Raw genomic sequence first — 64,401 nt, forward strand, 5'->3', positions numbered from 1 at the left:
ACGCGCTATCTCAGAGTGGTCGGGGGTCTCTGGTTGGGGGCAGCCCCTCCTCAATCTCCCTGTGACACCCTGGCACCTCACTATTCACCACTGTCGTGTAATTAGGATACGTGTTGTACAAAGCGCGCCGTGCGAGGTGTCCTTGTAACAGTCTTGATCTGCTGGACCGGCCGATCTCGTTGGATTGTAAGCGTCGGGTGTGACGTTAGGAAGTTTGCTGGTGTGTGTGTGTTACTGAAACACGTCGCAAGCCTGAGAACACCCACAAGCAGCCTTTCGGGTGCGACTGTGAAAAGGCCAGTCAAGGCTAACGGCTCATTGAGAAACCTCTGGGAAACGCTGGTGAAAGGGCAGCTGGGAGGCTTTGCAGCTTGTCACAGCAGCTCAGTGCGAGAGGGAGCCCAGGGCCGGCGGGTTGGGGGGCTCAGTGGTGCCCCAGTTCCAGGGGGTGCCCAGGGGGGACTCGTCCCACTCACCTCGTCTCCTCTTGTGGCAGATCAAAATCAGGGCGGCGACTCCGCCAGCAACCCCCACCGCCGCGCCGAAGCCCAAGCTGAGCATGCTCAGCGTTAGGGGGGCCGGTGGGGGGGGGGCCTGGCGGGCGGTTGGGGAGAGAAGAAAAGAGGGAATGAGACCAAGTGGCCGGAGAAGGCGGGGAAGCTGGCGCTGACTGCTCCCTGCGCCTCTCTGCACCCCTCCTTTCTTCTCTCCATTCGTTCCTTTCTCCCTCCCTTCATCCCTCGCCCTTCCTTGGTCTCACTTTTCATCCCCTCGTTCACTTTTTCACTCGTTCTTTCATTTGTTCATCGCGCTATCTCAGAGTTCTGGCCCGTCTTTCACGCGCTCCCCGGCTGCGCTTCTGCCTTCGCATCTTTCCCCCTCCCTCCGCCCTTTGCGGTCCACGATGCGCCCCCACGGCCTGTGCTCTGCCCCGACTCCGCCATCAGCCTCGCACTCAAAACCAGCCACTAAGAACGACCCACAAATAACACTAACAGCCCCTTTTCCCCCTTTTCAATCCAGAACCACCCCCCCGCGATCTAGCCACCAGACCCCACTCCCCACCCAGAGCCTGGAGAGAACCCAGGAGTCCTGGCTCCCAGCCCCCCTGCTGTAACCACCAGACCCCACTCCCTTCCCAGAGCTGGGGAGAGAACCCAGGAGTCCTGGCCTGCCCTGGACTCACCCGGTTTCAGCACCTGGAGCCATGTCCCATTCCCTGCCCCCGCTCCCACGGTGGGGATCTTCACCAGGCAGCGGTAGGTCCCGGCGTCGTAGGGTCTCAGGTCCCGCAGCTCCACGTCGGCTCTCCTCTCCCGCAGGAAGCTCCGGTCCCGGGCCTGGCTCACCCGGCCCCTGAACTCCTGGGTCTCGTTGCTCAGCTCCAGCCAGGCGCCCGCCACCTCCTTCACCCAGGTGTAGCTGCCCAGCCTGGGCTCCTGGGTGCTGTTGTAGGTGCAGGGCAGGGTGACGGAGCCACCCTCGGTGCCCTGCACGGAGCTGGGCTGGGAGACCCACAGGCCCTGTGCCCAGGAACCTGAGGGATCAAAGGCCAAGGGTCAGCAGGACAGAAGACCACATTCCTGTCCCAGAGCTGGGGAGAGAACCCAGGAGTCCTGGCTCCCAGCCCCCCTGCTCTAACCCCCAGACCCACTCCTCTCGCAGAGCCAGGGAGAGAACCCAGGAGTCCTGGCTCCCAACCCACCCCTGCTCTAACCACCAGACCCCACTGCCCTCCCAGAGCCGGGGAGAGAACCCAGGAGTCCTGGCTCCCAACCCACCCCCGCTCTAACCACTAGACCACACTCCCCTCCCAGGGCTGGGGAGAGAGCGCCGAGGGTTTGGCCAGGCCTCCCTTGCCCACGGCCAGTGGACAACACTCAGCCATCGTGCCTGGTCTCCTCTCAGCACCCGACTGCACCCAACGACCGCCGGATTGTCTCTGGCCAACGCGTCTTCCAGGAAGGCCTCCAGGTTGGAGTTGGACAATCCACCGCTTCCCTTGGTGGGTCTTTCCAATGGTCCATCCCCCTCACTCTTAAACACTGGAGCCTTATTTCTAATGGGACTGTGTCTGGCCTTCATTTCCACCTTTGGGCCTTGGGCTGCCCTTCTCCGGTAGGAGAAAGAGCCTTTCGGGGCCGCGTATCATCGCCCTGAGAAGGTCCCTTCTCCATCTTCTGCCGGGTGCGCTGAATGGATGGAGCTTCTTACGTCTCCCACTCTCAGGTCTGTTTCTCCCACCCTCCAACCACTTGTGTGGCTGCCCTCTCTAAGGTCTCCACATCCGAGTCTTGTAGGACAATCCCCAACCTTGAGCTGCAGGGTCCGAGAGCTGCCCAATCCACCACGGCCGTAGGTAAGTTGCTCCGACGGTTAATTACCCCTCATCTGTTCGAAAGTTGAGCCGCGTTCCCCGTCTGAGTTTGTCTGGTGGAGCTCATTCAGCTGCAGTCTGCTGGACGGAGGAGTCCTCGAGTATCAGAAATCTTCTCCCTCCGTCGTCGCCTTTCCTTGGATAAATCCACGTTTAACTCCCGGCTTTGGCCCTTCCGTCATTTACACGTATTCTCCAGATGAAGCGCCCAAGACATTCCAGTGATGTTGTTGCCAATTCTGGCTATTTTATCCCAATATCTGGTGTTTTTCTTCAACTCCTGGCTCTTGGTGGATATGTAACATGTTTACCAAAAAGACCCCAAAACCGGTTTCTAGCCCTTTGGATTGTGGAGAAAACCCAGCAAACGCGATTGCGAAAGGGAAAGGCCTGTTTTTTCCCCAACGGAAAATCTTCGACATGAACAGAAAGGCTTTGGCGTGGGCCTCTTTCAGGTTTGCAGCATTCGCAACACGTGTTGGGTTCCTGGCTGAAACCCCTCAAATCTGGGATGAGGATTTAATGTAACGGAAAAGCCTTTTCCCACCGAAAAACTTTTGGACGGAAGTTTTTTATCCACCCTCGCGGCTTGATAATCAAGAGGCAAAGAAAGACAACTCCCAGCGGGATTACTTTTCACAACCGTGATTTTTTTCAAAGCCCGTCTCATGACTCACGGCAGAGCCAGACGTGTGCTTGGACATTGGAATTGGCCACTTAAGAAAACAAGGTGATCAACCAGCTCTGTGGGAGGTATATTCGCTTGCTCACAGCGCCTGCATCCTCTTCAATGTAAGAGCACAACTTGTCCCACGGAATCCAGTGAGCAGCAGCGCCAACCCCAGCCAGGATTTAACCTCCCCCCAAAATCATGAGATTTGCCTAAAATTCCCAAGATTTAGAAAAAAAGACAAAATCTTTGGCTACCTTTTGCGGGGTCGGAATTCATGGTTTTGAATGTTTCTCCACAATGCAAAATGTTAGGAACTTACTGGGGTTTTTTTAAAAGAAAAACTGACCTTTCCCCGTAGAACTGCAGAAGCCGAAAACACCGAATATCGTCAAAATAAAGCCGTGTCCTGGCAATTTGAGACTAAAGATGGTGATTTCTCTGCGGCCGTGAAATTCTCTGCCGGGGAGAATTGTTTGTTTCTGGCAAGTTGTTTCCATTTCTCATTCAATGACTGTCCTCGTTCAAACGCCAAGAAAACGTGGATTAGATAAAGATTAAATAATCCAGATTAGATTAAGATTAAGTCAAATAATCCCCATTCAGACCGTCACGCAGCCAGGATTCTGCAAACGCGGGCCCAAGGGGTTAACGTTGGACTTGGTACGTCTTTCTCGTGCACATTTTAGGGGAATCATTTGGGGTTTTTTGTCAACTTCTGTTGCTTTTTATTCCCCCCCCCCCCAAATCTGGTTTCCAAAATGAAACACGTTGCTCAGAAAAAGGTATTCTCCAGGGACATTTTTCAGCGGACACTGTCGTGGGTTTTCAAAACTGGGAGGGGGGAATCTTGAGTTTTCATCAAACCCTGTTACAGAATTATTTGGGGTTTTCTGGGCTTTGGAAAGGGCGAACGATTGGTTGGAAAGGAGATAATACATAAGCGGCTTTCGGTGATTTTCACTGCTTGGTTGGGTGGGTTGGTTCATCTTTTCCCTGGATGTCTTGAGGAAACATTCTGGGGGTTTTCCACCCAAACGTCAACACCCGAATGCTCCGAGGAGCTTGGCAGGTCTCCCGGTCACCAAGAGAAGTCGGTCCCGGAGGAGCTCTTACCTCACCCGGCGTGTCAGACTTTGAAAAAGTCAAATTTGATTTGGGGGGAGCAAAAAACCCCCCAAAATTGAGATGAAAACCAGAAAAATGGAAGGGTTTTTGTATCTTTCCGCCTGGATCCACGTTTCAGTGCAGCCGTGGCTGGCGGCCGCCTCGGGACCCGCTTGGGGTGTCAAGGGGGGGTAGAGCGCCCGGGGGGGGATCACATCAGACCAGGGAGGGCGAATTCCCTCCGGATGGGGCTGTGGCGAGAACATAGCCGGGATGATGCCGCCGGGCCTGGGGTCCAGGTTCAAACGGGCTACGGGGGCGGTTGGCTGGGGCACGGCTGGACCCCCCGGCTGGAGGGGGGGTCGGGGGAGGGATGGACAGAATGTGGAAGGGGGGGCATGAAGCGATAACCCAGGAGGGGATCAGGGGACTTCCCCGCACCCAGGGGGCGCCGAGGTGGGACCCCATTCCGGGGGGAGGCCGATCTGCGGGAAGGGACGATTGTGCCCCTGGGTCCATCCCCGGCTGCAGGACCCCTGGGGTGGGGGGCAGGAGGGGCAGGGTCCACCTTACCGGAGCAGCTGAGCAGGCAAAGGCAAAGCTGGGGCAGAGCCATGGGTCCGGGTGGCTGCAGGGGTCACGGAGTGAGACCCCGACCCCGCGGGGCGACAGGATCCAGGCAGCCCCCACCGGACGTGAGTCACAGAAACCAGAGCGAGCGGGGCCCAGACAGCGACGCCTACGCTGGGCCGGAAACCTCCCTCCCCGGCCCCCCGCCAGGCTCCTCTGCCCCTGGCCCTGCCAGTGCCCCTCACTCCCGACCCACAGCCCCTTTCCTGCCCAGCCCAGCCCTGCCGGTGCCCCTCACTCCCGACCCACAGCCCCCTGCCAGCCCAGCCCTGCCCCCCAGCCCTGCCGGTGCCCCTCACTCCCGACCCACAGCCCCTTTCCTGCCCAGCCCAGCCCTGCCCCCCAGCCCTGCCGGTGCCCCTCACTCCCGACCCACAGCCCCCTGCCAGCCCAGCCCTGCCCCCACCCAGCCCTGCCGGTGCCCCTCACTCCCGACCCACAGCCCCCTGCCAGCCCAGCCCTGCCGCTGCCCCCCAGCCCTGCCGGTGCCCCTCACTCCCGACCCGCAGCCCCCTGCCAGCCCAGCCCTGCCCCCCAGCCCTGCCGGTGCCCCTCACTCCCGACCCCCAGCCCACCGGGCTCTGCACCTGAGCTGTCTCTGTGGTTCACACACTCGCCGAGGTATCGAGCGTCTGGCACCAGACAGGGCCGGGGTCAGCAGCCCGGCGCAGAGATGCTGGGGGGTGGGGGCACGCGGGGCCTCTCGCTGTGTTGCAGGTCGGGGCCGGGGGCCGACAGGGCCCCTGTGGGCTCCAGGCTGACGTACAAACCCACTGGGCTGAGCACGGGCGGCCGCGAGGCATTTCCTCTGCAACCCCAACCCCCAGCTCCCAGCTGCCCAGGTCTGCAGCCTCGGCCGGCACCCAGGGGCTGCGGGTCGGGAGGGAGGGGCACCGGCAGAGCTGGGGGGGCCCAGGGCTGGGCTAGCAGGGGCCTGCGGGTCGGGAGTGAGGGGCACCGGCAGGGCTGGGGGGCAGGGCTGGGCTGGCAGGGGGCTGCGGGTTGGGAGTGAGGGGCACCGGGAGATGGGGGGGTCTCCCCGCATTAGACTCATTTCTGGGCCCCAGGACTTTGTTCCACTTGAACCGAGTTGCTCCAGGAAGCCTCAAAAATCAAAATATTTCAACGGGGCAAAAGTCAGAAATCACACGCTTGGGTCAGGGAGGGGCATCGGGCTCGAACCCCAGGCCCTGTGTCCCATCCCCCCCCGACCCACCAGGACTCCTGGGTTCTTTCTCCTGCTCTGGGAGGGGAGTGGTGTCTAGTGGTTAGAGCTGGGTGTGGGGGGAGGCGAGTCAGGGCGCCTCGTGCCTCAGTTTACCCCTTTTGGCGTGATTTCTGGGTGCCTGGCAGGAGGCAGGGGGCTTTGCCAGGAGGAAGTGGAGGCGTCCTGGCTTCCAGCTCTCACTCCCCCCAGCACTGGGGACAGAACCCAGGAGTCCTGGCTCCCAGCACGCCCTGCACTGACCCACTCAACCCCAGTCCCCTCCCAGAGCTGGGGACAGAACCCAGGAGTCCTGGCTCCCAGCACCCCCCCTCCAGACTTTGTCTCTTGCAGCCGATGGGAGGCCATCCAGGGAATCGTTGGTGGAGATTTTCCACCTGGACGACAGCAGCTCCCACTTCCACTGCGAGGAGATCGCCAAAGGTAGGGGGCGCCGGGGGCGGGAGGCTGGGGGGATCGGGGGGGCACTGGGGTACAGGGCTGGGGGGATTTGGGGGGTTCTGGGGGGGTTCCGGGGGCTCTTCACTTCAGGGAGCTGGGTGGGGGCTGGGGGGGCCAGGCGTAAAGGCTGCAGGAACCGGGTGGGGGCTTCAGGAGGGGGTACAGGCTGCGGGGGGGACTCGGGGGGCTCAGGGGGGCACCAGGCAGGAGGATGGGTGGGGCCCAGCACGGGCAGGGCCTCGTGTGTGACTATCGGTGGGTAACGGGCCCGGTGCCCCTCACTCCCGACCCACAGCCCCCTGGGCTCCCCTCCACCACTCTGCCGGTGCCCCTCACTCCCAACCCGCAGCCCCCTGCTAGCCCAGCCCTGCCCCCCGCCCCCAGCCCTGCCGGTGCCCCTCACTCCCGACCCGCAGCCCCTGCTTATCCGTCCAGTCTCTGTGGCCCAGCGCAGCTGGTCGTGCTGGTCAGCGATGAGAACGGAAACACAGATGCCTTCCCCGTGGCCTATTGGACTCCCGGCCCCACCGCCTCACGGTAACCCCCCAACCCCCACGGGCCTAGCCATGAGCGGGGTTGGGGCCCGGACGCCTGGGTTCTCTCCCCAGCTCCGGGAGGGGAGTGGGGTCTAGGGTGAGAGCCGGGGGTCTCAGAGCCCGGACTCCTGGGTTCTCATCCTTATTGCGACTCTCTTTCTCCCCACAGGTGAGGGGGGGTCCTGTGCTCACCCCATGGCTCAGCAGGGGAAGGGAACGGCCAGTTCCCGCCGAGCGACCCATATGGTCCCCTGTAAACAGCGCCGACGCGGCAAAGGGTCTCTGGGGGCTTTAAGCTTTCAATAAACGCAGACGCCCTGGAGGTAGAAATGTCTCGCTGAACATTTCATCACCACGGAGCCGCGACGGGCTGGGTGGGGACCCCTCGCCCGGCGCTGGGACGCAGCCCCTCTGCGGGGGGCGCCAGGGGGCAGGTTATAGGGGGATCCCTTGCTAAGCACCGAGCCACAGCCCCGCTCTGGGGTGGAACAGAGGCTGGTTACCCGGGGACCCCTTGCCCGGCGCTCAGATGCAGCTGGCTCTGGGGTGGGGGGGCTGGGGAACCACCAAACAGAACAAAATGTCTGGGACAAGACTGGGGTCTCTGGGCTGGCACCGGCTGGCAGGGGAGAGCGCCCCCTGCTGCCCCCATGCCGCCCTGGCCCCCCAGCTCGGTGACACCCCCCAGAGTCAACGGTTCCTTGAGGCGGTAGAAGGGGAAGTGGCCAGTCTTTATAAAGGCCAGGCCCCAGCTGCGGAAGGGGGAAGTGGTCTCGAGGCGTCGGCCCGGACTCCGGGGTCCAGCGTGGGAGGCAGAGACCGGAGCAGCCATGAGCTTCCAGCAGAATCTACAAGGTACCATCCCAGTCTCCTGCTCCAAACTCCCCGGACGCCTGGGTCCCATTCCCCATCCCATCCCGGTCACCCCCACATTCCACCCTGGACGCCTGGGTCCCATTTCCCATGCTGACCTCCCTCCCCCCACCTCCTCGGACTCCTGGATCCCCTTCTCCTGCTCCAAACTCCCCGGACGCCTGGGTCCCATTTCCCTTCCTGACCTCCCTCCCCGCACCTCCTCGGACTCCTGGGTCCCCTTCTCCTGCTCCCCGCCTCCCCGGACGCCTGGGTCCCATTCACTATCCTCCCCATTCTCTACAGGATGGGAGCATCGCAGGGTCCCCTGGAAATGAGCACACTCCCGGACGCCTGGGTCCCATTCCCTCTCTGCACTGGGGCTGGGAGCACTGCGGGGTCCCCCAGATACGTGGGTAGGTGGGGGGAGGGGTGTTTCTCTCCGCTCACATCCCCCGGACTCAGGATCGTTCTGTCAGTTCCTCCAGCCGGGCGGGGAAAGGCAGCAAAAGCAAAACTATCTCAGAGTAACCCCAGAAAGGGGAAACAAGCCAGGCCTGAGAAAGAGGAAACCCAGAGCCTGAAAGGGGGGCTGCGGGTCGGGAGTGAGGGGCACCGGCAGAGCGGGGGGATCCAGGGGGCTGCGGGTCGGGAGTGAGGGGCACCGGCAGAGCGGGGGGATCCAGGGGGCTGCGGGTCGGGAGTGAGGGGCACCATTAACCCTTTGTTCCCCCCACGCCAGGGGGCAAGGCCTTCGGGGAGCTGAAGGCCCAGCAGGAGAAGGTTCTGGACTCTCTCAATAAGGTAGACGCTCCCCCCCGGGGGTCTGTGGGGGGGCCCCAGGGACGGGGGAGGGGAATGGGCCCCCCAGCCCCCCCCCCAGCCCATGTGTGTCAGACCCTGGATCACCCCCCAGCTTGCCGGACCCAGGGGGTGGAGCTACGCCGTGGCAGCTTGTGATGTCATCATGGGGAGGGCAGTGATGTCGGGGGGGCGGGGATGTTCCGAGGCTCCGGGGTCACTCACTGTGGGCTGTGATGTCATGTCCTGAGCCAGGCAGCGGCTGGGATGTTGCCCCCCCAAGTCATGATGTCGCCCCCAGTGCGCGATGATGTCACGCTCGGCACCCTGTAATGTCCTACACGGAGGGCTGTGATGTCATCAGACTGTGAGGACTTCTTGTGACATCACACGCCAGTCACTATGAGGTGTCAGGGTTGTGAGGTCATAAGCCAGGGATGATGTCAGCGGGGTCTGATGTCACACACAGATTCCTGTTATGTCACACCCAGACTGCTATGATGTCAGAGGGGTGTGAGGTCACCCGCGGAAAGTGGTGATGTCATGGGCAGGGCACTGATACCACCCACTGAGGTCCTCTGACCCCCCCAGGCCACTGCCCACCACCACGGGGCTGCCCTCCCAGCCCCGCCCCCAACCCAGCCCCCTCTCTCAGCCCCCAGCCCTGCCCCCAACCCAGCCCCCCCCCCGTCCCCAACCCAGCCCCCTCTCTCTGCCCCCAGGAATTCCTGGACGACCCCAAATACAGCACAGACGAAGACCTGCCGGAGAAGCTGGAGGCCTTCAAGAGTGAGCGACACCCGAGGGACGGATGGGGGCTCATTTGGGGCGGGGCCCAACTCGCCTGAGGGCTGAGGGGGAGACCAGGGGTCCTAGGCCCCTGGGGATGGGGGGCAGCTGGTACCTGGGGGCTGGTGCTGGGGGCCTCTGTCTAATCCTCTTGTCCGTCCGTCCGTCCTGCAGAGAAATACATGGAGTTCGACCTCAATGGGAACGGGGACATCGGTGAGTTCCCGCGTGCGAGCGTGGGTGTGCGAGCGTGGGTGTGCAAGCGTGGGCGTGCGTGGGCGTGCGAGCGTGGGCGGGCCCCCGCTGGCCCCACTGACCTCTGCTCCCCCCAGACATCATGGCTCTGAAGCGGATGCTGGAGAAGCTGGGGGCGGCCAAGACCCACCTGGAGCTGAAGAAAATGATCACGGAGGTGACGGGCGGCCTGGGCGAGACCATCGGGTACCGGGACTTCGTCCACATGATGCTGGGCAAGCGCTCGGCCATCTTCAAACTGTGAGCACCCCTCCCTCCCGACCCCCGGCCCCTCTGCCCCCCGGCCTGGCCGGCGCCCCTCCCTCCCGACCCCCGGCCCCTCCGCCCCCCAGCCCGGCCGGCGCCCCTCCCTCCCGACCCCCGGCCCCTCCGCCCCCCAGCCCGGCCGGAGCCCCTCCCTCCCGACCCCCGGCCCCTCCGCCCCCCGGCCCGGCCGGCGCCCCTCCCTCCCGACCCCCAGCCCCTCCGCCCCCCGGCCTGGCCGGCGCCCCTCCCTCCCGACCCCCGGCCCCTCCGCCCCCCGGCCCGGCCGGCGCCCCTCCCTCCCGACCCCCAGCCCCTCCGCCCCCCGGCCTGGCCGGCGCCCCTCCCTCCCGACCCCCGGCCCCTCCGCCCCCCGGCCCGGCCGGAGCCCCTCCCTCCCGACCCGCAGCACCTGGGTCGCCCCCCATCCCCCAAGTTCACCCCCCGCTGTCAATCACCCCGTCTCCGTCCCCCCCCGCAGGATCCTGATGTACGAAGACAAAGCCAAGGAGAAAGAGGAGAAGCCGGCCGGACCCCCCGCCAAGAGGGCCATCGCTGACCTCCCCTAGCTGCCCCCAGCGCCCCCCCTCCGGGGGCTGTCGTGGGGCCCCGGGCAGGGAGCGGGTTCCCATGGTTCACGTCGCTGCTAGAAACCAAGCCACTAACAATGTCTGCAGGGGGCCTGGGGGGCAGCACCCAGGCTGGGGGGGCAGGGTGGGGGGAGGCTGGTTTCACAGGGGGGTCCTGGGGGGCAGAGCTGAGCCCCCCTCAGTTCACCTCAACATGACCCCTGGGCTGAGGGTCGTGACCTCTCCCCTCCCCCCCGCCCTCTTTGGCCCTAGCTCTCAGATCCTGCAAAGGATTCTGGGATTGTTAGACCATGTCACCCCCCCCCCACCCGCACGACATATGCTAAGCCTGCAAAGGATTCTGGGATTGCCCCTCCCCTACGCCAGACTCACGCCAACCCCACAAAGGATTCTGGGCCAGCCAAGGCAGGGGAGGTTAAAGGTCGAGAGCTCCTTGGCACTCATGGGGTCGGCGTGAGGGGTGAAAGGTCGGAGGTCACAGAGGGTGACCCATACGTGCGGCATTGTCAATAAAGGCCTCTTAATGACCCTGCTGTTGCCTGGTGGTTTCTATGGGGGGGGGATGCGATGTCAGCCCCAGCCAATCAGGAGCCTCCAGGCAGGCGCGATGGGGATAGAAGTTTCTGATTGGCCAGGAAGTGGGTGGGTTGGGCTTTTCTGCCGAGGTGGAATGATCCATTAGCAGCGGAGGGAGGGGAAGTGGGGGTGACTCCCAGTGGAATGGCCCATTCTAGCTGGGGGGAGGTGGGATGGAATGTGCCATTGCAGAAGGGCGGGAGGTGTCTCCTGATGGAAAGGTCCATTATAGAATCGTAGGATGAGAAGGGACCTCACGAGGTCCCTAGTCCCGTCCCCTGCACTCGTGGCAGGACTCAGTATTATCTAGACCAGGGGACGGCAAACCGGCACCACGTCCCTGCGGCCCCAGAGGGGGTGGGGGGGCGGGGGCAGAGGGCTCCGTGCACTGCCCTCGCCTGCAGGCACCGCCCCCCGCAGCTACCATTGGCCGGGGACAGGAACCTGCAGCCAATGGGAGCTTGAGGGGTGGTACCCACAGGCAGCGCTGCCGGACATGCTGGCCACTTCCAGGAGCGGCACGGGGCCAGGGCAGGCAGGGAGCCTGCCTTAGCCCCACAGTGCGTCACTGCCTCCCCGGAGCCGCTCGAGGTAAGCTGAGCCTGCACCCCAAACCCCTCCTGCACCCCAACCCTCTGCCACACACCCTCCTGCACCCCGCACCCATGCCCTGAGTCCCCTCCCGCACCCTTCCTGCACCCCAACACCCTGCCCTGAGCCCCTTCCTGCACCCCAACCCACTGCCCCAGCCCTACATTCATGGCCCTGCATGCACTTTCCCTACCCAGATGCGGCCCTCGGCTCAAAAGTTTGCCCACCCCTGATCTAGACCACCTCTGACAGGGGTTTGTCCAACCTGCTCTTAAAAATCCCCAGTGACGGAGATTCCACCACCCCTTGGGCAATTTATTCCAGGGCTTCACCACCCGGACAGCCAGGGAGCATTTCCCAACGTCCAACCGAAACCGCCCTGGCTGCAGTTTAAGCCCAGTGCTTCTTGGCCTGTCCTCAGGGGTTAACGAGAACAATTTACCTCCCTTCTCCTCCTAACAACCTTTACCTACTTGAAAACCGTTCTCATCTCATCTCCTCTCCAGACTAAACAAACCCAGGTTCTCAATCTTCCCTCCTAGCTCAAGTTTTCTAGACCTTTCATCATTTTGTTGCCCTTCTCTGGACTCTCTCCAATCTGTCCACGTCCTTCCTGAAATGTGGCGCCCAGAACCCGACACAAAACTCCAGCTGAGGCCTGATCAGCGCGGAGCAGAGCGGGAGAATTACTTCTCGTCTCTCGCTTACAACACTCCTGCTACTCCAGCCCAGAAGGATGTTCGCTCTTTTTGCGACAGCGTTACACTGTTGACCCATATTTAGCTCTTGCTCCACTCTGACCCCCAGGTCCCTTTCCGCAGGACTCCTTCCTAGGCCGTCATTTCCCATTGTGCGCGTGCAACTGATTGATCCTTCCTAAGGGGAGGACTTTGCATTTGTCCTTATTGAATTTCGTCCTATTTACTTCAGACCGTTTCTCCAGTTTGTCCAGATCATTTTGAATTTTAATCCTACCCTCCAAAGCACTCACAACCCTTCCCAGCTTGGTATCTTCTGCAAACTTTATCAGTGTCCTCTGTATGCCGTTATCTAAATCATTGATGAAGATACTGAACAGAACCAGGCCCAGAACCGATCCCTGCAGGACCCCACTCGTTCTGCCCTTCCAGCCTGACTGTGAACCCCTGATAACGACTCTCTGGGGACGATTTTCCAACCAGTTTTGCACCCACCTTATGGTAGCTCCATCCAGGTTGTATTTCCCTAGTTTGTTTATGAGAAGGTCATGTGAGACAGGATCAAAAGCTTTATACTAAAGTCCAGTTATACCACATCTACCACTTCCCCCTGTCCGCAAGGCTTGTCACCCTGTCAAAGAAAGCTGTCCGGTTGGTTTGACAACCTTTGTTCTTGACAAACCCAGGCTGACTGTTACTTATCACCTCATTATCTTCTAGGTGTTTGCAAACTGATTGCTTAATGATTTGCTCCATTATCTTTCCGGGTACAGACATTAAACTGACTGGTCTGTAATTCCCCGGGTTGTCCTTATTTTCCTTTTTAGAGATGGGCACTAGATTTGCCCTTTCCCAGTCTTTTGGAATCTCTCCCGTCTTCTGGGACTTTTCAAAGGGAATCGCTAACGGCTCCGATATCTCCTCAGTCAGCTCCTGGAGTATTCTGGGATGTATTTCATCGGGCCCTGGTGACTTGAAGACCTCTAACTTGTCCAAGTAATTTTTCACTTGTTCTTTCCCTATTTTAGACTCCGATCCTTCCTCCTTTTCACTGGCATTCACTACGTTAGACTTCCCATCGCCACCAACTTTCTTGGTGAAAACCGAAACAAAGCAGTCGTTAAGCACCTCTGCCACTTCCACATTTTCTGTTATTGTCTTTCCCCCCTCATTGAGTAACAGGCCTACCCTGTCCTTGGTCTTCCTCTTGCTTCTAATGTATTTGTAGAATGTTTTCTTGTTTCCTTTTATGTCCCTAATTAGTTTGATCTCGTTTTGTGCCTTGGCCTTTCTAATTTTGTCCCTACAGACTTGTGTTATTTGTTTATATTCCTCCTTTGTAATTTGACCTAATTTCACTTTTTGTAGGACCCTTTTTGAGTTTTAGATCACTGAAGATCTGGTGAAGCCAGGGTGGTCTCTGGTCATCCTTCCTGTCTTTCCTACGCAGGGGGATAGTTTCCTCTTGTGCCCTTAATAATGTCCCTTTGAAAAACTGCCAACCGTCTTCAATTGTTTTCCCCTTTAGACTTGCTTCCCAGGGGATCTGACCTACCAACTCCCTGAGTTTGCTGAAGTCTGCCTTCTGGAAATCCATTGTTTGTATTGTGCTGTTCTCCCGCCTACCATTCCCTAGAATCGTGAACTGGACCATTCGTGATCACTTTCACCCCAGCTGCCTGCCAGGTTCCAGGGGTATAGACCATCCCATTAGAGAAAGGATGGGGGTGGCGTGAATTATAGGGGGTATTGGAATGTTCCATTATAGCAGGGATGGGGGTGTTGGAATGGTCCATTATAGGTGGAACATTTCATTTTGGAGAGGATGGGGGTGTCTCCTGGTGGAAGGGTCTATGATAGCAGGGGGTTGGGGTAAAAAGGCTCTTTATCTCTGGGGGGGGCTAGTTCCTGATGGGATAACCCATTCTAGTTGAGGAGGGAGAGTGGCACAGTCCATTTAATGGGGAGGTGGTGTCTCCTGGTGGAAGGGCCCATTAGAGCAACCCGGGGAGGGTGCCTCAGCGAGGAACTGCCTATTATAGCACGTGGAAGTGGAACATCCCATTATTATATGGAGCGGGGAGTCTCCCAGTGGAATGGTCCATTGTATTTGTAAGTAAATGTGGTTGGAACTTCTCACTGTAATGGGGAGATGCCTCCAGGTGGAATGGTCCATTATAGCCAGTGAGATTGGACCATCCCATTATAATAACAAGGGGGCGTGTCATGGTGGATCTACAATACATCCACCCCCCTCAGCCTTCCCCTCCCTGGATTCTCCACCCTGCACCCTGGTTCAATGGAATATGCCCTAATAAACCTCCTCCTTTTCCAGAAGACCCTCCTCTTGGGAATAAATTATGCAAATGTCACTGCCCCTCTCTGAAATGTACCTATTTGCATAAATTATGCAAACAAAGATTTACATAATTTGCCTGAGGGAGCCTCCCCCATAATTACATAAATTATGCAGATAGGAAAAACTGTTAATGGCCCCCTCTGATTTTTCAAAACCCCCATGCTAATTACAGGCCCGCCGCCACCGGCATTGCATTCTAGTCAGTCCCCCTCCTCCTGCTGAAGAAATGGTTCAAATGAACTGATTTTATTATGCTAGAAGCCTCGCCCCTTATGCAGATGAGGACATTAAACTACCTCAGTGGCATTACATCACAAGCCAGGATTTATGCCTATTAGAAGGCTCTCCAGGTATTAGCCCAGAAGTCTCTTATCTTTTGCATACACTATGCTAATGGCCCAAGATCTCCCTATGCCACTAGTTCATTACATCTCTGTTTATGCAAAGGAACAGACCCTCTGAATAATCCAGTTTTAGCATATTTTGCACTTTATGTAAATGAGATAACCTCTAAATAACCCTGGTTAATTACCATTACACTATCAGCCTAGGCTACCTTGTATAAGTTAAGCAAACGAACAGAAGCCCTTAAGCACACGTCGTTTTACGTTATCAATAGCCACTCTCTTATTGCATAAATTATGCAAATATAAAAGAGCTTAATTTGAAACCAGGAACCTCCTTTGCTTCGCAGATATTACGCAAATGAGAGACAAACCCACCACACTTCTGCTGGACCACAAACCTCTCCTCTTTTGCATAAATTATGCAAATCACAAAAATACCCCCTAAAGGCCGCTCACTATTCCATCCTGCAAGATTTCCCACCTCTTCTCATAAATTATGCAAATTATCAGTCCTGCGCAAACGCTCTGGCCCTGGGAAGCCCCGCCCCCTCCTGATTGACCTTTCTCCGCCCCTCCCAGCCTCTAGCCCCGCCCTTACGCAGCGTGGGGGCGTGGCCTCCCCTGCGCCGCCGGGGTCTGGGACCCGGATGGCCGTTTAGTCGGTGCCTAGACGCCGAGGCTCCCACATCGGGCCCTGGAAAAAAATAATAAAACAAGGGGGGGGGGGACCCGCCGTAATCCGCATCCATCCTCCGCCTGGCGACCCCATCCGCTCTCGGGAAGCCCGTATCTGGATAGAGCGGACCGAGCCCGATCCGAAGAGGTGGGTATCGACCCGGTTCCGACCCGCTGGGCTCGGCGCTCAGCCCCTATAAAGGAGGCGGGGGGGGGAGACGGATCGGCTTGAGCCGGTAGAACGTTCAGGCCTCCGCCATCTTGTTCCCAGCCCTCTCCTTCTCCCTAACCCCCCATCTTCATCCACATCCATCCGCCCCTCGGGGGCCCCCATCCTCCCCCCTGGACCCCCTCATTCCCGCCCAAATCGCTCCCCCTGCCACCTCCAGGGGGCATTTGCCCCTTGGGGGGCGTCTGGGGTCACTAACCCCCCCCCCAATTCAGAGCCTCAGAGCGGAGGGTTCAAGTGACTGTTGGGGGGGGAGTAGCCCCCCCCATTCCCCAAAACTTGTCCCCCATGGGCTCAGTGAGGGGTCACCATGAGGGGTACGCAGTGGTGGGGGGGCTGGATCCCTCTTGGACCCCCATTTGGCCCTAGAATTTCAAAGCCACTGAAGCTACCCCAGAATTTTAAAGGGGGCTGAGGGGTTAATGGGGTTTTTGGGGTGAGGGGTTTCTAGGGGGGGGGCTGGGCAGGTGGGGAGAGACAGGGTGAAGGCTGCTGTCACCCTCTCCCCCCCCCCATCGCTGTCAGTTTTGCCCCCAAGATTCAACCCACTGGACAAATCCGGCCTGCTCTTTGTGGGGTCCTGACACACTTTTAGGAGCGGTCTTGGGGTACCAGAGAAATCTGGGGTCCCTGTTGATGCGTGGGCAAGGGGTGAATCTCATTGTTCTTTCCTTATTTCCCCGGCACCCTAAAAAAAAAAAAAAATCAACCCCACCAAACATTTCAACCCTCATTTTGGGTGGGCTTTTAATGCTACTGTTGGGGGGAGTGTGAAATTTGGGGTGCACATCCCTGCCAGAGCAGGGCTGCATCTGATTGAACCCGCTGCTTTGGTTTTTTTCCAGTGGTACCCTAACAAAAAAAATGGAAACCACTGTAAAACCCTCATCTGTATTTCTGGGGTGGAATATGTTCCTCCATTGGGGTATTGTTGAAATGTGGGGGGGTAAATCAGCGCTAATTAAATCCCTTTTCATTCTTTCTGTAGCACCCTAAAATATTTGTTACTGACAAAACCTAGCCCACTTTTGTGGGGGGTACTAAGAAATGATGATGGAAATAATGGGCGGTCATTGAAATGTGGGATGTATGCTGGCGGTAGGACAGGGGTGCCATTTAATGTCTCTCTTTCCCTCCTATTTAAAGCGGCACCCTGAATTCATCTGAAAAACCCCATCCATGCTACTGAGATGGTACTGTAATTTGGGGTGCATGCCTGTTGGTCTCGTGTAAACCTCCTTTTCAGCCACACCTGAGAAAAATCTTAAACCGCTGTAAAAAACAAAAGCACCCCCTCCCCCAATTTTTGGGGTAATAGACAACTTTCCTCCTTGTGGGGTGCTGGTTTAGGGCACAGCCGGGGGGGTGGTGGATCGAAATGACCCCCAATCCTTTCTCGGCCGCACCCTCGTATTTTTAATTGGGGGGGGGGAACCCAGTCCCCCATTTTCAGGCTGCTGGAAATCGGGGTGTTGCTGAAATCTGGGGTAGGGGAAGGTGATTGTGAAGCAGGAGGTAGCTTTTCCTAATATTCCCCACCCTAAAAATAGTCCATTGCAATAGAAGGCATAAATATGGGGTGCTTGTAGTAGAATAGGGGGTGAATTAGCCCGTACGTTGATACCACCCTAAAAAAAGACCATGGGCAATTTAAATGATTTCATGGTGGTGTAGAGATTTGGGGGTGTATTTTGATGGTGTTGTGTAGCATTACCCCTCTTTCCTCTGTCCTGACACACCTGTTAGTCCCTCCTTTAAAATGATATTGGGGTGATTCACATTTGGGGTGTGTGACGGGATGAAGGAAGGTCTGTGTATCCCCCCCCCCCCCCCCGAAATAAGCCCCAATAACAAAACAAAAAAAAATCCACATGGGTGTTTATTTGGGGTGGGGGGGGTGCTGCCATTTTGGGGTGGTCCATTTGAACTCTACCCTATATTTCAGCACTGCCCTACACCTGCCAGCTGAAGGCATCAATCACAGATTCATTATCAGTCTGTGATTAGGGTGGGAATCAGTGGGTCTCTGTTGGTTTGGGGGGCTGAATTCTTCTTTTCTTTCTCACCCCGTAATTATCCTTGTCTCATAAAGACTGTTTAGGGCTATTATAATTGAATTTGAGGAGGTATGTATGTGGTGGAATGGAAATTTTACCCCACCCTTTCTTAATGCCAACTCAGGCTTCAGCAGCTAAATTATTTATATTCAGTCATTATCTGATGGTTTTTTTATTATTATTTTTTAAATTAGGTTGAAAGTGAAATTTGGGGTGTGGAGCGGATGCGGTCTTGTTTTTTTTAATCTAGGAAAGAAGTAAAATAAGAGATCTGTGTGAATTACTAATAAATATCCATTTAGATGTACAAACTCATTACATTTTGGGGTTGTGGAGTTGGTAATTGGTCCCGTATTTAAATAAAAATGAGAGACTAGAATAAAGAATGCATACCGTGCTGTGTATACTGTAGGACTAATAACATAGATTGAATTGAAATTACTGACCGTTATGTGGGCATTTAAAAGATGGGGGAGCGAAGGGGGAAGAATGGGGTTGGTATCCCTCGTTATTTTATTTTTGTTAATATGGGTGTGCATAGTTGGTGCAAATTATTACCGTATTGTGTGTCATCTGTCTCCTGAAGATCTGGGGAGCTGGGACAGAACCGAAGAATAAGCAGGCTTAGTTAGGGTTACAAGAAAATGAGGAATGGGGCGGAAAGGAATCAGCTAAAGTAATGGGTGGGGTCTTCTAATTTGCATGGTCAGGACAATGTCGACATTGGTGGGGTGTCTTTGACATCTAATGATGAATTTAGTAGTCAAGCCGTATCTGTGTGTCATGGCGACTCTCGGATTAAGGCTGGGGGTCTCTTACCTGGAATTTATGGTACAAAAACATTCATTAATTCAGTAACTGTAAAGATTTTAAGACACCTCCCCAGGGGTATGCCAGTGGCACCCTACTAAAGACAATGCTAAATTAATAAACCATTCTAAATGAACAGACATTATAATGAATTAACGTCCAGCTAGAGCCGTATTTGGGTACTGAAATCAGGGACCACTCTGATTATGCTGATGAATGCCAAATCCGAATGGTTTATTAATTCCATCTGCAGTGATATTCAGGATAACCTGCTCTCTGTACACTTATTGTTACCCAATGCACCAGTACGTTTTGCTGCGTTGTGAATGGATCCCCTTTTTTGTGGGGGTGATGCTAAAATTATACCTAGGGGAATCTTTATTTTCGTCTCCCTTCAGTACTCCTGATGGAGCATCCGTAATGTAGCCAAATTTATACGTTTCGTGGTGGGGAACTAAATGTATACCATCGCCACAAAGAGACCGGAGGAAGAATTCAGGTTTATGTGTAATGTCTTTTTATCAGGATGGCGCTAAAAGTAGGGCCAGGAGAGATTGTTAAACCTTCCCTTTAATTACTAGGTAAATAATCCACAAATATTAGCATGCATCGTATCTCTTAGAGAGGCCCCAAAATTACACTTACTCTAAAGCTTCATACACTGTTTGAGGGGCAGCCGATGTTACATGTGACTGTAATGGGCCTTTTAAAAAGAAAATCCGTAATTTGAATGATCAAAATTTGTGCAAAGAACTGGACACCTGAATAGCGAGGGTTTGCCTGATCCCAAATCAAGATTAAAATACAATATCAATTGTCACTTTCCCAGTGAGTTCGACTGGATGCTGCCCTGTCCCTGGATACTTCAGATGTAAGAGGAATTGGTGCTTAAAGAAACCCCAACCTCTCTGCTTCCTTCTCCGACAGCTTCCTTCTGTCTGCCAATCAAATATCTGTAAAATAAAGATTCTTCCCTCCCACCCCCTAAAAAAGTGTTTTGCCCCTTGGTCTCTAAGTAACTTGCAGTCATTTGTGGGAGATAATTGTCATGGTGTTACAATCTTAACACAGGATTTCAAAGATGGGCACTTAATGCGATATGTGTTTATCCAGTGCTGTATCATTCACCCTTTGATTATATATAAATCATGTTAATGTTTTGTATTTTTCTGCATCTAGTGGATACAGCTGTGAATTGGACCAGTTATTAATATTGTCTTGTTTACTCCTCACTTTGTGATGTGATTGTCCTGTTTATTTAACAATATTTGTATTTCATGGTGGTGGTACGTACCAGGTACACTTAATCCTGCCTGGATGGGCTAGATTATCTCTTCCAGGCCTACATTTCTGTCATTCTGTGGTGGTTGTATCCCCTGTTCATTTGTTAACAATATATATTGTGCGTGTATATTGTTAACTTTCTGTTTAACAATATATTTTTGTATTTAACAGTATATTTATTCATTCTGGGTGCATTTTAATCTTTGTTCCTAAAAATATCCTGTATTCTCTTCCTTTCTTAGCAATATTTCTTAACAGTATCTTGTATTTCTTAACAATGTCACACCAATATGGCTAACACAAGGTACTGCCACCCAATAAGAGGCATGCATGGTATCCTTAACAGTGTTTTCATTAAGTGTTTACTCCATGACTGGATTGTTTCTCCTTTAAATCTTAATAATCTTCATGGCTCTGGATGTCTTGCTAACAAGTAGAGAGATGTGAACAATCTACATCAACAATAAGAAATCCTCACAGTAAGAAATCATTTTGAATTAAAATGTCTGCAAATACAGAGTACTGCTCTTGAGACAAAAAAGCTGTTTATAAGGTTTGCGCCCCATCCCGCAATAATGACCCTTAGCTTTTACCTAGCACTTTCCATGTAGAGCTTTCAATGTTTTACTAAGAAGGGTCAATATCCTTCTCCCGAGTTTACAGATGTGGAAACTGAGTCACAGGGGAAGTGACTTGCCCCAAGGTCACCTAAGAGGCTGGGACGGAGCTAGTTCAAGGCAGGTGTCCTGAGTCCCTGTCCAGTGCATTATCTGCTAGGCCACAGGCTTTCTGTAAAGAAAATGCAGGATGGTATTTACGACTACAGAGCACTGTACGTAATCCACCAGAGAAATTAATTAATATTGGTGGTCATTGGAAACACAGAGGCTCGTACCAGTGTCTTTGCGCTGTGTGGGTTATTTATACTTGGCTGTATTGGTTAACAATCTTTGTATTTATTAAGATTCTGGATTTTTTTCCTCTCCTGTTCTTGACCAGTTGTTTTTTGTTGATTCCTTCCATTCCTCCTCATTTAACAGCGTTTGATTATTCTGGGTAGATTGTAAGAGGACTGTGTAGTTTTCATGTGGATTTGTTTGTGACCTTCCTTTGTTAATAGTAATTTTGTTAGCGATAATTGTGGATGGCTTGTAAACTGAATGCTTTGGATACACCTCTCCATTAGCAGGATTTTTTTTTGCTAGCCATATTTGTTACTCTCTGCAGATTGGACAGTTCTTGTATGGATTTATTTACACCCCTCTTTATTCGTAGGCTATTTTATGAGTTGTTCTTGGAGTGGATTGTGTTTACACTTTTATTTTCTCTGTCACGCATTCCTGTTCTCCTGCTTGATTCCCCGCCTTCTGAAAATCCAGCCAGGAATTAATTCAGGGTAGAGCAGTGGCCTGTTGGACAGGGGGTCAAACTAGAGGATGACAGTTATCCCTTCTGGTCTTAATCTGTGAAAATAAACCCAGCCATCAGTATCAAGACCTCCGTGAGGTGTGGCTGTAAAATTACCACCTGTCAGTCTGCGGCAGTGAAGCCATGCGTTTTAAGGGACCATTAGATCATCTGGTCTGAGTTTTCTTGTGTCAGCCTGGCAGGTTGGAAATCCCAAACGACAATAGCCGCCCCATGGCCTGTGATTTCCGAATCTGATCTCTCTGCGCCATGGATTGATCTTTAATTCTGTCCTCACCAAACCTCCCCCTAAATCGGTCTGCGCTTGGGGAGGAGGGGAGACATCTCTGGTTCTTTCCCCGCCGCCCCTCTCTTTCCCCCTCATGGCTGCTAAAAAGCAGCCAATCTCATTTTCCCCTTTCCCAGGCCCTGCCAAGGGAGCGCTTGCAGCCTCGCTGGGCTCTGGAGAATTCCTCCCACCTGCAGCCTTTCCGCCCAGCTGTGTCTTCCAGCTCTGGGCTGGGGGGTATTGGCTCAGCCAGGAAGTATGGGGAAATGGGGCACAGTGATTTCAGAGAGCGAGCGCACAGATTAAGCTTTCAATTAGAAACTGCTGCAGATACCTTGACAAGACACCTGCTTTACAGGGATGTGTTTTACAGCCAGGACTCTGGGTTTTGTCCCCAGCTCTGGGAGAGGAGTGGGGTCTGGTGGGTTAGAGCTGGGGGGCTGAGATTTCATATGGCTGACTCCAGGTAGCTTTATGCTGGATTTCCCCATCGCCAGACACTTGGGGTGAGTTGCACCTTCCGAAATCCCAGACAGCCCCATCCCGTGTCCTCACCCGACCCCAGTACTGAGCTATACCTCAGCTGTCAGGGAGACCCTGGGATCCCAACGTCTCAGCTGAGGTGAGCTCAGGCTCAGAGGGTGAGTCAAGGACGTGTCCTTAAAGGGGCAGGCATAGGTATGGAGGATGGAGTGAAACTAACCCCAGGGGTTAGAAACGCTTCCCTTCCCTGCCCCGGGTCTGACCAGGAAGGAAAACACCAATTGCCTCAGGGCCATGTAACTTGTTTCTTTGGGATTACACAAATGGCCTGATCAGTTTCATCTTCCCTTATTTGTTTGGGACTACAGAAATAGCTCCCTCATTCCTGGTTCCCTGTTATGTGGCTTTGAGGAAGTACCTGCGTCACTTTCACAGTCTCTTGTTGTTTGGGACTATGTTCGGAGCCAGATCTATTTCACCCCCATTGTCTTTATGTTGCAAGGGGAAAGTTTGAAATCCAAAGCAAACCAGCCCCTGTCACTTTGAAGTTTGAAATTCCAGCAAAACCTTTCCCAGGGATGCTGGGTTGGCTGACTTATTCTTATAACAACCCTCATGTTCTTGGACTTCAAATAAAAACTATACAGGACTCAACCATTCTCATAAAAAAACCAGGGCTCACTTTGTCTGATACGGTCTCCATCATTTTTTTTTTTTTAAATGTTACCTCCTAGGAAGTGGGTGAGGTGGTTTGTGTGGGACCTAACATAAGCACAGAGCTTCAAACCAATTCCTCCTGAAACACCAGCTTTCAGCGAAAAGGCAAATACGGCCTTTGGATTTGTAAGTGACAAGGAAACTAGGAAGCGCAACAAAATGGCAGGATTCCCGGATCCTCTCCCAGGCTCTAGCTGGGGTGTGGGGTTAGAGGGGATGGGGCTGGGAGCCAGGACTCCTGGGTTCTCACCTCTGTCCTTCCTGCAGACAGAGGCACGTTTCGCGAGGAGCCAGGAGGAACCAACGTACTCAATGACCTTCCAGCGCGATGTCAGATCGTTTGGGGCAAACAGCAAAGGGGAAGGATGGAAAAAAGTATTCGTCACTCAACCTGTTTGATACGTACAAGGGGAAGTCCTTAGAGATTCAGAAACCCACAGGTACAGGCACGAGGGGGAGCTGTGCTGCAGGGAGGCGGGTGGAGGGGTCAGAACAGGCCCTAACTTCTCTCTCCCTACAGTAGCCCCTCGCCATGGCTTGCAGAGTCTCGGGAAAGTTGCCATTGCCCGGCGTATGCCACCCCCTGCGAACCTGCCAAGCTTAAAAGCGGAGAACAAAGGCAATGACCCCAACGTCTCACTAGTACCAAAAGACGGGACAGGATGGGCAAGCAAGCAGGAACAGTCAGACCCAAAGAGGTGAGGAGCCTTCCGCTCTGTGTGAGGGTGGGCCTGGCTCAGAGGGGCAGGGAAATGGGACATGGGGCCTTTCCTCTCTAGGGGGCACCGGCTCCCATCTGGCCCCAGGTCTGAAGTCTCTTTCTCTCTCGCTCGCTCTCCATCGCCTGGCCTCTTTCATTCCCTCCATCCCAGTACCGATGCCTCGACAGCTCAGCCGCCGGAATCGCCGTCACCGCCGGCTTCACAGACGTCTGCCTCAAACCCACCGAAACGACCCCCAACAGCACCCGAGGTGAAGATGGTGGGGGGGGGGGGGTTTCCCTTGACAGAGATCAAGATCCTGGGGGTGCCTTTAGGGGAACTCCCCAAACAGTGTCCATGGTGGAGAACAAGGAGAGTCCTGACTCCCAGCCCCACCCAGCCCACCGTTCTAACCACCACTCCAATTCCAGAGTGGTAGAGAGAACCCAGGAGTCCTGGCTCCCGGTGCCCCTGTTCTAACCCACCAGATCCCACTCCCCTCCCAAAGCCAGGGGGAGAACTCAGGATTTCTCTCTTGCAACCAGCCTGCGTCCATATCGCTGACACCTAGACCCTGCTGGCATTTCCTAGGGCCACAGGGGGCGCTAGTGCTGGAGGTTGGTGCTGTAACCTCTCTGCCGAAGGAGCATCCCAGCCTTGGCCCAGGACCCGAGAGTGAATCAATGGAGCTGTTCAATGGGCAGCTGGGAACGTGGGGCTGGTGGGTGGATCTTGGGAGGCTAGTGGGGGCCTGCAGTCCCCAGAATCAACCTAACCCTGCCCCCTCCTTTGTTCTGTCAGAATCCCCCTACAGTAGCAAGCGGGGTAAAGTCTTGGGCACAGGCCAGCGTTACCCATGGAGCGCAAGGAGATGGTGAGTTTGTTTACTGATCCCCCAGAGTGGAGCTCGGGGCACTGTGCTGCAAGGAGCTGGGGCTTCTTAGGGGGATGCTCTAATGTCAAACACACCATTAGCCCGTGGAACTCTGCCACTTGATGTCATGGAGTCAAAGAGCCTAGCAGGCTCAGACACTTCAATGGCTGATGAGAGCTCTCAGACTCAGTTAGAGGGGATGAGACTTGAGGGCTCAAACCCCAACCCAACTGTCCAGGGCCTGAGCCCACTGCTGAGCCAGTGATCAGGAAGGACATGCCCACCCCCATTGGGCACCACCCACAGGCTGGTTTCTGGCGTGGACTTCTGAAGCAGCTGGCCATGACCACTCAGAGACAGGCTAGGTGGGTCCCAGTCTCATTCAGCCTGGCAGTTCCCTGGCTTGGTCCTCCAGGGTCATAGAGGTGGTAATTCCTCTGGTCCTTGGTCCTCCGGGGTCATAGAGGTGGTAATTCCTTTGGTCCTTGGTCCTCCAGGGTCATAGAGATGAAACACATTGGCCCTCAAGGGTTGGAGAGTTGGCACGTCACAGCCTCTTGCTTCTGGCTTCATAGAGGCGGAGGATAATAGGCTCACTAGGGTCAAAGAGGTAGCAATTCTCATCCCTTTGGTCCTGAAGGGTCATAGAGCTGGAAGATAATTGGCCCTCCAGGGTCATAGAGGGGACAATTCTTTCTGTTCCATGGTCCTCCAGGGTCATAGAGGTGGGCTAGACAGTCAGCCTCCCTCTCTCTGCAGGTGGAAAGGGATCAAGCCTACTGTCGCGATTCTCTCGCGAGGAATTTCCGACCCTGCAGGCGGCTGGAGACCAGGACAAAGCTGGCAAAGAAAAGGACACTACCGATGCGTCGTATGGGCCCGGACCAAACCTCCGCCCCCAGAGTGAGCCCTGCCCCTACAGGGGGTGCTCCCCCACCCAGGAAGGGGTGCCCCAATGCAGCACTGGGGGCCTCTGCTGCAGGGCGAGGGAGGGGGACACAAGGAGAGGCCTGTGACATTCTGTGTCATCAAACACCCCAATGTCCTGGGCCCCCTAACTGAACCGTGAACCCGGCTGTGTCAGCCAAACCTTGGCCAGCCCATTCCCCCGCCTACCACAGGGTCCCTCCACCCTACCCCCCGCGCGGGTCCCCTTCTCTGTGGGTCACGGCCTTGTTCTGTTCAGCTGGTCCCCTGTTTCTGCACCCCACCCCAGAGGGGCCGCATCTCTGTGCTGGGCCAGGTCCCCGGACAACCAGCCCCCGTGGCTGCGTGTTGCCTTACCCTTTCCCCCTTTCCTTTGCAGATGCGACGAGCTGGCGGGATGGAGGCGGGCGGGGCACTGATGGGGAGGTGCCCGAGCAGCACCCTGGAGCCCCCGACGGGCGGGCCGGGGTGGGCATGCAGCCCTCCGCCCCGCCCCACTTCCCTCCCTACCGGGGCATGATGCCACCATTCGTGAGTGTCCCAGGGACAGGGGTGGGGGTTTGCTCCGTGGGGAGGGGAGGGGGAGAGAAGAGGTGGCAGGGAGGTTTGGCCGGGGGTGGACACCCACACAGGGAAGTGATCCATCTCTGACTGAGGGAGTGTCAGCAGATCGAGGGTTATGGGGAGGGGCTGAAATCTCCCACCCCCCAAGCATTGGGGGGCCACCCTAATGGCCTGTCTCCCCTTAGATGTACCCCCCGTATCTCCCGTTCCCGCCTCCGTATGGGCCGCAGGGACCTTACCGCTACCCTACCCCGGACGCACAGAGGTGAGTGGAGGGGTTGGGGGGGCATCAGGATGCCTGGGTTCTCTCCCCAGCTCTGGGGGCGAGTGGGGTCTAGCAGTTGCATCCAGGAGCCAGAACTCCTGGGTTCTCTCCTTGGCTTGGGGGAGGGGAGTGGGGTCTAGTGGGTTAGAGCAGGGGGGTGGGGCTGGGAGCCCAGACTCCTGGGTTCTGTCCCTAGCCTCTCTGTGCTTCTCCCTCCCCCCCAAGGTTCCCGCGGCTGGCTGGGCCCCGCCCCTCGCAGCCCCCCCAGCGCGTGTCGGAGCCGGTGAGCCGCCCGCCCGTGCTCAGGCAGGACGACCTGAAGGAGTTCGACGAGCTGGACCAGGAGAATGATGAAGGCTGGGCAGGTAGCGCCCCTCACTGGGGATCCAGACCGGGGAGGGGGCGGGTGTCCTCGAAATCCCTCTGTGGGGGGTGGTTGGGGGGCGCTCCCTTCTAGCCCGGCACCCTGGGGTCCGGCTGCGGGGCTCTGATGCCGTCTGTCTGTCTGGCCAGGCGCGCACGAGGAGGTGGATTACACCGAGAAGCTGAAATTCAGCGACGAAGAGGACGGCAAAGAGTCTGACGAGGAAGGGGCCGAGAAACAGTAAGAGGGACCTGGGACGCCAGCCCCCTATCTGCCCTTCCCCTGCCCCCCATTGGGCCCTGCCAGCCTGTCCTGCCATCCTGCCCCCCGCTTGGACCCGCTGGCCCATCTTTCGCCCCATCCTGCCCCCTCCGAGCTCAGACTTGCTGGCCCGTCCAGGCCCCTGGAACCAGCCCAACCTGCCCCACATCCCTGCCCATCCCTTCACCCCCACACCCAGCTCCAAAAAGGACCCACCAGCTCATCCAGCCCCCTGGATCAGACCCGCCAGCCTGTCCTGCCCCACAACTCTGGATCAGTCTACTGGCCCATCCAGTCCGTCAGCACAGACCCGCCGGCCTGCCCCCTTCCACCCTCTGGCTCGGTCCCGCTAGCCCATTGTGCCCTGCATCTATGCCCCCCAAGCCCGGATCAGCCCCACAGGCTTGCCCCTGCCCCACCCACCCCCGATCAGAGCCGTGGTCCATCTCGCTGTGTTTATTGCTGATCTCTGACCTCTGCCCCCCAGCCAGGACAGCAAGGGGCTGGGCCTCGAGGGCAAGAAGGCCAGCAGCCCCAAGGAGGAGCTGCCCCCTGTCAAGGCGGCCTGGGCCGAGGGCTCCCGCCCCCCGGAGGGGGCCAAGGAACCGCCTGCCGCCCCCACACCTCGCCCCCCGCCGCCGCCACCCCCACCCCCCAACCGGGGCAACTGGGGGCAGCCCAACGACTTCCCAGTGAGTGTTTGGGGGGGGCTGGTCAGGGGGCACCCGGCATGTAGGGGGCTGGAGGGTTCGCTGTGGGGGTTCCAGGGGGACCTAAGGGCAGCGGGGCGAGAGCCCGGTGCGGAGTCGGGGGGCCGGACTAGGGTTCCGGGGCAGGGTGGGGGACGGCTGGGGCGAGGGGCAGGGCCCAGCTCCCCCTGACCCCCCCCCCGCCCCCCAGGCGCGCCCCCCGGCGCCGGAGGACGAGGACGAGGCGTGGCGGCAGCGGCGGAAGCAGTCCTCCTCGGAGATCTCGGCGGCGGTGGAGCGGGCGCGGCGGCGCCGGGAGGAGGAGGAGCGCCGCATGCAGGAGGAGCGCCGGGCCGCCTGCGCCGAGAAGCTCAAGCGCCTGGACGAGAAGTTTGGGGCCCCTGACAAGCGCCTCAAAGCCGAGCCCCCCAAGGAAGCGCCGGCCCCCCCGCCGCCGCCGCTGCCGGCCCCGGCCCCGGCCGTCCCCAGCCCCCCGGCTGCCACGGCCCCCCCAGCCCCTGCTCCCCCAGAGGAGAAGAGAGACCAGGAGGAGCCGACCCCGGCCAGCAAACCCCGGAGCAGCGGGAGCAGCACCAGCTTCGACGCCGGGCCAGGTAGGAGGCACCTTGGGGGCCCCGGGTAACCTGCCCCCCGGGGCCACATCTCAGCAGTGGCCGCCGGGCAACCCGCCCCCGCCCCCGGGGGCCGCGCCTTGGGGGCCCCGGGTAACCCGCCCCCGCCCCCAGGGGCCACATCTCAGCAGTGGCCGCCGGGCAACCCGCCCCCGGGGGCCACATCTCAGCAGTGGCCGCCGGGCAACCCGCCCCCGGGGGCCACATCTCAGCAGTGGCCGCCGGGCAACCCGCCCCCGGGGGCCACATCTCAGCAGTGGCCGCCGGGCAGGCGAAGCCAGGTGAGGCCTCTCTGCTCCCGTGTCGTGCCCAGCGACTGACGCCCCCCACGCCCCCCGTTCTTCCCCAGCCGAGCCCCCTGCAGCGCCTGCCCCCAAAGAGGCGCCCGAGGTCCCGGAGGAGCCAGTGATGGTGCCGGCCCCCCCGGCGGCCCCTGCCGCACCCAAGACGGAGCCCAAGGGCGAGACCGTGGCGCCCCCACGCCAGCCGCCCCCGGCCCAGACCCTGGGCTACTCCAAGTACCAGAAGTCTCTGCCGCCCCGGTTCCAGCGGCAGCAGCAGGTAACAGCTGGGGGGCTCCCTAGGGGGCGCTGTGCTGGAGGAGGGGGACTGGGGGGGTGCAGCCCTGCATGGGGGGAGCCATTGGGGGGGCCCTCGCTGGGGGGGTGCGGCCCTGTGTTGGGGGGGGTGCGGCCCCGCGTTGGGGGGGCCCTTGCTGGGGGGCCGTGGGGGGGCCCTCGCTGAGCGGCGCAGGGGGGTTGGGGAGGGCTTCAGCCCAGCGGGGGGGGCCTTGCCGAGCAGCACGGGAGGGTTGGGGGGGGCCTTGCCGAGCGGCGTGGGGGGGGGGCCTCGCCGAGCGGGTCGGGGGGGGCTGCAGCCCGGTGTGGGGGGGCGCTAACCCCGCTGTGCCCCCCAGGAGCAGTTGCTGAAGCAGCAGCAGCAGTGGCAGCAGCAGCATGGGCTGCCCCCGGCACCCCCCTCCCCCCAGCAGCAGGCGGCGGCCTCCCTGGCGGGCCTGGGCCCCTCGCCCGGTATCCACCCTCCGCAGGGGGCGGGGCAGCAGCAGGCCCCGCCCCCCCCACAGCAGGCCCCGCCCAAGGCCATGTACCCAGGCTCCATGGGGCGCCCCCCGCCCATGCCCCAGATGAACTTCGATCCCCGCTGGATGGTGATCCCGCCCTACATGGACCCACGCATGATGCAGGGGCGGCCGCCCATGGACTTCTACCCGCCGGGGGTGCACCCCTCTGGTAAGCCCCGCCCATGCCTGGGTCCTGTGACCCACTGGCCCCGCCCATGCCTGGCTCAGGGGTCTCCCTGGGCTAGACCCAAGTCCCATGATCGCCCACTGGCAACCCCCTCCTGGGGCCTGGGTCACGTCTAAAACAAGTCAAAAACCCCTTGGACAAGTTAGAGGTCTTCAGGTCACCAGGGCCCGATGAAATACGTCCCAGAATACTCCAGGAGCTGACTGGGGAGAAATCGAGCCGTTAGCGATTCCCTTTGAAAAGCTCCGGAAGACGGGGGAGATTCCAGAGGACTGGAAAAGGGCAAATCTAGTGCCCATGTATGAAAAGCGAATAAGGACCACCCGGGGAGGAGACCAGGCTGCTTCACTTCTGTACCCGGAAAGATAATGGAGCAAATCATTAAGCAGTCAAATTGCAAACACCTAGAAGATAATGAGGTGATAAGTGACAGTCAGCCTGGGTTTGTCAAGAACACAGCGCCCCAAACCAGCTTGAGAGCTTTCTTTGACAGGGTGACAAGCCTGGTGGCTGGGCGGGAGACGAGGTATATCTTGATAGTGTCTTGCATGAGCGTCTCATAAGCAAACTAGGGAAATACAACCTGGATGGAGCTACCATAAGGTGGGTGCAAAACTGGTTGGAAAATCGTCCCCAGAGAGTCGTTATCAGGGGTTCACAGTCAGGCTGGAAGGGCAGAACGAGTGGGGTCCCGCAGGGATCGGTTCTGGGCCTGGTTCTGTTCAGTATCTTCAGTATCAGTGATTTAGATAACGGCATACAGAGGACACTGATAAAGTTTGCGGCCGATACCAAGCTGGGAAGGGTTGCGAGTGCTTTGGAGGGTAGGATTAAAATTCAAAATGATCTGGACAAACTGGAGAAACGGTCTGAAGTAAATAGGACGAAATTCAATAAGGACAAATGCAAAGTCCTCCCCTTAGGAAGGATCAATCAGTTGCACGCGCACAATGGGAAATGACGGCCTAGGAAGGAGTCCTGCGGAAAGGGACCTGGGGGTCAGAGTGGAGCAAGAGCTAAATATGGGTCAACAGTGTAACGCTGTCGCAAAAAGAGCGAACATCCTTCTGGGCTGGAGTAGCAGGAGTGTTGTAAGCGAGAGACGAGAAGTAATTCTCCCGCTCTGCTCCGCGCTGATCAGGCCTCAGCTGGAGTTTTGTGTCGGGTTCTGGGCGCCACATTTCAGGAAGGACGTGGACAGATTGGAGAGAGTCCAGAGAAGAGCAACAAAATGATGAAAGGTCTAGAAAACTTGAGCTAGGAGGGAAGATTGAGAACCTGGGTTTGTTTAGTCTGGAGAGGAGATGAGATGAGAACGGTTTTCAAGTAGGTAACGGTTGTTAGGAGGAGGAGGGAGGTAAATTGTTCTCGTTAACCCCTGAGGACAGGCCAAGAAGCACTGGGCTTAAACTGCAGCCAGGGCGGTTTCGGTTGGACGTTGGGAAACGCTCCCTGGCTGTCCGGGTGGTGAAGCCCTGGAATAAATTGCCCGGGGCCGGGGGGATTTGTGAGAGCAGGTTGGACAAACCCCTGTCGGGGGTGGTCTCGATATCCTGAGTCCTGCCACCCGTGCAGGACTAGGGACCTCCCGAGGTGCCTTCCAGGCCTACACCCGCACCTGGTCACATGATCACCCCCATGCTTCCTGGTCTGGGTCATGTGACTGCTGCCATGCCCTGACACTGCCCCATTGGTGTCTAAGTGCATTGTGGGGGGAGGGGCATGGCTGCCTCCATCATGGGTAGGGCTAGTCTAACCCGGGGGGCTGTGGGTCTGTTCCAGGGGTGCCGGCCCTCTGACATGTGCTCTCTGCCCCCCCTCCAGGCCTGTTGCCCCGCGAGCGCTCAGACAGCGGGGGATCCAGCTCGGAGCAGTTTGAGCGTCACCCCCAGATCCTGCGGGAGCGGGGCACCCCGCCCATGGACCCCAAGCTGGCCTGGGGGGGAGACATCTTCGCTGCCACTGATCCCCGGCCCCTGGCCTCGCCCCTCCGGCAGCCAGACGAGGAGGAGAAGGGCCTGCGGTGAGTTGGGGGAAAGGGGCTGGCAGCCAGGGGCATGGATGGCATGGGAGGTCTGTGGGGCAGAGCAGAGGACATTGACGGGGTAGGGCATGGGGCAGGGGAGGTAGGGAGCCAGGTTTGGGGCAGGTAGTGGAGGGCCCGGCTCCTGGGCTGACGCCCCTTTTTCTCCCACCAGGAGTGAGACACCCCCTGTCCGCCTGCGGGAGACCGCCACCCCCCAGCCCTACGTGGGCAGCTACCCAGCCTTTGCCGAGAATGGCGCCCCGGCCCCCCTGCACCGCTTCCCAGGGGACGAGTCCCGCCCAGGAGGGCCCTGGCCAGCCGGCCTCGCCCTGCCCCCCAACACTCCAGGGGAGCTGGCCAGGAACGGGCGCCCCGAGGCCTTGGCCCAGCCCCCCCAGCGCCAGCCGGACGAGAAGCCCCCAAACGCCGAGGAGCCCAAGGAGCCAGGGAGGGGCCCCGGGTTCAAGGAGCCCCTGGCGGCACCCAAGAAACCCCCCAAGGAGGAGCCAGCCCTGCCCCCCAAGGAGGAGCCGGCCCTGCCCCCCAAGGAGGAGGCGCCACGCCGGGCCGAACGCCCCTCACGCCAGCCGCACGATTTCCACCGTCCGCCGCGGCGCGAGGCCAAGACGGAGACACGCTGGGGCCCCCGGCCGGGCAGCAGCCGGCGGGCGGAGGAGCCGCCAGGCGGCGAGAAGCCCCCGCGCAGAGCCGGGCCCATCAAGAAACCCGCGCCCCCCAAGGAGGAGGCTGAGGAGCCGCGCCCTAAAGCCAAAGAGGGCCCTGAGCCAGCGGGCGCCAAGCCGGACCCCCAGCCCGGCCCCAAGGAGCCCCCCAAGCCAGGCAAGGAGGCCAAAGCCAAGGCTCTGGTGAACGGCACCATGGCGGGGCCCCCCAAGGAGCAGCAGGGGGCGCTGTCGCCCACCCGCCGGCGCCGGGAGTGCCCCTATGACCGTGGGGGCGGCAGCTACATGGGGCGGGGGCGCGCCCGGGGCCGGGGGGAGTACTTCGCCCGTGGGCGCGGCTTCCGGGGTGCCTACAGTGGGCGCGGCCGGGGTGGCGGGGGCCGAGGCCGCAGCAGGGAGTTCCGCAGCTACCGGGAGCCTTTCTACCGCCTGGAGGAGGGGCCAGGGCCCGCGGGCGGCGGGGGGGGCCCCCGGCCCCGCAACGCCAGCGAGACACGTAGCGAGGGCTCCGAGTACGAGGAGATCCCCAAGCGCCGGCGGCAGCGCGGCTCAGAGACGGGCAGCGAGACCCACGAGAGCGCCAGCGATGTGGCCCACTCGGACAAGGAGGCGGCACCGGCCCCCCTGGCCCCCCAGCCCGCCAAGGGGGAGCGGCCCCGGGGCCCAGCCGCTCTGCCCCGCTTTGCCGACAAGATCCCGCCCCGCCTCTCGGAGCCGGGCGCCCGCGGCGGCCGTATCTTCACCCCCCGCGGCGTGCCCTCCCGGCGTGGCCGCGGCGGGGGGCGCCCCCCGGCCAGCACCTGGAGCCCCCCGGCCAAGCCCCCACCCGGGAAGAAGCCGGAGCGGGAGGTGGTGCCGGATTCGCCTGGCAAGGAGAAGGTGGCGCCGGGGCCCGGTCTCCCGGCGCCGGAGGATCTCGCCGGGCTCCAGGCCCCCCCCAAGCAGCCGGGGCCACCCCCCAACGGCACGGTGGATCGCAGCTTCGAGCGGCCCCCCCGCCGGCGGCGCCATGGCCGCTCGCAGCAGCAGGACAAGCCGCCCCGCTTCCGGCGGCTGAAGCAGGAGCGGGACAACGCGGCCCGGCTCAACGGGGAGCAGCGGGCTGGGCCGGGGGCCCCGGCGCACCCGCCGCCCCCCACCCCGGCGGAGGAAACGACCTCCCGGCGCGTGGCCGGCGCCAAGTCGCCCGACCTGTCCAACCAGAACTCGGACCAGGCCAACGAGGAGTGGGAGACGGCCTCGGAGAGCAGCGACTTCACCGAGCGCCGGGGCGGCGGGCCGGGCGAGAAGGAGCCGGGGGGCCCCCCACCCCAAGCCTTCCTGAAGGGGGGCGGCGCCCCCTCCCTGGGGGGCCGAGGGGCCGGCGCCGACCTGACCCTCGCCCAGCGCAAGGAGATGTCCAAACGGAGCTTCTCCAGCCAGCGGCCCGGCATGGACCGGCAGAACCGGCGCCCCAACCCCGGGCCCGGCAGCGGGGGCAAGGCCGGGGGCCGTGGGGGGCCCAGCGGCGGGCGCGGGGACAAGAGGGCCTGGCCCTCGCCCAGGAACCGCAGGTGTGGGGGCAGACACGGACAACAGGGGGCACATGTTGGGGGTGGTCGGGGGGAGGAAATTGGGGGGCAGCGGCCCGCAGGCCCTGGGGAGTGGGAGCCAGATGGGGGAGGCACTAATGGGGGCTCATAACGAGGGTACAGGGCGTTAATGACAATGGACCGTCACTGGGGGGGAATTGGGTGAGGTGGGCAGGGCCCAGGGGCACAGACACGTTGCTAGGGGTGGGCGGGGGCAGATGCAGGTTTGGGGGGGCTACAGGTGGGCAGGACTGGGGGGTGCCCAGCGGAGGAGCGCCCCCCACCCCTAACTCGCTCTCCCCCCAGCCGCCCAGCGGAGGAGCGCCCCCCGGGGCTGAGCCTGCCGCCCGGGCCCACCACCAGCGCCGTCTACCGGCTGGACCACGTGGTGCCCAGCGACCCGGCTGGCATCCAGCAGGCCCTGGCTGAGCTGAGCAGCCGCCATGGTGCCCACGCCAAGCAGTCGCCCCCCGGCACTGCACCCGCCTCGGGCCCCACGCCGCCGGCTCCCTTCCCCGCCCACCCGGGCGGCTACAGCCGAGGTAACAGCCCACCGGCCCCACCCAGCAGCCCGAGACCCAGCAAACTCGCTGCACGCGCAGGCCCCAGCCCAGCCAGGGTGGGAGCCGGCGCCCCTAGGGCCGGGGTCGAGCTCCTGAGCGTAGCCAGCATGACCCCACGGCGCTGGGGGGTCGTTTCCTGCTGCTCCCATTGGCCAGGAACAGGGAACTGTGGCCAATGGGAGCTTTGGGGGCGGTGCCCGCAGAGAGGGGAGTGCACAGGGGTGGGTTGGCCCCTTCTGGGAGCAGGGTGGGGCAGGGCAGGCAGGGGGGAGGCGCCTGCCATAAGTGTCGCGGCTCCCCGTGCCCTGAGCCCCCGCCTGGAGCCGGCTCCCCGTGCCCTGAGCCCCTGCCCGGAGCCGGCATGCCATGCCCCTTCCTGCACCCCTACCCCCGTACCCCGACCCCCTGCCCGGAGCCGGCACCCCGTGCCCTGAGCCCCTGCCCGGAGCCGGCATGCCATGCCCCTTCCTGGACCCCTACCCCCGTGCCCCGACCCCTCTCCCAGAGCCGGCACCCCATGTCCTGAGCCCCCTCCCGGAGCCGGCACCCCATGCCCCTTCCTATCCCCCTATCCCAGCCCTGAGCCCCCTTGCCCCTTCCTGCACCCCAGCCTGGTGTGAGTGAGGGTGGAGGAGAGTGAGCAAAGGGGGGGGAGATGGAGTGCGCAGGGCGGGGCCTTGGGGAAGGGGCGGGACCCCAGGGAAGGGGTGGGGGAGACCCTGGGTTGCCTTAAACTCAACAGGTGATCTTGGGTGTAAGAAGGTTGGAGCCCACTGCCCTAGAGTGCATAGACCCTGGGCCCCGTTCCCTGCCCCCCTGAGCCAGCCAGTCCCCGCCCCGGGGCCGGAAGGGAGCCGGCGCCCCCCAGAGGACAGGGACGCACTGACCCCCGCCCTGTGTTTCAGAGCCTCCGTTCCTGGCCAAGACCCAGCTGCTGCAGTCGGGCGCCAGGGCCCTGGGGGACGTCCCCGGGGTTAACGGTTTCCTCCCCAGGCGCCGGGATCGGCCCCACAAGCAGGAGGTGAGAGGGGACGGCGGGAACCGGGGGGCCCTCCCCCAAGCGCTTGCCCCCCATGGCATTAACACTCCTCTTCGTCCCCCGCAGGACCCCCTGGGCTATTCCCACAGCCCTGGCTTCCCCAGCCCCAAGCAGGACCCCCCCAGCGCCCACCTGGGCCAGCGCGGCAGGAGCAGCTCCTCCGAGGGGCTGGCGCCCCACATCTGGAGCCGGCTGCAATCCAGTAAGGAGCTGGGGGGCAGGACCCAGTCGCCCTGTGGCCGCTGGATCCTTCTCAGGGGGCAGTTTGTGTGGCTGCTGATAGATCCCCTCCCCCCAGGTGCCCCCAGGAAAACCTACCGGCCCAGATCTGTGGAGCCCTGGATGGACCCGCTGAATGCCTTTGAAGACGTTGTCAGCACAGAGGTGAGCGCGGGGGGCAGCCCCAGGGGCTGTACTGCAGGGAGCGGGGCAGGGGCAGCAGGGGGCTCTCCCGGGCAGTCGGGGCTGCCCCCTAACCTATTCCCCCCCACCCCCCCAGATGAGCCAATCGGACAGCGGGGTGGATCTCAGCAGCGACTCCCAGGTCTCGTCGGCCAGCTGCAGCCAGCGCAGCTCTCCCGACGGCGGCCTGAAGGCGACCCCCGAGCCTGGTGTGGGGGGCACGCAGGGCGCCCCTGGGGCCGAGGGGGCAGCACCCAAGGAGCAGGGCAGGAGGCCAGCACCCAAAGACACCAGCCCTCACAAGGACAAGAAGGTAGGAGGGGGGCTGGGGCCCTACGGGGGGGGCTGATCTGCTGGTGGCAAGAGGGGGCGCTGAGCTGGGGCCTGGGGGGGGGGCAGGAATGGCTGGGGGCCAAGACTTACCTCTCCCCTCCCCAGCAGGCCAGCAGCCCCCCGGCTGCTCCCCGGGCCCTTCCTGGCCCAGGCCCCATCGGGACGGAGCGTTCCCAGCGAGCCGAGATGGCCAGGGAGAGCAGTGGGGGCCCCGAGCCCAGTCCCGAGCCAGCGACCCCCAGCCCTGGCCCCCCCATCCAGTTCGGGGCCAGCGACAAGGTGAGCAGCACCCCGGACGCCTGGGTCCTAACTCGGGGCTGGGGGTTAGAGCGGGCAGGGGATGGGGGGAGCCTAGATGCCTGGGTTCTCCCCTGGCTCTGGGCAGGGAGAGGGATCTAGTGGTTAGAGCCAGGGGGGCTTGAGATCCAGGACGCCTGGGTTCTCTCTTGGTTCTGGGTGGGGGCTGGGGGCCAGGACATCTGGGTTCTATTCACCTGGCTCCCGTCCCTGCAGGACACTGACCTGGGGCTGCTTGTGAGCGAGGGCAGCAAACCTGGCAAGGAGCCCCCGGCCCCAGGCCTCACGGAGGGGGTGAGTGAGGGGTGCCCGGATGCCTGGGTCCTGTCCCAGCTCTGGGAGGGGGTTGGGGGAAGGTGAGTCCCAGGACTCCTGGGTCCTGTCCCAGCTATGGAAGGGTGAGTCCCAGGACTCCTGGGTCCTGTCCTGGCTCTGGGAGGATGATGGGGATCAGTGGTCTGGGGGGGCTGGGAGCCAGGAGTCCTGGGTCCTGTTCTAGCTCCGGGAGAGGGCTGGGATTGGGGGAGGGGCAGTCCCAGGACTCCTGGGTCCTGTCCCGGCTGGCGAGGGCGCGCGTTTTCACCTGCTGCTGTTCTCTCCCCAGCTGGCGGCCGTGTCCCGGGAGTGGGAGCTGCTCCCGCCCCCCAGACCCAGCACGGCCCCCCAGCCCGTGCCCGGGCGGCCCTGCGAGCCCAGATCCCTGGCCCTGGGGCCAGCGGCCTGCGCCCCCGGCCTCCCCGCGGAGCCCTCGGCGTTCTCAGGTAGGGGTGGGCGGCATGGGGCACTGGGGGGCCGTGGGGCCAGCCTGGGTCTCACTGCTCACTGCTTCCCCCTGCAGGTGAGAGGGGGCAGAGCCAACGGCCCTACCCCGAGCTCTTCTACAGCAGCCAGCCCGGCATGGCCCAGGTACCCTCCGTCTGGCTGGGGCGGGGCAGGGGGGCTGGCCGGGGGGCTGGGCGGGTGGGGCTGGCCGTCTGTCTGACCCACGCCCTCTGCCCCCCCCAGCAGGTGCCCAGCCCCCCCGTGGAGTCCCAGCTCAACAGCACCGGCAGCTTCCGCCCGGGGACCCCTTCTCTGCATCCGTACAGGTAAGGGGGAGCGGGGGTCCCTCGTATTCCCGGCCCCCCCGAGCCGGCCACGTGTCGACGCTGGGCGAGGGGTCCCCGTATTCCCGGCCCCACCCCAGAGGGGCCGCCTGTCGGCGCTGGGCGAGGGGTCCCCGTATTCCCGGCCCCACCCCAGAGGGGCCGCCTGTCGGCGCTGGGCGAGGGGTCCCCGTATTCCCGGCCCCCCCGAGCCAGCTGCCTGTCGGCGCTGGGCGAGGGGTCCCCGTATTCCCGGCCCCCCCGAGCCAGCTGCCTGTCGGCGCTGGGCGAGGGGTCCCCGTATTCCCGGCCCCACCCCAGAGGGGCCGCCTGTCGGCGCTGGGCGAGGGGTCCCCGTATTCCCGGCCCCACCCCAGAGGGGCCGCCTGTCGGCGCTGGGCGAGGGGTCCCCGTATTCCCGGCCCCACCCCAGAGGGGCCGCGTCTCCCGTCCGTGTCTCCGCTGATCCCCGTCTGTCTCCGCAGATCCCAGCCCTTGTACCTGCAGCCTGGCCCGGCCCCCGGCTCCCCGGCGGCCCCCGTCCTGCCCGGCTCGGCCCTGCTCTCGGGGGTGGCCCTCAAGGGCCAGTACGTGGAGTTCTCGGCCCTGCAGGCGGCCGAGCTGGCCAAGCTGCCGGCCACGGGGCTGCTCTACCAGGCAGCCCCCCCCTTCCTCTACAGCCCCCCCTTCTGCGGCAGCCAGCTGGGCCCCGAGCAGCCCCTGCTCCAGGTACGGGGGTCTCTGGGGGTAGGGGAGATGGAGGGTGGGTGGGAGAGGGGGTGGGGCTCCCTATGCCTGGCTCCGCCCCTGATCCCTGGCTCCTCCTCCTCCGCCCCAGGTGCGGCAGGAGCTGAACCCCCCCTCGGATTTCTACGCGGGCTCCCTGCCGCAGGCCAACCAGAGCAACTTCCTTCAGGGCCCGGGCCCCGCCCAGCAGGTGAGCCCCGCCCCCTATGTGCTGGCTCCGCCCCCTGTCTCTCTGGCTCCGTCCCTGTGCGCTGACCCCTCTCCCCCCGCAGATGCTGCTGCCCATGGTGGATTCGCAGCTGCCCCCTGTGGTGAACTTCGGCTCCCTGCAGCAGGGGGCGCCAGCAGCCCCCCCACCCCTGCCCCTGGTGCCCGTCACCCCGGCCCTGCGGCCCCCGGGGCAGCTGGCTGGGCGCCTGGTCCCCTCGGCCGTCCGCGCCTTCCCCCATGGCATGGGGCGCACAGAGGTAAGGGGGAGGGAGGGTCCCCGGCTTGGGGAGGTGGAGGGCTGGGGGTACTGGAGGGGCCCCGGCTGAGCCCTGCTCCCCTCTCCCCACAGCTGCACCCCATGGAGCTGAAGCCCTTCCCCGAGTACCGGAAGCTGAGCAATCCGGGGGGGCGAGCCCCAGCGGTGGGCAGGTGAGTAGGAGCGGGGGGTGCTGAGCCCCAGGGGGCCCCCTCCCACTGGGACCCCCTCACCTACTCTCCTCTCCCCCACAGAGCCTGTGTGGGCCCCTTCGGCTCCCGCCTCCGGGCCCCAGGATCCAGCTACGCCGGGGTCAGCCGCAGCCAGCGCCCGGATGGTGGCCCACCGGTGAGCCAGGAATGGGGCATGGGGGTCTGGCTTGGGGCCTGGGCCCTCTTTCCTCTGGGGGACGCTGCCCTGATCCAGCCCCTGGGCGAGGAATGGGGCATGGGGGGCTGGCTTAGGGCCTGGGGCCTCTTCCCTCTGGGGGACGCTGCCCCGATCCAGCCCCTGGCCGAGGAATGGGGCATGGGGGGCTGGTTTAGGGCCTGGGGCCTCTTCCCTCTGGGGGACGCTGCCCCGATCCGGCCCCTGGCTGAGGAATGGGGCATGGGGGGCTGGTTTAGGGCCTGGAGCCTCTTTCCTCTGGGGGACGCTGCCCTGATCCAGCCCCTGGGTGTGGAATGGGGCATGGGGGTCTGGCTTGGGGCCTGGGGCCTCTTCCCTCTGGGGGACGCTGCCCCGATCCGGCCCCTGGCTGAGGAATGGGGCATGGGGGGCTGGTTTAGGGCCTGGGGCCTCTTCCCTCTGGGGGACGCTGCCCCGATCCGGCCCCTGGCTGAGGAATGGGGCATGGGGGTCTGGCTTGGGGCCTGGGGCCTCTTCCCTCTGGGGGACGCTGCCCCGATCTGGCCCCTGGGTGAGGAATGGGGCCTGGGGCCTCTTTCCTCTGGGGGACGCTGCCCCGATCCAGCCCCTGGGCGAGGAATGGGGGTCTGGCTTGGGGCCTGGGGCCTCTTCCCTCTGGGGGACGCTGCCCCGATCTGGCCCCTGGGTGAGGAATGGGGCCTGGGGCCTCTTCCCTCTGGGGGACGCTGCCCCGATCTGGCCCCTGGGTGAGGAATGGGGCCTGGGGCCTCTTCCCTCTGGGGGACGCTGCCCCGATCTGGCCCCTGGGTGAGGAATGGGGCCTGGGGCCTCTTCCCTCTGGGGGACGCTGCCCCGATCTGGCCCCTGGGTGAGGAATGGGGCCTGGGGCCTCTTGCCTCTGGGGGATGCTGCCCTGATCTGCATGTGGGGGGAAGTTGCACCCCATGTGTGTCTGACTGACTCTCTCTCCCCCTCCCCCAGGTCTCTCAGTCGGACGTTCTCTGCTGGACCCCCAGGCCCTGGGAGCGACACCCCCCAGCACACGAGGGGCCCCCCACCCGCCGGCCCCCCAACCAGAGTGACAAGCAGGATCCTGGCCTCACCCACCAGCGCTAGCCAAGCCCCTGCTTGGGTTGGGGCCATGACCTGACCTGGGCGGGGGGGGCCCTGTTGCCTCCTCCCCCTCAGTGAAGTGGGGAGGGGAGGACCCCTTCTCCCTCTTAATTTCTGAGCTGGGGGGATTCCAAGGGGGCAGGGAACAAGATGGGGGGCTGCCCCTACTGAATGTAACTGGAGTTGGTTTTGATTCACCTGAATTAATTTTGGGGGGCAGGAGTTGGGGTCCCCTGCCTGGCTGTGTGTAAATATATGTGTAGGGCAGGGGGCTGTCTCTCCCCTCCCCCCACTGGGGGGGGGGAAGGGCACCCCAAGGCTGGGGGGGGTGGGGATGCCCACAGGTTTGTTACAAAATAAACTGAAAAACTGTTTAAAAAAAATAAATAAAAGGTTGAAAAACAAAAGTGGGGGGCTGTGGTGGGGGGGGCAGCTAGGAGCCTTGTAGGCCCTGCTGCTGTGGGTTGAGCTATAGGGGGCCCTGTGCTTGGGGGTGGGCAAGGAGCCTAGAACCCAGGGGTAGCCAGCTTGAGGGTCCATCCGTCCTGTCCGGGGCAGGCACACAGGGACCAGGGCTACTGGCCATTGATGGACCTACCTTCTAGTACTGTTCCGCCCCCTGTTCAAGCCTTGGCCTTCACAACATCCTGTGGCAGGGAGTTCCCCAGGCTGACTGCATTGGGCTGGTGTTAAACCTGTCCCCACTTCCTTCCAGGGACGGCCCCTCAATCGTGCGTGAGGAGGAAATAACCCGTCCTGAGTCCCACTCCAGGGGGTGCCCCCCAATTCCCCTCATGCTGGGGTGACCCCAGCTGCACCCCATGTCCCCCCCAGGGATTTACATGGAGGTGACCGGAGATTTCCCCGTGTCCTGGTCACTTTTCTGACCCTCTGCAGGGTAACAGCTGACTTACACCCCAGCATTGTCTCTGGGTGTAGGTGGGGTGAGGGCCCCACAATTTACCTCTCTACAGTCTGAACCCCCAGGGCAGTGCAGCCAGGGGAAACTGAGGTACAGGCGTGGCAACACCAACCCATAGAACCCAGGAGTCCTGGCACAGACGAGACCCACAGGCTGACACCAAGCAGCTTTATTTGCTCCAGGGGGCAGGAAGAAGGGGGATAAATAGGGGGCAGGGGGGAAGGTGCTGGCGCCCCCTAGGCCTCGTCCCCGAAGGCACGGTCGGCGTTGGGGAACCGCTGGGGGCTGAAGCTGGGATCCTCCTGCAGCCGCTTCTGGAGGTCGGCACGGAGCTGGAAGAGAGGGGGGGAGGAATGAGCATGGACCCCCACCCCCCACAGAGCTTCAGGGTCCCAGCTGGGGGGGGGACCCAGGGGGCTCGCCTGCTTGCAGCCCCAACTTGTGGTGTCTCAGGGGTTGCCAGATGAAGCAGATCCGAGGGGGCCCAGATGGGGCAGACCCCCCAGAGGGAGGTCTCAGGGGTTTCCAGATGGGGCAGACCCCCGGCGGGGGGGGGTCCAGGGTTGCTGGCTGAAGCAGACCCATGGGGCAGGGCTGGAGGGGTCCCAGATGGGGCAGACCCCCGGGGGGGGGGGGTTCCAGGGTTGCTGGCTGAAGCAGACCCAGGGGGCAGGGCTGGAGGGGGCCCAGGGGGGAGGGCTCAGGGGTTTCCAGCTGGGGCAGAGGCCTGGGGGGCCGGGGGCCTCACCTGCTGCCGGTAGCCCTCCTGCAGCCCCGGCTCGGCCAGCTCCCGGCTCAGGCTCTCGCTGCTGCTCAGGGGCTTGACGCCGGCGGCCCTGGCGGCTCGGCTCACGGCCTCGCAGAGGAGCAGCTGGGGGCCGTCGCCCCGCATGGTCTGGGGGCAGAGCGGAGGAAGAGCGCGGTTGGGGGGCTGACCTAGCGGCCTTTGGCCAGCCGGCGCATCAGTGGGCCTCACGTGAGGCTGGGGGCGGGGTTGGGGGGCAGGCGGGGGGCTCACCTTGCGGCGCTTGGCCGGCATGCCCGTCAGGTAGGCGTCGCTCAGGGGCGGCTGCTGCTTCCCACGGCGCTGGGTCTGGATGTCCTCGCGGATGATGGGCACCCACTCCTGCGGGGACAGAGCGGGGAGGGGGGTCAGACATGGGGGGGCCCCAGCACCCCCCCCCCAGCCAGCCCCAGCACTCACCGGGGGCACGGCCGCTGCCCAGGGCTCGGCGTCGGGCGCGGGCTCCCCCGGCAGCTCCCCCGGCTCCGGCTCCGGGCACCGCGCCAGGGACTCCTCCGCCGTGGTGGCCGGGGCCGGCGAGGCCGTGCTGTCCCGCTGCAACCGGGGCGGGGTGAGAGACGCGGGGACCCCCCCGCTGGCCCCCCACGCAGCTCACGGCAGGGACCCCCCCCCCCGCTGGCCCCCCACGCAGCCCCCGCAGCTCACGACAGGGACCCCCCCCCCGCTGGCCCCCCACGCAGCCCCCGCAGCTCACGGCAGGGACCCCCCCCCGCTGGCCCCCCACGCAGCCCACACAGCTCACGGCAGGGAGCCCCCCCGCTGGCCCCCACCCCACATGGCAGGGACCCCCCCACGCAGCCCCCGCAGCTCACGGCAGGGAGCCCCCCCGCTGGCCCCCCACGCAGCCCCCGCAGCTCACGGCAGGGAGCCCCCCCGCTGGCCCCCCACGCAGCCCCTGCAGCTCACGGCAGGGAGCCCCCCCGCTGGCCCCCACCCGACACGTCAGGGACCCCCACACGCAGCTCACAGCAGGGACCCCCCCGATGGCCCCCACCCCACACAGCAGGGACCCCCCCACGCAGCCCCCGCAGCTCACAGCTGGGACCCCCCCGATGGCCCCCACCCCACACGGCAGGGACCCCCCCACGCAGCCCCCCACCCCACATGGCAGGGACCCCCCCAGACAAGGCCCCAGCGCCGCCCCCCAGTACCTGCACAGCTTCGGGGGGCTGCTCGGCCGCCTGCACCTCCATGGGCTCGTCCGGCGCCAGCTGCACAGAGGGGGGAGGGTAAGAGGGGACGCGGGGGGGGGTCCTGCCCCCCGCCCCCCCGCCCCCCGCCCGGGCCGTACCTGGGGGGCCTCGCCCAGGTGGCGGACGTAGGGCAGCACCTGCTCCTCGGTGACGGGCATGTGCTCCAGGACCACCTGCAGCCGCAGCCCCATCATGGCCGTCAGCCAGCTCACCAGCGAGGGGTTCACGTCCGCCGAGAGCCGCCGCTGCGGGACAGGGGGGTCAGCGACGCCCCCCAGGGCCCCCGCCGCCCCCCGCCGGCCGGCACCCCGCCCCCCGCCTCCCCCCGGCAGCCAGCTCACCAGCGAGGGGTTCACGTCCGCCGAGAGCCGCCGCTGCGGGACAGGGGGGTCAGCGACGCCCCCCAGGGCCCCCGCCGCCCCCCGCCGGCCGGCACCCCGCCCCCCGCCTCCCCCCGCCGGCCGACACCCCGCCCCCCGACGCCCCCCAGCAGCCAGCTCACCAGCGAGGGGTTCACGTCCGCCGAGAGCCGCCGCTGCGGGACAGGGGGGTCAGCGACGCCCCCCAGGGCCCCCGCCTCCCCCCGCCAGCCGGCACCCCGCCCCCCCCCCGCCGGCCAACACCCCGCCCCCCGCCTCCCCCCGCCGGCCGACACCCCGCCCCCCGACGCCCCCCGGCAGCCAGCTCACCAGCAAGGGGTTCACGTCCGCCAAGAGCCACCGCTACAGTGACACTCCCCCGACCCCCCCAGACCGCCCTGCCAGCCGGCACCGCCCCCCCCAAGCCAGCCGGCACCACCTCCCCAGATGTCCCCCACTGGCCACCACCCGCCCACCCACCCAGCACCCCCAACCCCTTCCTCTGCCAGCTGGCACCACCCCACCCAGACCCCCCCAGCCAGCAGCGGGAGATTCTCCCCCCCCCCCCCCCAAACACAGCTACACAATCCTGACCAGGCCCCTCTGGGCTATGGGGACAGGGAGGATGCCTGGTGGAGCTGTCCTGCGTGTGGGGGATGCCCCTGGGCAGGGGCCCAGGGGTCCCGGGGGGGGGCACTCACAATGCGGTCGTTGATGACGGCGGTCAGGGCGGCCCGCTCCCCCCCCAGGCAGTACAGGTTCAGAGCCAGACACTCGAACAGCCCCTGGTTACACAGCTCCAGCAGCCGGCACCCGAAGGTGGGGTCTGGGGGGACGGAGGAGGGGGCTGAGAGCCAGGCCTGGGGACCCCCCACAGCCCCCCACCCTCAGCAACCTCCCCCCACCCTGCAGGGACCCCCCACAGCAATGCCCCCCCACCCCCAGCAACCTCCCCCCACCCTACTGGGACGCCCTACAGCCCCCACCCAGAACCCCCACCCTCAGCGACCTCCCCCCACAGCCCCCCCCAGACTCTGCAGGGACCCCCCCACCCCCAGCAACCTCCCCCCACCCTACTGGGACCCCCTACAGCCCCCACCCAGAACCCCCACCCTCAGCGACCTCCCCCCACAGCCCCCCCAGACTCTGCAGGGACCCCCCCCCCACCCCCAGCAACCTCCCCCCACCCTACTGGGACGCCCTACAGCCCCCACCCAGAACCCCCACCCTCAGCGACCTCCCCCCACAGCCCCCCCACACTCTGCAGGGACCCCCTACAGCCCCCACCCAGAACCCCCACATCCCACAGGGAGCCCCCCCGGACCCCCCCTCACCGGCACAACGCAGGATGTGAGTGGCGATGCGGCTGAAATGCTCCTGCAGGAACTCCAGGTTGGTCCGGGTGATGTCGACCCCGTCCTGCACCTGCACCGAGGCCTGGGGGGGTGGGGGGGAAGGGGGAGCCAATGAGACAGTGGGGACCTCTCACCCCAACCCAGACCCACACGCTGCCCCCAACATGCACAGCCGGTACCCCATCACACACACACAGGGGGGCTGTTCCCACCTGCCCCCCATTGTCCCCAGGCCACCTCTGAACAGAATGGGGGGAGAGCAGGGGCCCTCCACAGCCAGGGGGGTGTAAGAGGAGGTGGTGCCCATCACTCTGCCGGTGCCCCTCACTTCCAACCCACAGCCCCCCACAGCCTGGGGGGCGACACTTACGAAGCTCTCGCGGATGTATTCCTGCAGGCCGGTGATCAGGCTGTGGGTGGCCACCTGGGGGAGGAACCACAGGTTAGCGGGGATTGGGGGGCAGGAGTGAGGGGCACCAGCAGAAGAGCCGGGGGCCACAAGGAGCAGGGGTGGGGGGATTCAGGGATGATGGGGCTGGGGGATTCAGAGGGCCCTGGGGACCCTCACCTGCACGTTGTGGTCAGAGGGCTCCCGCCCCCCCAGGTCTCTTGGTGGAAGCAGCAGGTGGGAGATTCAGGAGGCTGGGTGGGGAGATTCGGGGGGCTCGGAAGATTCACAGGGACTCGGGGGACCCCTCACCTACACGTTGTGGTCCGAGGGCCCCTGCCCCCCCAAAGAAGTGGGCGGGGAATTTGCGGGGACTTGGGGGGCACCTCACCCGCACGTTGTGGTCCGAGGGCTCCCGCCCCCCCAGGGACTCCTGGTGGAAGAAGCGGGCGGGGTATTCGGGGGGCTCAGGGGGATTCGGGGGGCCCCTCACCCGCACGTTGTGGTCCGAGGGCTCCCGCCCCCCCAGGGACTCCTGGTGGAAGAAGTGGGCGGGGGATTCAGGGGGCTCAGGGGGATTCGGGGGGCCCCTCACCCGCACGTTGTGGTCCGAGGGCTCCCGCCCCCCCAGGGACTCCTGGTGGAAGAAGCGGGCGGGGGATTCGGGGGGCTCAGGGGGATTCGGGGGGCCCCTCACCCGCACGTTGTGGTCCGAGGGCTCCCGCCCCCCCAGGTACTCCTGATGGAAGAAGCGGCGCAGCTGGGGCTGGACGCGCTGCAGCGGCTGGAACTGCCCGTGGAGCAGCATCACCACGTCCACCATGGAGAAGTTCTGGCAGATGAGCGAGAGCAGGTCCCCGAAGAAGCCTGGGAACAGACGGGGGGAGTGGGGCAGCGGGACACCCCCGTGGGGCGCTGGGGGGAGAATCCGGGCCGTGGGGCGTCCAGGGGGCAAGGCCTAGCGGGGGGGGACCCAGCCAGGAGCGGGCGAGGGAAGCCAAGAGTAATGTGGCCCGGCAAGCGGTGGGGGATGGCCCAGAAGGGGCAGAGGCCAGCGGCCCTGAGGGGGCGGGGCCGCCAGGAAGGGGCGGGGCCCAGCGGGGGCGGCGGGGCCCAGCAGGGGCGGCGGGGCCCGGCGGGGCCCAGCGGGGGCGGCGGGGCCCAGCGGGGGCGGCGGGGCCCAGCGGGGGCGGCGGGGCTCACCAATGGCCCCCTCGGTGCCCGGCTCGAAGAGGTTGCTGGTGCCGCTGAGGCGCTGGATGAAGCTGGCGATGCTCTCGGTGCTGCCCTGCTGGGCGTTCAGCGAGCCCATCATGGACGACAGCACCCCCTGCACCACACTGATGAAGAACTCGGGGGTCAGGGCCTCGGGGCCCCCAGGGGGGCGGCCCCGCCCCCGCTCCCCGCCCGACACCCGCTCTGACAGCAGGGGTGGGGCAGGGGCTGGAGGAGCCTCTGGCTGTGGAGGAGGAGGAGGGGCAGGGGGTGGAGCCTGTTCCGGCACATGCGTGGGGGCAGCCCCCATCTGTGTGGCCTGGAAAAGAGAAAGAGACAGTAGTCAAGGACGGCTCTGGCAGGCTGCCCAGTCAAGCACGTTGGGGGGGAAGTGCCCTTACCCAGAATGCCACAGGATGGGCAGTGCTTACCTGCAGGAAATCTGTCATGCCTTGCAGGAAGGCGGGCATGCCGGGCATGGCCACAGTGATGGTGGGGGAGCCCACGCCGGCCACACCCGGGCCCGCTGCCCCCAGCAGGTTGCCCAGAAGCTGGGAAAAGTGGAGGTCGTCGGCAGGCGGCGGCGGCTGGGCCGAGGAGGAGGCGGAGGGCACGGGGCCCCCCGGTGCACCAGCAGAGCTGCCCCCCGCCGCTGTGGTGGCCGTGTTGGTGGTGGCGGCACTGGCCGAGGCCGTGGGCGGGGAGGCCGGGGCCGGGAAGGAGGCCGACGAGGTGGTGGTGGTGGAAGACGTCGCTGAAGAGGAGCCGCTGCCCTGAGCTGGGAGCGGCAGAATTAACACTCAGGGCCCTGCCCCTCCCTTTCCCATGATGCCCCCTGCCCCCCAACCCTGCCCAGTCATCCCAATTTACCCCCTGCCTCAACCCCCCAATCTCTCCCTGGACTCCACCGCCCCCCTTCCATAATCGTCTGTCTGCAACCCCCCCACACACACACACTTCCTACAGCCTGCCCCACACGTGACCCCAGCACCTCTCGCCACCACTGCCCCTCCCAACCCCTATGGTGCAAGACAAGGGGTGAGAACAGCCCGGCTACCCAGCCCCAAATTCCTGCCCCCCACCCCACCCCAAAGGAGATGCATGGGGCAGAGACTTACCCACGAGAACCGGCTGCATCAGCAGCTGCCCGACGAGCCCGCTAATCATCTGTGCCAGGGAGGCATTGCCCCCTACGCCGGGGGTCTGGGGGGAGACGGACGTTACCTCAGAGCCAGCGCCCCCTAGTGGGGACAGGCCCCATGTCCTGCCCCCGAGCCAGCCCCATGTCCCATTCCCCATCCCCGAGCCAGCCAGTCTCTGCCCTGGGGCCGGATGCATGCTGCCACCCCCTACAGGCAAAAGGAGACATGTCCTGTTCCTGCCCCCCGAGCCAGCCAGGCCCCCTAGCGGGGACAGGCCCCACACCCCGTTCCCCGCCCCCTCCAGCCGGGCTCTCACCCCGGGTCCTGGCGCCTGGGGGGCCCCCGGGTGGGTGGGCCGAGCGGACGGGGCCGAGGGCCGGGCGATCACCACGCGGGTCGGGGCCGACTGGAAGCCAGGGACCTGCTGGCCTGTGGCAGAGGAAGGACCCGGGTTACACTGAGCGGCCGGGGCGGGAACGCAGCCACCTCTGGGGCGGAGCGGCCCCCCCGCGGCCCCCGCTGGCCGCACCCACCTGTGGCAGCGGAAGCAGCGGCTGCCATGGCTTGCTGGGTGATCTGGTGGGCCACGGCCTGCATGAACTCCGGGGGCAGGCTGGGCAGGGGCACGGGCGGGGCGCCACCTGCAGGGGAGAGGGGAACAGCCGGGCTCACGGGCGGCGTCACTGCCCAGCGCCCCCTGCTGGTGAGCCACTGCAACCGCTCCCGGCCTGCCCCCCTCGCTCCCGACCCCCAGCCCCCTGCCAGCACAGCCCTGCCCCCCCTGGCGCCCCTCGCTCCCGACCCGCAGCCCCCTGCCCCCACGGCGCCCCTCTCTCCCGACCCGCAGCTCCCTGCCCTCCCACCCCCCCCCGGCGCCCCTCGCTCCCGACCCGCAGCCCCCCCGGCGCCCCTCGCTCCCGACCCGCAGCCCCCTGCCCCCACGGCGCCCCTCGCTCCCGACCCGCAGCTCCCTGCCCTCCCACCCCCCCCCGGCGCCCCTCGCTCCCGACCCGCAGCCCCCCCGGCGCCCCTCGCTCCCGACCCGCAGCCCCCCCGGCGCCCCTCGCTCCCGACCCGCAGCCCCCTGCCCCCACGGCGCCCCTCGCTCCCGACCCGCAGCTCCCTGCCCTCCCACCCCCCCCCGGCGCCCCTCGCTCCCGACCCGCAGCCCCCCGCCCGCCCGGCGCCCCTCTCTCCCGACCCCCAGCCCCCTTCCCAGCCCAGCCCTGCCCCCCCCAGCGCCCCTCACTCCCGACCCGCAACACCCTGCCAGCCCAGCCCTGCCCCCCCAGCACCCTTCACTCCCATCCCACAGCCCCCTGCCCCTCCAGCTCTGCCGGTGCCCCTCACTCCCGACCTGCAGCCTCTGCCAGCCCAGCCCTGGGCTCATCTTACCCATGCCTGGGCCATGCCCGGCTGGTCCAGCAGCGCCCGTGGGAACGGTGCCCCCGGAGCCACCCCCTGGTGCCTGGGAGCCAGAGTCTGAGGGTAAGAAACAAGCGATTAGCCCAGGACTTGTATCCCTCACCCAGCCTGAGCCAGGATCAAACCCAGAAGTTCTGGAGTGGAAAGGCCCCGTGTCCCATTCCGGGGCCCCCCTAAGGCTGGATTGGGGCTGGCATCCCTTGCCCTGACCCCCAAGCCAGCACCCCCCAGAGGGTCTCACGCTCACCCTGTATGTTCATGTGCATCATGACGACGGGCTCGACGGTCTGGTGGGAGATGCGGATGACCCGGGGGTGGCTGGTCTGGGAGCCCTGGGTCTGAGTTGGGGCCACCCCGGGGGACGGCTGGCTCTCCGGGCCCCGGCCTGCCTCCCCGGGGCTGGGGGCTCCGGCCGGGGCCGGGGGGGAGGGTTGGGTGGGGGCAGGTCCCTCGGAGCCAGGCTGGGAGGGGCGGGCACCGTTCCCCGTCATGGTCACTGTGGTACCAACGTTGATCTGTGAACAGATAAATAATTAGGGGGCCCATCCCGGACTCCTGAGTCCATCCCTCCCTTCCTGGGGCTGCGACCCTCCCTGGAGGAGCCATCCCGGTCTCCTGGGTCCATCCCCCCTCCCCAGGGCCTGTGAGCCCCTCAAGGGGGTATCATCTCAGGCGGCGTCAGCTCGGACACCTGGGTCCATCCCTCTCCCCAAGAGCTGTGAGGCCCCCTAGGGGCGGGTGCTGCCCCGGGTGCCTGGGTCCCGTGCCCCAGCTCACCTGTATGGGAATGGCAGCCTGCTGCAGCACCATGGGGGCGGCATAGTGGGACATGGGCCGGACCACGTGGAGGTGGCGGGGGGCGCTGCAGGACAGGTTGCAGCGCAGGTCGGACAGGGCCACGAAGGTGTTCCCCATCAGGCGCATGGACTCCCCCACCAGGTTGATGATGCGCTGGTCCTCCTCGCGCCCCTCCGCCTGCCAATGAAGGGGGCACGGTCAGCTCCCGCAGTGCCCCCCCGCCAGCCGTGGTATCGCCCACCTCCCCCCGCTCCACCATCCCATCCATGGTACAACCCAGCTCCGGGTCCACATCACCCTGTTCACGGTATCAGCCACCTCAGAGCCCAAATAATCCCCGCCCCCTTGCGTGGGATGACCCATAATGCTCTCACAGCCCTACTCCCAAAAATGAACTGCTCGGGTTCTAGCCAATCGAGCGCCTGGCAGCAGGGGGCGGGAACCTGGAGCATCCCCAAGGGTTAGAACCGACTTGTGGGGAGAGGGGATTTGGATTCTGCCATCCGTTCATGGACTGGGGAGAGCATAATTTGGACCACCCCATTGTCACCAGGAAAGGGGGAGGGGGAGTTCAGAAGGTCCCACGGGGGGAGGGGGGATTTGGACCATCCCACTCTCACGGGGGGGGGGGGGTGATGTTCAGAACATCCCATTCTCCTGGGGATGGGGGTGGGCCCGGCCCTTACATTGTTGTTGTAGTCAGTGGTGCTGGCCGTGGCCAGGATCTCCTGGTAGCGCTGCAGGAAGGGCTGCAGCTGCTCCTCCACCCTGCGCAGCTCCAGCAGCACCTCCACGTACTCGGCCGGCGCTGGGTGGCTGCAGGGAGATGGGAGAGGGGGCTCAGTGGGCGCCTGGGCCCCGATCCCCACCCCACCCCCTCTGGCCTGTCCTTACTTGGGGGCCCCTTCGGCAGCCGGGGTTGGCTCCGGCCCAGGCTGGGGGTTCTCCTCGTCTGGCGCGGCTGGGACATCCGAATCAGCTGCCTCCATGGGCTCCCGCTGGCCAGGGCTGGTGGAAGGCGGCGGCTCGTCGGGGACCGGGGGGGCGTTCTCCGGCGTGGGCTGGGGCTGCCCGTTGGTGCGACCCTAGAGAGAGAGACACTGAGCTCAGAGCCGGGGACTCTTTCCCTCCCCCCGCAGTCGGGGCTCAGAGCCGGGGACTCACCTCCAGCCGGCCCAGGATGCCCTGCACGTCTCGGAGCATGTGCTGTGCCATCACCAGCCGGACGCGGGGCTCGCTCTGGAACGACAGGGCAGGGGCCGGGTCAGGACTGGGCCTGGGAGTGCAGCTCACAAGGACACAGCCTGGTGCTAACCCAGACCAGACCCCTGGGCCCAGCCAGCTGGCAACACGCACACACCCCCCTGGGCCAGTGCAGCATAGGGCCCCCAGACCACGACCCAGATTCCCCCAGTCCAGACTCCCTGGGCCCAGCTAGCCCAGGACTCCCAGACCAGACCCCTCGGCCCAGCTAGCCCAGGCCCAGCCAGAACAGGACCCAAACCTCCCAAATCCAAACCCCCAGTCCAGACCCCACCCGACCCCCGCGCCGGCTCATCCAGCCTGGGACCCCTGCCTCCTGGATGAGATCCATGGGCCCCGCCTGTCTGGTATCCCCCACCCCCGATGACACCCCTGAACTATCCAGCCAAGTAACCCCAGGATCAGCCCATGGGCCCCCTGAGCTCTTTCCTGTCCTCTTTAGCCCCGCCCCCAAAGGAAAGAAAATTTCCAGGAGAGAATTTCATTGGTTCCAACCCAGAACCCCCCTGTGCTCTGTCAATTCTCTAACCCTTCCCAGAACCCCCAGTGGCCTTGAACAGCCCCCGCCCCCAACCCCCCTGCTGACCTTTCACCCCTCTGCCCTCCACCCCAGCGCCCACCCTCCTCCAGTACCTGTACGGGCGCCTGTTCCATATTAATATGGACATCCACAGAGGATCCGTCGACCTTAGCGGGAGGAGCAAGGAGACGGGAGCGAAGCAGGGAGAGACGGAGAAAGCCAAAGAAAACAAAAGAAAAGGAATGGAATAAAAACAGGAAAAGAAAGAGAAAAATAAATAAAAACAGAGAAAGGGGAGAGGGGCTACAGACACTGAGCACAAGGGGGAGGTGGATAGAGACTCCCACCCTGCATCACCACTCCACGGACCCTCTGCCCTCCCAGAGCCAGGAGAGAACCCAGGAGTCCTGGCTCCCAGCTCCCCCTGCTCTAACCCACTAGCCCCCCACTCCCCTCCCAGAGCCAGGGACAGAATCCAGGAGTCCTGAGTTCCCACCCGTCCATCACACTTCTTGACACACACCGGCTAGAAGATCTCACACCTGTTACAGAACCACAGGAAATAAACCAAAGCAAACTGCCAGAGAAGAGAGAGAACCTGCCTCTTTCAGGACCCACCCCCGGCGGCACACTGGGGCTAGCGCTGACAGCCAGGGAGAGGCCCCGCCAGCCCCATGCACCACGGCGCCCCCTGGCAGGAACTCACCTGTGAGGGCGGCTGGGGGTCCATAATACTGACTGGTAAATTGAAGGTCCCCACCATGACGTAGCTGTTGGCATTACGGTCGTGGACAGTGGCACCAGCTCCCCGGCCGCCAATGCCATTGTGGGGGGCTGAGGCCGAGCTGGCTCCAGAGGGACCCCCGGAGGAGGGCGACTGAGTCTGGGGAGGGCACGTTCCACCAAGTGGATCACTTTGCCCCCAACATCTTGGAAAGAAGAGACAAAGGGGGGTGAAACCGGAACCTCAAACCTCTGGGCTCCATCCCCCCCAGCTCTGCCGGTGCCCCTCACTCCTGACCCGCAGCCCCCTGCTAGCCCAGCCCTGGGCTCCCCCCCCAGCTCTGCGGTGCCCCTCACTCCCAACCTGCAGCCCCCTGCTAGCCCAGCCCTGCCCCTACATGCCCACTAGTCCGCCCCCTCACTCCTGACCCGCAGCCCCCATACTCACTATATTCTTTAAGCTTCTTGTCATCCTGTAGGACTCGTCCCTGGTAGATCAGACGCTGTTTCTCCGCAGGGATATTTACTGAGCCCGCAATGTGCTCTTTGAACTCCTTCAACGGTCACCTACAGGGGAAAGGGGCAAGAACCAGTGGGGTCAAACCCACCCCCCAGCACCTCCTCTCTTCTCAGCTCACGCTCTGGCATCGCTATCCATTGAATGCAGCTCCCTCTGGGGTGGGGAAGCTGGTTATACAGGGACCCCTTGCCCAGGGCTGAGATGCGGCTGGCTCTGGGGTGGGACACAGGAGCTGCCAAATAGCCGAATGGGCCGACGCAGAGCATCCCTTAGCGCCAGACTGGGCCCAGCACAGACCCCCAAGGGAGATGGCCCCGGACTGAGCCACACCCAGCAGCCTCCCAGCCTCTCACCTCCGCCTCTACGGTGAAGGTCCTGGGTCTGCGAGTCGAGCGTTTTCACCATCACCTCGAGGTTCTCCGGCTCCGCCATGGCGCCGGGTCCTGTCACGGGACAGCGGGTTACGCGTTCAGGTCCCAGATCAGCCGCCCCCGTGGGCGCTGAACGTGCCCCCCCCCACACACACACACACCGCTTAAATCCACGGGCCTCCCTGCCACCCACCTTACACCCCTCCCTTCCCCGTGCCCCTCCCCCCAGTTACTGCTCCGCCCCTTCCCCATAACACCTTAAACCCCGCCCCTCCCTTCCCCCACATTACACCCCACCCTTACCCCCCACCCCTCCCCATAACCCCTTAACCCCCGCCCCCCCTTCCCCACCTTCCCCCCACATTTACACCCCCACCCCTTACCCCCCCCGCCCCTCCCCATAACACCTTAAACCCCGCCCCTCCCTTCCCCCACCTTACACCCCACCCCTTACCCCCCACCCCTCCCCATAACCCCTTAAACCCCGCCCCCCCCTTCCCCCACCTTACACCCCACCCCTTACCCCCCACCCCTCCCTATAACACCTTAAACCCGCCCCTCCCTTCCCCCACCTTACCCCCCACCCCTCCCCATAACCCCTTAAACCCCGCCCCTCCCTTCCCCCACCTTACACCCACCCCTTACCCCCCGCCCCTCCCATAACCCCTTAAACCCCGCCCCCCCTTCCCCCCCCTTACACCCCACCCCTTACCCCCCCGCCCCTCCCCATAACCCCTTAAACCCCGCCCCCTTCCCCCACTTACACCCCACCCCTTACCCCCCGCCCCTCCCCATAACCCCTTAAACCCCGCCCCCCCTTCCCCCACCTTACACCCACCCCTTACCCCCCGCCCCTCCCCCATAACCCCTTAAACCCCGCCCCTCCCTTCCCCCACCTTACACCCCACCCCTTACCCCCCGCCCCTCCCCATAACACCTTAAACCCCGCCCCTCCCTTCCCCACATTACACCCCACCCCTTACCCCCCACCCCTCCCATAACCCCTTAAACCCCGCCCCCCCTTCCCCACCTTCCCCCACATTACACCCCACCCCTTACCCCCCCGCCCCTCCCCATAACACCTTAAACCCCCGCCCTCCCTTCCCCCACCTTACACCCCACCCCTTACCCCCCGCCCCTCCCCATAACCCCTTAAACCCCGCCCCCCCTTCCCCCCCTTACACCCCACCCCTTACCCCCCGCCCCTCCCCATAACCCCTTAAACCCCGCCCCCCTTCCCCCACCTTACACCCACCCCTTACCCCCCGCCCCTCCCCATAACCCCTTAAACCCCGCCCCCCCTTCCCCCACCTTACACCCCACCCCTTACCCCCCGCCCCTCCCCATAACACCTTAAACCCCGCCCCTCCCTTCCCCACATTACCCCCCACCCCTCCCCATAACCCCTTAAACCCCGCCCCCCCTTCCCCCCACCTCCCCACATTACACCCCACCCCTTACCCCCCCGCCCCTCCCCATAACACCTTAAACCCCGCCCCTCCTTCCCCACCCTTACACCCCACCCCTACCCCCCACGCCCTCCCCATAACCCTTAAACCCCGCCCCCCCTTCCCCCACCTTACAACCCCACCCCTTACCCCCCCACCCCTCCCCATAACCCCTTAAACCCCGCCACCCCTTCCCCCCCTTACACCCACCCCTCCCCATAACCCCTTAAACCCCGCCCCCCCTTCCCCCCTTACACCCCACCCCTCCCTCCCCATACAGCCAAGCCCCTCCCCCATACACCTTACACCCCCGCCCCTCCCTTCCCCCACTTTGCCACCCCCGCCCCCCCATGGCCGCGCCGAGGCTCACCCCGCTCCAAGGGCCCCTCTCGACAGGGGGAGGGGAGGGGGAGGGGCTCCAAGTCCAACTGGCCCCGCCCCCGGCCTCGCTGGCGGGTACTTCCGGTCAAACGGGAGCCACTTCCGGTGGAGCCCAAGCCCCAGGGGCCCACTTCCGGTTCCCCGCAGGGGTCCGGCGGCCGCGGGGGGGCGGGTGGGGGAGACGCTTCGGGCGCCCCGGCCGGGGAGACGCTGCGGGCTCGGAACGGGGCGAAGCGGCCGCGGGACCGGCGCCTCCTTGGAGCGACTCCCTCCAGCCGCCTCTCGCCGCTGCTGCGCCCGACTGCGCATGCGCAAGAGCTGTGCGCTCGCGCGCCCCCCCCCGCCTTCCCTACTATGGGTCCTTCGCCTCGGGGCTGTCCGGACAGGCGCCTGATTAAATATACCGTGAAACCGAGCTACTCGCCCACAGTCCCTCCCGCCGCTCCTTCCTTGATCGCTCCTCGGTTCCGAGCCGGTGGGTCTGCTCGTTCTGCGGCGGGGACGCCGCTTGTTCGCCTCCGATCGCGAAGTTTTTGTCCAGGCAGTTTTCGGGCTACTATACCGGCTCGAGGGCGCTCGCTCGCCTGCACCTGCGTACTAAGGCCTTTGTCCACCATCTTTCTTCTGGGCGGGCCCATGCGGCTGCGTATGCGGCGAAGGCAGCGCGGCGGCCATCTTGGAGGTTGGCGTGGAAATGGTGACGCGGAGTCGCCGGCCCGACACATCTTTGGAACGCAATGCCTTGGCGCTCCAAGGAGCCGAAGCCAAAGCGGCGGCCATATTGGCTATGGGCACATACTTATGACACCTGACTTGCCACCATATTTGTTGAGGGCACATTTTCCCAGTCCTGATTGGCGGACTATCCCCAATGGGGGGGAATATCCCCCCTCGTCCGCCATCTTTGTTATGGGCAATGAGTTTGGGTAGGCAGAGAATGCCAGTTTGTTATTGTAGGGTCTCCCAAAAGCACTGGGGACGTCCACTCCCCTTTGAGTTCCTGTAGGGTCTCCCCAAAACACGAGCGGCCCTGGGCATGGTTATGTTATTGTAGGGTCTCCCAAAAATGGTGAGCTTGCCTCCCCCGTTTGTGTTATTGTAGGGTCTCCCCAAACCCCTTGAGGCCCCAGGCATGTTTATGTGATTGCAGCGTTTCCCCCAAGACACTAAGGACGCCGGGCGGGGAGGGCCCCGAGACGTCGCAAGTCCAGCCCCCCTGCGCTAAGGCAGGACCAGGCGGGCCGGGCCCAAGCGGGGTTTGTCCAAACTGCTCTTACACCCTCCCGCGACGGGGCTCCCACGACGCCCGCCCCCGGAGGCCAATTCTTGCCCCTGAGAGCGAGAAAGTTTCTCCTCATCGCCGACCGAAATGGCCCCGGCCGCCCTTCGCTCGTGTGTGTGACTCCCAAGCCCCAGCAACCCGCCCGGCCTGCTGGACCGGGCTGCCCAGAAACCCTGCAGGGGCCGGCCTTTGAGTGTATTATTGTAGGGCCCGCCACGCTGGAGATGCCAGCCACAGGGCTCCCCCAAAACCTGCGGGCGGCGGCAGCCCTGTTCTTGGAGCGGCTTCTGGAAACACAGAGCTATCCACACCGGTTTGTTATTGTAGGGTCCCTCACAAGCATCAGCCGCCCGCCCCCTTCTTGTTATTATAGGGTCTCCTGAGGCTCAGTGTGCTTGCGGGGAGGGGTCCTTGCAAACACCCAGCTACCCACACTGGTTTATTATTGTAGGGTCTCATGTAAGCTGCAGGCCCTGTTCCTGCAAGGTCTCCTGCAAGCTCCATCCCCGCCTCCCCTCCCGCCCGTTATTGTTGGATCTCCTGGAGGCCCCCAGAGCCCCTCCCGCACAGCGCTGTATGCCGTAGGGCCGCCCTGGCCCAGCGGGCGTGGGGTTGCTCCCATCCACGGGACTCTGGACTCCCTCGAGTTACTGATTAACGTGGGCGGCGGAAGGGCAAAGGTGAGCTGGCCAGAGGGACAAGGGCCGGCAGACAGCCCCGAACCCGGCCCCCACCCGCCATGCTCCACCGCACCTGGTCTTACCTGCTGTACCTGTACGGGGCCCTGATCAGCGCCCTGAGGCCCATGCACCCCCCAGCCCCACTGCCAGCCAGCAGGCTGGACGGGGACCAGGTAGCTAGCACTGGGGCATGGGCCGGGGGAAAACCCCTCCCCAGGATCAGGGTGTCTGGGGATCCCCAGGGGTGGGGCAGTGAAGGTTGGGGGGGACTCAGGGGAAGGCGGGTTCATGTGGGGATCGGGCTTGGGGACCCCTGGAGGGCAGAGAAGGGTGTGGGGTTCCCTAGCCGGTGCTTGGGTCTCTGTGGGGGAGGGTGCAGGGGGCGGCTGGGCGGGGCTCTGGGGGGGGGCTCTGCAAGACCCTGACGCCCCACAGTTCCCCTGGCAGTACCTGGCACCTGGCACTTCATTTCTGGAGCAGCAGCCCACCCCTGCGGCCCTGGAGACCTTCGCGGGCACCGACAGCTCCGTCTTCCACATGGGCAGAGCCCCCAGCCCCAGCGTCTGCAGCTCCGCGCCGCCCTCCGCCTGTGAGTGGGGGCCCGGCCCCCCAACCCCCTCCAGCCCCCCCACTCCAGGGTGCGCCCCAATGGGCCGTGCCCAACGCTCAGGCTTCAGGGTCTCACTGGTGGGGTCAGGAAGGGATCCCCCCCCCCTTTTCTAGGGATTTTGCTTCTCTCCCTCTGAAGGCCCCCGGGGGTGGGAGGGGTGGCCGTGGGGTATCTCTGCGCATCGTCCCGGCCAGCTGTTCCCCACCCCCCCCAGGCCATGCGGACGCCAGACACGGGGTGGGGAAGGCCTTGGACCCCGATCTCCGAGGGGCCACAACCCCCCATTGGGTGGTTCGCAGCAGGATGAGCCTGGCAGCTTGCCACAAATCGGTTACGGCCATCGGTGGGGGGGGCTCGGGCCCCTCTGTGGGGCTCTGGGCATGGCTGAGGGCATGGGCTGGCAGCTTGTCAGACGGGATACTCAGTGGCCCCTCCACCCACGACCCCCCATGCCCCAGTGTCCAGCCACCCCCCTCCACCTGCTCCCCAAAGTCCCCTCCAGCTGACCGCCCCCCCTTCTCCCCGCCCAGGAAATCAGGGGCCTGCGTGCCCAGATCATGGATTTATCTGCTTAAGGAAGGGAGCACGGACCTGGCCACAGAAGGTGAGTGGTGCCCCTCACTCCCGACCCACAGCCCCCTGCCAGCCCAGCCCTGGGCTCCCCCCAGCTCTGCCGGTGCCCTCACTCCCCGACCGCAGCCCCCTGCCAGCCCAGCCCTGGGTCCCCCCCCAGCTCTGCCGGTGCCCCTCACTCCCGGACCCGCAGCCCCTGCTAGCCCAGCCTGCCCCCCTAGTGCCCCTCATTCCCGACCCGCAGCCCCTGCCAGCCCTGTCCCACCCAGCTCTGCCGGTGCCCCTCACTCCCGACCCACAGCCCCCGCTAGCCCAGCCCTGGGCCCCTGCAAGCTCTGCCGGAGCCCCTCACTCCTGACCTGCAGCCCCCAGCTCCTGGCTCTGTCTCCCCCCTCACAGGCCGGCCCGGGATGAGAACCGAGCTGTTCTCCAGCAAGTGTCCAGACACCATCATTGTCCAGGAAAGCGACCGAGACTATCAAAGGATCCATGCTGTACTGTAAGCGGGGACCCGGACTCCTGGGTTTCTCTCCCTGACTCGGAGGGGCACGGGGGCTGGTGGTGAGAGCCGGGGGGCTGGGAGCCAGGACTCCTGGGTTCTCTCCCAGTTCTGAGGTGTCTCTCCCTGTCCCCCAGCCCGCACCCCCCACCTGGCCGATTAGTGCATTGAGGATTTCCGGAACCAAGCCTACTGCCTGGACATGGAAGAATTCCTGCTTATCCCCCGCAGCCAAGGTAACACCCGGATGAGTGGGGCCTTTGGGGGGGGTCACTCCCCCACCCCATCGGCCAGTGGGATTAGCTTTGGGGGAAGGGGGTGGGTTGGGAGAGGGAGGAGTTTGGGGGGGGTAGATTTGGGGGAAGGGGTTTGGGAGGCGCTGGGAAGAAGGGAAGTTGTGGGGGAGGTTTGGGGGGTCAGGAGAGGGGTTGGGCAGGTGTTGGGGGAGGGGTAGGTTTGGGGGGCATGGAAGAGAATTGGGGGTAGGTTATTGGGTCACCAAAATGCTCACTGACACACAACCCCACCCAGAAATCTCTCTCCCCTCCCCACGGGGTGATCCCTCCCCACAACACACACCCCCAACTCTCTCCCTCTTCTCTGCCCCCTAGACACCTGCCAGCTTCAGGATTCCTGATTGACCCACTGCCAGGTGAGCTGAGCCCTAGGGCCCCCCCCCATTCCCTGCCCTTCCCAGGGGCCCCACACCCCCTGACCTGGCTGGAGTGCGCCACGTCTCAGCCAGATTTCCCCCCCCTCCCCTGGCCAGGCCTCCAATGACCAACTCCACGCGCTATCTCAGAGTGTGGTAGTGGCTGGGATTGAGGTTTGTGGGGCAGATCTCTGGGTCTCCCCCGCCCCGCCAACTCGGGGGCGCTCTGCGGGGCCCGTGTTTCCCATCGGACGCTGAAATTGACATTGTTTGAAGGCTCAGACGGTTTTCCATCTCAGGCCTTTCTCTGTTTCTTTCCTGCCCCTCTGCCAGCCCCCCAAGCTGCTGCGACTGGCCCCCCTGAGGAAACGGCCCCCCTGAAGACTGACCCCCTCATTCACCTGGAGGAAGAAATCCCATTTCCGCAGAGCCTGTCAAATAAATCCTGATCCTGCCGCATCTATGACAACGTGTCCCTAAGCACTGGTTTGGACCCACAGACACATGGGGCGTGGCCAGTGGTGGGGGGAGCCCAGGGCTGGGCTGGGCTGGCAGGGGGCTGCGGGTCAGGAGTGAGGGGGGCCGGCAGAGCTGTGGGGGGAAGGGCCAGACTGGTATATTCTACTGCACTCCCTGGGGTTATTTGATCCTTACTTAAAGGAAACATCTTTCCCGTGTAATGTTGGGAAATTCTCATCTTCCGTTGGGCCTGTTTCCCCATTTGTTAAATGGGACGAATGATCCGGACTTCGTGGACCCTCCGAACACCCCAGGGCAGGGACGGTCTCTCACGATCTGTCTGTGCAGTGCCTGGTGCGACGGGGCCCTCAGCTCTGTCTGGGGCTCTGTGCAAAGTGGGGTCCCCCATCTAGGTCAGAGAGTCCGTGTGATGGAATGGTGGGGGGCAGTCTCGGTCGGGCCACATACGAAAACCATTCCAGGCCGGCCACTCGTTGACTGTCAAATTTTCCATTTTATTTAAATAAAACACAGGTTTAAAACCCAGCGTGGAAGCCGGGCTCTGGAATCAGCTCTCGAGCGCTGGTCTGGATTGATCCACAGATAAAGGTCACAGATTTCCATCCGTCCCCCCCTGCTCCCGTGCTGCTCCAGAGCAGAGCAAGTTCAGGTCCGATCCTCCTGCCCAGGAGATGGTGCAGCAAACCCCGCAGGGGGACCCGCCTCCAATGCCCCTGCCCCACACCATAGATGCTGATCTAGACCCCACAGACTGGATTTGGGGCAGAGCTGGGGGGGTTGCAGGCATGGATTGAGGGGCCTGGAGGAGGAGGTCAGTCAGGTGAACAGGGCAGGATCACGTACAAAGTCTTTTCTCAACTCAAATCTCCTTTCAACTGTGTTCTGGATCAGAGACGTTCTAGATCAGGGTGATCTGGAGAGTGCAAGGAATTATTGTCTAGCACCATGCTGCAGAGAAAAGACAGCAGGAAACCGGTCTGGGGTTGGGTGCAGGGTAGGTCATGCTAGATTGTCCCTATGCTGGGTGGGTTTGGGGGGTGGGTTTCTTCCAGAATCTGGTGGAAGAGCAGGGATGGTGGGAAAGTTGTTCTAGATCATGCATGGTAGAAGGGAGCTTCCTGTAGACTCCAGACCCTAAGGCTCATTCTAGGGCATTTCTGGGCAGGGCTGAGGGTGCTCTAGATTTTAGCACAAAGAGGGGTGGGGTTCTGGACTGTGTCCCAGAGCATGTTCTAGATCACACCGGGTCTCTGGAGCGGTGTAGATCACAGAGGGAGGTACTGGGGGCTGCAATAGATGGTATCTCAGCAGCGAGTGCACGGGCTAGAACACAAGGCAAGGGGAGTGGACCTTCTAGATCACATCCAGGAGCCGGAGGGTTCGTTCTAGATTGCAGAGCGACAGGGGGCTGCTGGTGAGAATCGTCACAAGGAGACGGAGTGTACCCCAGAGATAGGGGGCTCACTCTGGATTGTGTGCCAAAGCAGGCACTTGGGGTTGCTCTAGACTGTGTCAAATAGGGGCTTAGTTCTAGAGCTTGTGTGATGGCTGATGGCAAAGAGGCAGAGACCAGAGGTCTTTTCTAGGTCAGATGCCAGAGGCTTCCCACAGGGACTGGCTCTAGCCTCCAGACCAGCAGGCCTCCCTCAGGAGAAGCTCTAGATTATAACAGCAGGGTCTAGATCGTGTACTGGCCTGTCCCAGTAGCACGTAGTGCCGGTAGGGTTGGTGACACGTTCTAGACTATCACCGGCACCTCTTGTTTCTAGATTGGTCACCAAAGTTTTGAATCATGCCTTGTATTTCCCATCTGGCTTGTTCTAGATCACTTTGGCGTAGGGATGGGATGTAGTGTTCCTTAAAGACCACAGCACATGCCCTGAAGGCTGGCTGCGGCGGTCAGTTCTAGATAACGTCACCACGGTGATGGTGTTCACTCTAGATCAGCAGCAAGATTAGAAGCGATGGGGTGGGGGGCTGGTCTACAAGAGGGTGACGGTGTCTATCCCCACCACACCTGAGCTGGGAGACCCAAGTCATGTCGTAGATCGTTCTAGAGCGGGAACATGGGATCACCCCAGCTGGGAGCCCGGGATGTGGGGCGGGGGGTCTAGACCTCCCCACTCCCTCTGTCATGTTCTCTCCCTCTCACCCCCCACATCTCCATTGTCAGACCCCTCCCCAGGGGTCCCCTCCCCTGGCATCCGCCACCAAGGAAAGGGGTTATTGCTAAGAAGAGACCCCACCCCACCCCACCCCCCACAGAATCCCTCCTCCCACGGCTCAGCTAGCTCCACTCCCTTGGTTCTGAGCCCCCGGATACCCCCCCCCATTTCTCCCTTCCCTGTGGTCCCAAATCCCTTCGCCCTCCCTGACCCAGAGCGGTTCCGATCCGCTTCCCCCTCCCCCGCAGATCCACCTGCAGCTTGGCGGGATCCCAGCAGTTCTGATTGGTTCCTTCCCTGCGGTGGTTTTGACACCCCCCCCACACACTCCTGAGCCAGCCACTCCCCCGCCCCCTCTCACAAGTCCCAGGGGGTGGAGGCTCATGTCTCTGTACCCAAGTCCTGGTGCCCTCACCCCCACAGTGCCAGGGGGCGGAGTCTCGTGTCTCCACGTGGAAAGTGGGCGGAGCTCGGTCCTTGCACACACACCCAGACGCTGGTGACCTTGTGGTTTATTGCAGAGGTGCGAGGTGGATGGGCGGGGCCGTCACTCCGTCCTCTCTGCCTCTGCCCCGCCGCCAGGGTCCACTCCCCCCGGGACGCCCCCGCTCTCCTCCTCCTCCTCGGCAGCCCGGATACTCACGCACAGCACCAGGGTCTGCAGGAAGCCGTAGAGGCAAGCGAACTGCAGCAGATATTTCTGGACCAGCCACAGCGCCAGGTACATCCCGTAGGTGGTGACAAGGAAGGTGGCCAGACCGTGGAGCCAGACTTTCAGGGGGCCCCTGAACCCCAAAATATCCAGGAGCAGCCGGAAAGCCGGGGAGCAGGCACAGAGCAGAGTCACCACGCAGAGATCAAACAGGTGCCGGGCAAAGTTGAAACAGATCTGGAAATGCTCCGGGACGTCAGGCGACGGCTGGTTGGGGGACAGATACTGAGGGACCTGTGAGATTCTAGAGAAGAGGCCCTCTCCCGGGGCGGGGCCCGGATCCCTGGCACGTCCCCATCCGATCAGAGCCAGGAGGCGCCGGGCACCCCACCACTGGGATTTCTGGGGGGCCTCCGTCGGCCCACCCTCTTTTCCTGCCGCACGCCCCCACCAGGGGAGTTTTGTCAGCCAGGCCTTGGCTCTGTTTAGGGACATGGGAGGAAACCGGTGAGAATCCAGCACCCCAAATAAAATCAGCACTGGGGTGTGAGGGGACGGAGGGAGCAGTGAGAGGGGTCCAGACCTTGGGGGACTAGCCAGCTCCCCTCTCCAACGCACCGGCCTCCCCTAAACTCTCTCTGGGGCGTTTTCCCCTCTGAAGCCGGCTTCCACAAAAACCTGGTTAGGTCAGGGTCCCGTGCTGCTCCCCAGAACCAGACGCCAGCTCCTTGATTTTGCGGTATCGGAAACCCTTCACCCCACAATAGCCACGAATTTCCTCCGTGTCTGGGTTAATTTCAGTCCCCCTGGCAGTTGCTGTCACCCAAAGATCTGAATCTTCGTAAGTTTCACTCCCTCAGTTGTCTCTGCTGGGCCTGGGGTCCTTCACCCCAAAATACTGGTCCCTTAGCCAAAAATATGGCTCCTTGTTAATTTCACCCCTGAGTTGTATCCACTGGAAATGGTGCTAATTCACCCCAAAGTGCTGGGGCCCCCCAAAACACACACCGGGCAGTTCAATCTACCCCAGCATGTCTCTTCTGCCGGCAAGAACTGTCCACCCGCAGCAAAATACCGACCCTTCGAAAAATAGCGATCTTCATCAGTTTCACTCCCCTGACTCTCTGGGGCAGGAAACCCCCGAAATTCTCGGTCCCCTGAAAGATACAGCAGCTGGTTTGTTTCAGGCTCACATCCTCAGTGCTGGGTCACCCCAGTATCACTGGTCCCCCTGAAACAGACAAATCCTTGTTAGGATCCAGTCGCGGCAGGACTGATACACCCCAAAATACTTCTCCTTTGTCCTACACCAATTCTGCTCACAGCAGAAATAAGACATCCCCAAATGCTGCGCCCCTGAAACAGGCTCATCCTCATTAAGAGCAGATCACAGCACGGTTCCTGCACCCCGACATTTTTACCCCGTCTCTGAACAGTAAAAATCCTTAGAAAAATCTCAGCCCCTTACAGCGCACCCCAGCTGATTAATTTCACCCCGACCTTGTCAGTGCGGGTGAGGTCACCCTCCCAAACACTGTACCCCAAACTCTAGCAATCCGCGCTGGTCAGGCGCACCGGTTGCCACGTGTAATGGCGCTTCGCACCCCGAAATATTGATCCTCTGACAGACAAATCCCATGAAGTTTAGTCTCTATTTCTCTGTGCCGGTGGCAGAAGACACCCCAAAAGTGCTGCTCCTCCCG

The 64,401-nt window shown here is 62.8% G+C and overlaps 5 protein-coding genes across 9 annotated transcripts; 3 read left to right on the forward strand and 2 right to left on the reverse strand.

Annotated features, from left to right (window-relative positions):
* Window positions 1-816: 816 nt before the first annotated feature.
* On the reverse strand, window positions 817-1,888 carry LOC140904537 (natural cytotoxicity triggering receptor 3). Its single transcript, XM_073326929.2, has 3 exons — window positions 1,861-1,888; window positions 1,187-1,537; window positions 817-968 (listed from the first exon to the last, which is right to left on the reverse strand). Exons 1-3 carry the CDS (start codon window positions 1,886-1,888, stop codon window positions 817-819), a joined length of 531 nt encoding a protein of 176 aa, XP_073183030.2.
* Window positions 1,889-7,727: 5,839 nt separating this feature from the next.
* On the forward strand, window positions 7,728-10,622 carry AIF1 (allograft inflammatory factor 1). The gene is made up of 6 exons (XM_073326924.2): window positions 7,728-7,841; window positions 8,581-8,642; window positions 9,362-9,428; window positions 9,603-9,644; window positions 9,761-9,923; window positions 10,408-10,622. Exons 1-6 carry the CDS (start codon window positions 7,817-7,819, stop codon window positions 10,493-10,495), a joined length of 447 nt encoding a protein of 148 aa, XP_073183025.1. The 5' UTR covers window positions 7,728-7,816; the 3' UTR covers window positions 10,496-10,622.
* Window positions 10,623-15,716: 5,094 nt separating this feature from the next.
* PRRC2A (proline rich coiled-coil 2A) lies at window positions 15,717-40,674 on the forward strand. Of its 5 annotated transcripts, none has more exons than XM_078848703.1 (32): window positions 15,717-15,910; window positions 23,306-23,478; window positions 23,559-23,736; window positions 23,911-24,010; window positions 24,541-24,613; window positions 25,373-25,516; window positions 25,920-26,071; window positions 26,290-26,369; window positions 26,595-26,734; window positions 26,883-26,973; window positions 27,482-27,686; window positions 27,895-28,297; window positions 28,665-28,876; window positions 29,232-29,565; window positions 31,408-31,606; window positions 31,782-33,845; window positions 34,170-34,405; window positions 35,332-35,447; window positions 35,532-35,667; window positions 35,764-35,849; window positions 35,965-36,180; window positions 36,306-36,479; window positions 36,714-36,791; window positions 37,102-37,258; window positions 37,336-37,403; window positions 37,503-37,585; window positions 38,068-38,311; window positions 38,421-38,519; window positions 38,602-38,796; window positions 38,889-38,968; window positions 39,050-39,143; window positions 40,146-40,674. In XM_078848703.1, exons 2-32 carry the CDS (start codon window positions 23,367-23,369, stop codon window positions 40,278-40,280), a joined length of 6,684 nt encoding a protein of 2,227 aa, XP_078704829.1. In that variant the 5' UTR covers window positions 15,717-15,910; window positions 23,306-23,366; the 3' UTR covers window positions 40,281-40,674. The 5 variants fall into 5 exon arrangements, with proteins under 5 accessions (XP_078704829.1, XP_078704832.1, XP_078704830.1 ...); XM_078848706.1 differs by having other exon boundaries at window positions 37,506-37,585; XM_078848704.1 differs by having other exon boundaries at window positions 36,309-36,479.
* Window positions 40,675-41,353: 679 nt separating this feature from the next.
* On the reverse strand, window positions 41,354-53,344 carry BAG6 (BAG cochaperone 6). The gene is given in 27 exon segments (XM_078848708.1): window positions 41,354-41,531; window positions 41,948-42,094; window positions 42,218-42,325; window positions 42,404-42,538; window positions 43,156-43,215; window positions 43,296-43,442; window positions 44,258-44,382; window positions 44,891-44,993; window positions 45,282-45,335; window positions 45,997-46,166; window positions 46,503-46,833; window positions 46,946-47,292; window positions 47,633-47,717; window positions 47,973-48,085; window positions 48,190-48,339; window positions 49,052-49,138; window positions 49,329-49,596; window positions 49,859-50,056; window positions 50,566-50,695; window positions 50,774-50,964; window positions 51,044-51,118; window positions 51,776-51,829; window positions 52,369-52,556; window positions 52,559-52,591; window positions 52,834-52,944; window positions 53,252-53,282; window positions 53,284-53,344. Coding segments are annotated over 27 exon segments (3,591 nt in total). The 5' UTR covers window positions 53,338-53,344; the 3' UTR covers window positions 41,354-41,435.
* Window positions 53,336-58,770, forward strand: APOM (apolipoprotein M). Its single transcript, XM_073326937.2, has 6 exons — window positions 53,336-53,365; window positions 55,253-55,580; window positions 57,073-57,240; window positions 57,503-57,656; window positions 58,208-58,281; window positions 58,650-58,770. Exons 1-6 carry the CDS (start codon window positions 53,336-53,338, stop codon window positions 58,751-58,753), a joined length of 858 nt encoding a protein of 285 aa, XP_073183038.2. The 3' UTR covers window positions 58,754-58,770.
* Window positions 58,771-64,401: the final 5,631 nt, after the last annotated feature.

This window comes from Lepidochelys kempii, chromosome 14 (genome assembly GCF_965140285.1).
Source record: "Lepidochelys kempii isolate rLepKem1 chromosome 14, rLepKem1.hap1, whole genome shotgun sequence".
NCBI classification, from domain to species: domain Eukaryota; kingdom Metazoa; phylum Chordata; order Testudines; family Cheloniidae; genus Lepidochelys; species Lepidochelys kempii.

Coding starts and splice junctions, on each gene's coding strand:
- AIF1 (XM_073326924.2), top strand. CDS start 7,817: ATGAGCTTCCAGCAGAATCTACAAG. Junction 9,429..9,602: donor GAAGCTGGAGGCCTTCAAGA/GTGAGCGACACC, acceptor TCCGTCCTGCAG/AGAAATACATGGAGTTCGAC. Junction 9,924..10,407: donor CGCTCGGCCATCTTCAAACT/GTGAGCACCCCT, acceptor CCCCCCCCGCAG/GATCCTGATGTACGAAGACA.
- APOM (XM_073326937.2), top strand. CDS start 53,336: ATGGCGCCGGGTCCTGTCACGGGACAGCGG. Junction 57,657..58,207: donor CTCCGCGCCGCCCTCCGCCT/GTGAGTGGGGGC, acceptor CTCCCCGCCCAG/GAAATCAGGGGCCTGCGTGC. Junction 58,282..58,649: donor CACGGACCTGGCCACAGAAG/GTGAGTGGTGCC, acceptor CCCCCCTCACAG/GCCGGCCCGGGATGAGAACC.
- LOC140904537 (XM_073326929.2), bottom strand. CDS start 1,888: ATGGCTGAGTGTTGTCCACTGGCCGTGG. Junction 1,538..1,860: donor GTGTTGTCCACTGGCCGTGG/GCAAGGGAGGCC, acceptor TTGATCCCTCAG/GTTCCTGGGCACAGGGCCTG. Junction 969..1,186: donor GCTCCAGGTGCTGAAACCGG/GTGAGTCCAGGG, acceptor GGTCGTTCTTAG/TGGCTGGTTTTGAGTGCGAG.
- PRRC2A (XM_078848703.1), top strand. CDS start 23,367: ATGTCAGATCGTTTGGGGCAAACAGCAAAGGGGAAGGATGGAAAAAAG. Junction 26,735..26,882: donor GAATGATGAAGGCTGGGCAG/GTAGCGCCCCTC, acceptor CTGTCTGGCCAG/GCGCGCACGAGGAGGTGGAT. Junction 38,969..39,049: donor CGAGCCCCAGCGGTGGGCAG/GTGAGTAGGAGC, acceptor TCTCCCCCACAG/AGCCTGTGTGGGCCCCTTCG.